Below are 72089 nucleotides of genomic sequence, written 5' to 3' on the forward strand. Positions count from 1 at the left end.
CATGACATTATCAAATATATCTAACAATCTCCCCCAACTTGTAAATTAGCATAATATACAAGTTTAACAGATATTTGATGATGTCAAAAACATTAAGTACAAATGTATGAGAATTAGACTAGATAACTACAACTTACAGTCCTTAAAGCTTTACCAAATATTCAACTTCTGATAACAACTTCAGTCTGTACAAATATCAGAATTTAAGCAGTTGTAGATCTTCGACTTGGCTTCATCATCTGATCTCTCTGATGTCAGGAGTTGTTCTGAGATAGTTCTTCAACAAACATTTCTCAGCATATCTGAGTTCATCAATCATTCTCCTTTTGGCATCTTTAAGCTCTGCAGTATCTTCACCAGTTTGAAAGATTGCAGCTCTGAGATCATTGATCTTTGCTTTTCTAAACTCCTGATCTAGTCTTATGATATAAGCTTTGTCAGACTCCAGATTGAATTCAAGTCCCTTAATACCAAGATATGTTCTGATATGTGCAGTATTAGGCTTCATATCAACAATATCACCATTGTGATCTCTGTACTTTGGAACATATGTGCTGTCAGACTTAACAGAATAAAGCCTTTTCTATCTCTGAATCTGTTCTTTTAAGTAGTTTGCAGCAGTCCCTGTTATTCTTTGATCCACTTGAAGTAAGAAAAGTACATGCTCCAATTCTTCAAAATACTTCAATGGAATGGCATTTTATCTTATATGATAAACCCTACCATCTGTCATGAAATACAACATGATGTATTCTTTCAAGTAGGTATGGTAAACCATCTGTACAGATTCCAGTTGATTCAATCTCTCAGGAGTTGCTCCAATACCTGGTTCACTCAAGGAAATTGGATCATTGGTAGTGTTGTGTACTCTTCTTTCATCAGCACTTCCCAATCCAGTTTTATCTCTTGCTTCCTTTCCAGTAACTACTCTTGCTTCAAAACCACTTGCAGTAGTCTTCAAAGGTTGAGTCTGTTTTGCTTTAGTGAATCCTGGTAAGAGTATCTTTGATCTATCTTCTGATATCAAGTTAACTTGAGCTATATCAGAGGTTACTTGCTTCTTCTGAATATCAGAACTTACAATTTCTTGACTCTGAACAACTTGAGCCATGTCAGAGGTTGTTTTAAGAACTTTTCTTGAAGTCAGAGCAAGATCATCCTTTTCATCAGTAATTTCTTCATCCTCAGGAGGTACATAAACCTTGATAGGTTCACCAACCTTTTCTTTACCCTTGAATCTTGGATCTATCTGTGGTTGTTGTAATAACTGGGAAAATTATGTGAATATTATATGTTAAATAAATAAATATTATGTGTTTAAAGTAAATAACGCCATGATATGAGATGTTATAACGGTTATGTGTGTTTCTGTGTGGGCCAGAGAACTCTTCGATTGATTAAAATATGCTTAAACTACAATTATATGAATCCATTTGCAATCGGGACGCGTATTTATCAGCGTCTTTATTAAGATATCTGTTTTATTTGATTTTATGGGCGTTTGAATGCATTTTACTTGTTTTCGGGATTTTCTGGTAATTTTTGGACCGGTGTATGATTTTATAATGCTTTATGGATTTATTAATTATTTTCCCAGTAATTACAAAATAAACTATGTGTATGGGTTCTGTTAGCTGGATATTAGTTTTGTTAATATCTTTATTAATTAGGTGAGATTATTGGTGTTCGAATATCATTTGTGTAATTAGTTGTGTTATTTTGTTTTTATAATTAAAAGTGATTTTGTTAAAGAATTACTTTCATAAATATTTGATTATCTCTAAAATCATTTTTATTACTTCATAATTTTATTTATTATTTTTAGAAGTTTGTAAAATTAGAAATCAATATTTCCTCAATTATTTAGCCCTGTATGTTTTCTGAGTGTCTTTAATGATAAAATCCATATTTAATTATGGAAATCTTCAAAAATTATGAAACTCATATTTATTTAAGTTTGAAATATTCCGAGAATTTTAAAATTATTTTGGGAACTTTCAGGATTAATTTCACCCGCGCCTTGTTTCATTAATTGTTAAAAAGCGGGTATAAATTGCGTTTCAAAAATTGTTTTAAAATTACAAAATTTACGTTTTTAATTACTTCGGGATATTTGTAACATTTTAAGACTATTTTTGTAATTTTTTGAAATTGTTTTAGGTACAGCTCGGTTCGTTAATTTTGAAATGCGGGTACGAGTTGTATTACAAAAAAATGCTTTAAAAATTATGAAAAATTTTATTTTATTAACTTCGGAATTTTTAGAAATTTTTAAAACTATTTTAGTAATTTTTTGTGTTATTTTTCACCCACGCAATTATTCGTTAAAACGTAATTTGTGGGTCAGAAATAGGTTGTAGGCGTTTCATATTATCCTTTTTGGGACACGTGTCCATATTTTGTGTACCCATGGATTCGTGGCAGGCTGTAAATTGCTGCCAGATGATAAGGGTTATATTCTTAATAATAAAAAATAAAAAAAAGAGGAGCACTCTGTCTCTCTCTTTATTCCCTTCACCCCCTCGGTTTTTCTCTCTGTTCGCCGGTTACGCCCCTGTTCTGGTAAGGTACTGCCGGAAAGAATCTCTCTAGTGGGTTCTGATTGTCTGGTTTTGTTTTGCTTGACTGCTTATATACATATATACATACATATTTGTGTATACTGCAGTTGAGTGACGATATTGTGTGGTGCTGCCTTGAAATCCCGATTCTGTGTTCCTTGTTGCCATGACTTGCTGCTATTATGTTATTCTCCGGCCGCCGCCGGATTCTTTTCCGGCGAGGTGGCCTGTGGCCGTATTACGGCTGCGGTTACTGTTATTTGGTTTTGCTGTTGTCCGAATACCTATTCGGTGATTTTTGATTCCATTTGATAATATAATTATGAAGTTTGCTTCTGTGATTTCTCGAATGGTAATTTCTAAATTTTCCGGATAATTTTTGAAAATGTTAATCGGCGAAGTTCGCGATGGAAACCCGAATTTAATTGGGTACCCGTGAATTTTGCCGCCGTCGGCGATGAGCCTCGGCGAGCCGACGGTGGACGGTGATGACGATGTTCTGAGTCCTAAATTCTATAAATAAATATAAAATATGAATAAAAATATAAAATGTAATTAATTATATTTAATTGGTGTTGGAGAATATGTGAATTGGATTGTAGTTGGTTTGGATTTGATTGTGATTGATTCGACGTCGGGATGTTCGACGGATAGGCCGATAAACAAAGGAGACGCTGCCCGATTTTCGGGAAATTTAATTCCGAAAATACGGGAACGTAACCTATAATTATCGGAGACATCGAATGAGGATATGTAATTTTACAAAACCTAATTACGTGTTGTTGGGACAAGATATTTTATAAACAAACCGTTCGTCCGTTTAACATAAAACGAACGTGTACAGACTCAGAAAAATGTTGCGCTTCCAATAAAGATACTTTTGAGACCTAATTTCTTTTGTATTGCAATATCAGTTAATTTGTGTATCAGTTTGAGACGGTATTTGATCGATAAATGTTAATATTGAACTAATTTTCATTCTGAACGCACTGAGGCGTGTCTTTTAATGATCTGTCGTATGTGTTACATGAAATATGGGATTACGTGTTATACGAATGCCCTGATTATGTGTTATGTGGTATGCATGCTATCTGGTTACAGTTTAAAATGCCATGCTTAGTTAAAAATGATCGGGTAGAGGTCAAGACGTATAGTTACGTCAATTGAGTTTAGTTTTGTCAATTAAAATAGTCCTTTTGTTTATAGAATCGAGTAGCAAGGAGTGCAGTCAAGTGTTAGACGGAGATAGTAGCCAGCAGTTATAAGCAGAGTTATAGTAAGAAATCGTCAAGCATACCAGGCAAGTACCCCTAACTTCACTTATCGTTCAAGTGACGTTCATTTCTAATCATATTATGCAAGTACCTATATCTTTATTTATCATTCAATTGATATTGACTCTGGACTTTATTCTTTCAATATCCATACTATTCTAAGTTCAGAATAGTTAAACGTTTTATGTTTCGCTATGAATTACTCTATACAGTGAAGTTTTGAATTGAGATTAGCGAATAACTAATTGTTCTGGTTATTTCGCCATTGGTTGTTCATAAAACTCCGGATCATGAGAAATGGGGAGTTATGTGGTTAAGGATGTCATTTGATTCGACTCCTTTGACGGAAAATTATTTTATGGGTTGGATGGTTGCGTAAGAGGCCATGGCGGCGGTCCAGTGTGAGCTATGTGTTATACAGGATATAACACCTTGCTAGGCCAATATGTGCCTTGGGTACCTTTTGTTTAGTTGGATATGCTTCGGCATACCGGTGTTGCTCCGTGGCTGTTCACCGGCGGCAACACACCGTCATTCGAGGATTCCAATCCCAAAACATAATATATTGCAAATGTTGTTTATTAACAAATTTATATCAGTTTTGATACTGTTCAGTTATTGTAGTTTGGTTTTGTTCATCAGATATACTTTTGTTATTCCAAATCATAAGCTATTTACTGCTTGCTGAGCATTTCTTTCACTCATACTTGTTTCTTATTTTGATTCTTCCAGCTAGGCCAGGGCAAGCTTGAGTTCCAGGTCGGACTAGAAGTTGTGTGCTTGTAGATAGTTGGTGTGTTTCCAGGTAGACAGTTTGGGGCGCTTAATTAGTCTAGAGGTTTGTAATAAAATTTGAATAAGTTGTAAAACTAATTAGACTTATGGTTTGTAATAACATTTGATTTGTATTAGTGCCTGTTCCATACTATAACCTGTGATCGATCCAGTGTAGGAAAAAAGGGTCGTATTTATTATATTATTCTGCTGTGATTATTTTATTTTGGTTTATTGGCGAGTAACCCCCAGATCTAGACCCCGGGTTTGGAGGGTGTCACAGTTGTGATCTAGCCAATGTTACTTCAGTATGTGTCCTTTCTTTGATCACAATGCCTTTGAGTTTTGGAAGTGACTTTTTACCAGAAGCTTCAGATTTAGATGCGACTTTCTCTGATTTAAGTCTGGCTTCTTCTTCCTTTAAACTTTCCAAGTCCATTCCTGGATTTTCCTGAAGAAATAACTATCTTGACATTTCCTCATCAAGATCTAAAAATTCATCAGAACTTATCCTTTTACCAGTAGCAGAACTTATTCTGTTCCCAGTATCAGAACTTGTCCTGTGACTAGCTTGTCTTGATGTGAATCCTCTACCTTGACTATGACCTCTACCCTTTCCAGAGCTTCCTTGATCATCTTTTTCATTATCCTTTCCTGTCAGTGTCTTGTCAGTCTTGCATTTGGACTTATCACTTTCTCCCCCTTTTTGGCATCGGCAGGTAGTAGAAGAGAGATAAGCAATTCCACTGAGGATTGGATTTTAGTTAGTTGTGATTGCTGAGAAGCTTGATTTTTCAGAATTTCATCAATCTGAGCTTGTTGATGATCTTGAGTCTTCTCAATATAAGCAATCCTGTCAATGGTAGGTTGGAAGAACTTTTTCTTATCAATTTTCCAAACTTGTTCCTGTTTGATAAAGTTCTCCTGAATCTTGTGTAGCTCTGCATGAGTAGTTGAATGAAGACCTTGTAAATGTTTAGTACTCAATGCAGTGACTCTAAGCTGGGTTTTAAAATCATCAGAATTTAACATTTCATCAGCTTTAGTCAAGTGCTCAGCAAGATGCTTGTCAGTTGGAACACATGAAACTGAGTTCCATTCCTTAGTCCACTCCTGACCTGCACGAGTTTCACTCCAAGGTACTGGTGCTTCCCCGGTAACAAACTTCTTAACCAGTTCAGACTTAGGAAGAGTCTGTTGAGGAGTATGTCCTGAAGGACCTGCTTTATCAGCATCTACAGTTGGAGCAGCATCACCAGTATCTCCAGCATTTGCAGCATCAGAACTTAAAGAATCAGTATCTTCTGATAAGACAATAGTGTGAGTAGAAATGGAGGCTTCAGCATCCTCTAATTGCTGATCTTGTTCTAAGTTCTGATCAACAGCCATATCCTGATGCTCACCTAAATTCTGATCATCAGCATCTTGATGCAGAGAAGGTGTTGTTGAGAACTCTGAAATTTGAACAGCATCAGTAACAGGTGTTGTAGAAGGATTATTTGCTGTTGGAGCTTCTAAGAGAAGTACTGCAGGCACAACCAAGTTTTGAACATCAATATCAGCACTTGTTCCTGGATCAACAGAAGACACAGAAGGTGTGTTAGCCTTTTCAGAAACAGCTTCCTGAGATGGAGTTGATGGAGAAGAAGTGACTGGATCAAATTCCTTGTCTTGTGAGATCAGAGATTCCTGATCCTCTTCCTTAGCTGCTTCCTCTTCATCATCTGAAACTGGCCTTTTTGCCCTCTGTTTCTTGTATCTCGTTGTTGATTTGGATTCCTTGGGAGTTTCAGGAACTGTCATTCTTCTAAGCCGTTTGAGAAGCCTAGATCCCCCAATTCCAGAATCCTTCTGAGAAGTCACTTTCTCAGCTTCACTTACAACAGGTTCTGAAGAAGGAACCTGTTCCTCAGTATCAGATTCATCTCTCAGTACAGTCCTCCTCCTCTTTTGAGGTGTTTGAGAAATAGTTTTTGTCCTCTTTGGCTTGGAGGATGAGGGTTGAACAGTCTGTGAAGTAGAGAGATAGGATTTGAGATAAGTCCTGAGGGTAGGTTGAGTAGTATGAGCGGTAGGTGCTGAGGATGATGATTTTTGGGTGTTTGTGGTTGGTTGGACATCAGAGTAAACAGATCTATAAGTATCAGGATCAACATTTACTAGGATCTGTTTTACAGACTGAGGAATCTGTACTGGTCTAACCACTTTTTTCTTAGTATCAGCATTTACCAGATCATTAAAATATCGTTTTGCAACTCTAAAAGGTGGGGTTGAGGAACTGACTAATTGAGGTTCATCAGTACAAAAAGTATATAGAAGTTGACAGAATCTATCAAAATAGACAATATTTCTATCCTCTGTCATCCTATCCCCAATAAAACCAATTATTCCAGTTGCAAAATCAAAATGAGTTTGATGGATAATAGCATACCCTATGTGCTGACTCAGAATTGGGATATCATCAAAATTCGAACATTTGTTCCCAAAAGCTTTGGTGATGCAGTCAAAGAAGAAACTCCATTCTCTTCTGATATTAGCCCTTTTTAACTGCCCAAGCTTTGCCAAACTCTTTTTCATATCCCAAATCAGCCATTAACTACAAAATGCAATTCAGATGGAGCTTCAGCATGATGAAGAATTGCAGCATAGTTGTTTGGAACAAACTTAGCTCCATCAATGATTAAATCCTTAGGATCCATGTGAAAAATTGAGATTCAAAAGTGCCTGTTAGGTGTTTGATAAGATGGCTGTATAAAAAACCAACGTGAGAAGAAAGAAAGTAAAAGTAAGTAAAGAGAGAAAAAAATATGAAGGAAATAAAAGATTAAAGAAATCCTCTCTCTGTTGTACTTATACTCTGAACAAAAATGTTACCGTTGGACACCTGTCAGACATGCAGTAATAACGGATAGTTACTGGGCTCGAGAAAACAGGAATCATTACTTACCCAGTTGCCTATTTTCAAGGAAAAACCGTTCCACTTACCCAGATATTCCATTAATCAAGGTGAAACCGTTTTAATTCAAAATTGAAACCGTTCCCACTGAGTTAATTATTTTTCACTGCATCATTAATATTCTGAAATTAAATCACGTAAAAATGACCAAGATAAATTAGATGAGTAAGTGCTGATAAAAAAAATCAGAAGTTAATTTAAAACAGAATTTATATGGTCATCAGAATATCAATCAGGATTTATCAATGCATTACAAAATATCTTAGAGACAAAATCTTGAAGTAAAAACAAATTTCATTAATATATCAAGAGAATACATTTATGAAATGGAAATTACATCAGTACTTATACAAGATTTCCCTAAGCTACTAAACTTAACATCAACAGCCTTAGTCCTAGCTAAGAAGCCTGACAAAGCTGATGATGAAGAAAAACAGGAAGAAGACAAGATTAAATCATTTCTTCTTCTTCCTACTCTCGACAAACAGAATGGCGAGTCTGATGATTCGCTCTTGCTGGCGGAGAGCTGCCAGTCTTTCCTCCTCCAATCGCTCCAAATGGCGATGGTAATCCATATAGAAGAACATGAGGTGGGTCAGTACCTCCTTTGGGACAGAGTCCCATATCTCCTCAGGAATGGCTGTGACATGCCAGTCCTACTGCCAGTCGGCACAACTTAGCTCCATATTGAAGTTTTGGTAGTTCAAAAACATGTTGTATCTGACCATTGTGTTTTTGAAAGAAAAAGTATGAAGGTAACTGTGTGAGAAAGAATTTGATGGGAAGGATGATGTGAAGTGGCTGCTTATATAGGCAAGAGAATGCCAGGAGACGTAAAAGTTTTTAATGCTGACAGGTAGAATTAATTCTACCTCGTCTCCCTAGACTTTGAAAAGGAATAATATTCATTGGAAAGAGGAAACATTGTTTAAAGCGCACAAGAAACAAGTAACAGTGGACTGTTCAAGTACAAATACCATTAACCCTAACCATAGTGACTATTAATCTTCCACTTCAACATACTCAAATATTAACTGAGACTGTTATCAAATTTTATTCACAGATAAGTCAAGTAAAGCATTAGTCTGTAATATCAGAACTTAGACTTATATCAGAACTTAACAGTCATCAGAACATAATTTCTTAACTTGAAAAAGGAATGCCTATCTTAGTAAGTCCTCATACAAGTTCTGAGTTATACTCTTCAGAACTTAATCATCAGAATATGCAACCAGATCTTGTCCTCAGAATTTGTGCAATAATGACACAATGACTGTTTATCTAAAATATCATAGACCTCCACAGAAATTTTCATCATTCAGATGGAGTGATTAGTGTGTGCATTTAGCTAAATAACAGACAAAGAGTAAAGTCTGATTCACTTCAGTACATCTTAGAAATAAGGCATAACTAAAATTTTGCTAAAGAGCTGTCATTGTCCTGAAACCTACTGATGAATGAGTTCATGCTTGAGTCCACCTCAACTATTTTGTGCTAATTTTATGCATCTTTTGAAATTCTATTTTACAGTGGCTTCTCAGTGTAAGTGAGTCACGACTGCTTATCAGAATTTATGCTATTATCAGAGTATTTCTCCAGTAATCATAGAGTGTGAAAAGTCACCAAGAAAATATTTTGCTTTTCTAATGCATATTTACTTAATACCAGCAATGCACTTGGGTCGTCCCTTCCACATTTTTACTCTAGATCTCAAAGGAGTACTTGATTTTATTCTTTTATCTTTTTGCTTTTTCTTTTGATAAGTGAGGTTTATCAGCACTTAGTATATTCAGCAGTTTTACTAGTATCAGAACTTAACAGATGAGTAGCATTATTCTAATTTGTGACTTAGTAATAAGATAAACAAAGTAAACTCAACTAAGCTCAATTATCAGAATTTGCTAGTGTCATAAGATTTCCACTGAAATAATTACTTCTTACATGGAATCATTTGTTTATTGAAGACTACTAGGTCAGTATCTAGCACAGTTATCCTCATAGGATTGAATAGTTACTTGAACAGACATATCACTTATCAGAGTTTAGAAACATATATCAGACAACAATCAGTACTTAAACGCGTATTTCAATTAATCACAGAATAAACAAAGAGATTACATTATGTAAATACTGATCATAAAGTCTGATGTATCAGAACAAAACTAGACAGATTTAGAAAAAGAACCTGAAACCATTCCAAGTTCATTTACCAATCTTGTAAAAGTGGCTTCACATAGTGGTTTTGTGAAGATATCTGCTAGTTGTTGATCTGTTGGAACAAAGTGCAATTCCACTGTACCTTCATCCACATGTTCCCTTATGAAGTGGTACCTGATGCTGATGTGCTTTGTCATAGAGTGTTGAACTGGATTACCTGTCATAGCAATAGCACTTTGATTATCACAGTAAATAGGGATTTTGAAATATGTTAACCCATAATCCAGTAACTGATTCTTCATCCAAAGAATCTGTGCACAACAGCTTCCTGCAGCAATATACTCTGCTTCTGCAGTTGATGTGGAAATTGACTTTTGTTTCTTGCTGTACCAAGAAACCAATCTACCTCCAAGAAATTGGCAGCTTCCACTTGTGCTTTTCCTGTCAAGTTTGCAACCTGCAAAATCTGCATCTGAGTAACCTATTAGTTTAAAATCTGATTCTCTAGGATACCATAATCCCAGAGCAGCTGTTCCTTTAAGATACTTAAAGATTCTTTTTACAGCTGTTAAGTGAGGTTCTCTTGGATCTGCTTGAAATCTTGCACAAAGACAGGTAGCATACATGATATCAGGTCTACTAGCAGTTAGATAGAGTAGAGAGCCAATCATACCTCTGTAGTCAGTAATATCTACTGATTTACCGGTATCCTTATCCAGTTTTGTTGCAGTGGCCATTGGAGTGGATGCACTTGAACAATCTTGCATTCCAAATTTCTTCAGCAAGTTTCTGGTGTACTTGGTTTGACAAATAAAAGTGCCTTCTTCATTCTGCTTGACTTGAAGGCCCAGAAAATAGCTAAGTTCCCCCATCATACTCATCTGATATCTTGACTGTATTAGTTTGGCAAACTTCTTGCAAAGTTTGTCATTTGTAGACCCAAAAATGATATCATCAACATAAATCTGGACCAGAAGTAAGTCCTTTCCATGGTTGAGGTAGAACAGTGTTTTATCTATTGTTCCTCTGTTGAATCCACTTTCCAGAAGAAACTGAGCTAAAGTCTCATACCATGCTCTAGGAACTTGCTTAAGTCCATAAAGTGCTTTATCAAGCCTGTAGACATAATCTTGATGTTTGGTATCTACAAATCCTGGAGGTTGTTCAACATATACCTCCTCCTCCAATTCTCCATTGAGAAAAGCAATTTTTACATCCATTTGAAAGACAGTAAACTTTTTGTGAGCAGTATAAGCCAAAAATATCCTTATGGCTTCTAACCTAGCAACTGGTGCAAATGTTTCATCATAATCAATTCCTTCCTGTTGAGAATATCCTTTTGCAACCAGCCTTGCCTTATTCCTTGTAATTATGCCATCACTGTCAGTTTTGTTTCTGAATACCCATTTTGTACCAACAACAGATCTATTATTTGGTCTTGGCACTAGGGTCCAGACTTTGTTTCTTTCAAATTCATTTAACTCTTCCTGCATTGCTTGCACCCAATCAGCATCTTGAAGAGCTTCTTCAACTTTCTTTGGCTCAGTCTGAGAGAGAAAAGAATTGTAGAGACATTCATTTGAAGTACCTGTTCTAGTTCTGACACCTGCATCAGGATTTCCAATTATCAAATCAGGTGTATGTGATTTTGTCCACTTCCTTGCAGATGGAAGGTTTTCTCTAGAACTGGATGCTCCCCCATGATCCATGCTATCTTTATTTTCTGATGCTCCCCCTGAAATTGTGCTCTCTGAGTTGGATTCTTCAGTATTTAGATTTTCAGCACTATCAGAACTTGGCTTATCAGAACTTGACGAATCAGAACTTGAAGAGCCAGATGTATGTTCTGATATTTCTTGAGCTGTGGTAGGATCTTGAGTATGCTTCCCCTGTATAGGTGCATCTTCCCTTGGCGTAGCCACCACAGTTTCAATAACATCAGAGTTTATTCCATCAGAGTTTACAGTATCAGGACTTAGACTGTCAGGAGTTTCAGTATCAGAATTTGAGTCTTCATTTTCAAATCTCAGCTGATCATGGTCAATGAAATCTTCAAGACCAGTAATCTTCTTGTAATCAAAAGAGACATTGATAGATTCCATGACCACTTTTGTTCTCAAATTATAGACTCTGAAGGCTTTTGTGGAAAGTGGATATCCAACAAAGATTCCTTCATCAGCTTTTAGATCAAACTTTGATAGCTGTTCTGGATGAGTCTTGAGAACAAAACACTTGCATCCAAATACATGAAAGTATTTCAGATTTGGCTTCTTTTTCTTCACCATCTCATATGGTGTTTTTCCATGCTTGTTAATGAGTGTTGCATTTTGAGTAAAACAAGCAGTCTGCACCGCTTCAGCCAGAAATAGGTTGGAAGCTTTGCTTCTTCAAACATTGTACGTGCAGCTTCAATGAGAGTTCTATTCTTCCTTTCCACAACTCCATTTTGCTGTGGAGTTCCAGGAGCAGAAAATTCCTGCTTTATTCCATGGTTTTTGTAGAACTCTTCCATTATCAAATTCTTGAACTCAGTGCCATTATCACTCCTTAAAACTCCACAAAGTCTGATAGCAGGGCCTTACTTCCAGTCATATGTCCTAAACATCCACTGTCCAGAACTAGAATATTTTTCCTGTTGCCCTGCAATCACAAAGACCACTAATTATCAGTTTTAAGGACCCAGACTTGCTTGGATCCTTTGGCCTTATTAAGTTTGTTAACATTTGCAGCGGATTTAGCATCAGAGTTTATGTTAACATTTTTCTTATCAGAACTTACACTATCAGACCTTGAATCAGAATTTACACTAGAAGGAACAATAGAAACTTTCTTCAAAGAAGGTTTTATTTGATAATAATCATAGTACAAACTATGATATTCCTTACAAGTATAAATGGAATGCCATAAACTACCACAATGAAAATAAGGATTTTGTGGTTTGTATCTAACAGACTGACTCTTAACTCCTGATTTTGAAGGTAAGGAGTTAATATTCTTATTCTTCCTGCAAAAAGAAGCCAGATGGTTAGAACTTCCACAGTTATGACATGTTTTCCTAGGAGCATCAGGAACAGATTTATAATTATTGCTTTTATTCACACCTTCCTTTCCATTCCTATTTTTCCTAGGTGATTTTACCTTGTTTGCATTCTTAACATCTTTCAGCTTATGTTTAGGCTGCTTCTTTGTCATTAAGCCTATGTTCACTTCAGCTGTCTTTTCCTGTTTTAGTTTGTCAGAAGTTAATTCCTTTGTAACTTCTGATTTCTCATTTTCAGACTTTACAGTTACAAACTTAACAGGTTTTAGCTTTGGCTTTTGCTTATCAACAGGCTTAATTTCTTCAGTTCCTTTATCATTCTTATCTTCTCCATAACCTAAGCCCTCTTTCCAGTTTCCACTACTTAGCAAATTTTGAGTTGTTTTGCCAGAGTTAGTCCAAGTCCTGATAATCTCTCTTTCCTTTTCTAACTCAGTTTTTAGAGATTCATTCATTTTTAGCACTTCATCCCTAACATAAAAAGCATCATCTCTATCCTTCTGAGTTTGATGGAACATGACTAACTCTTTTTCTAAGAAATCATTTCTTTTCTTAAATGCAAGATTTTCAGAAGTTAATCTTTCACATGTTAAAGTCTGATCTCTATAACTAACAAACATGGTTTTAAGATATCTTCTCAACTCATTAATATCATCAGTATGAAAAGCATAAGTAGTCTGAGGTACCTTTGTTTCAGCAGCTTCAGAACTGCTCTCAGCACTTTCTTTATCAGCATTTGCCATCAATGTATAGTTTTCCTCACTTTCAGAGTCTGAGGTGTCTGTCCAGCTTTTCTGCTTTGTGACAAGAGCCTTGCCTTTGTCACCCTTTACCTTCTTGCAATCAGGAGATATGTGGCCTTTCTCACCACAGTTATAGCATTTAACATTGGTGTAATCTCCTCTGTCAGACTTTCCTCCTCTACCTTCAGATCTTCTGAAATTCTTCTTATCAGAACTTATGCCTTTCCTGGAAAACTTCTTTCCCTTCCTGAACTTTCTGTATGCAATCTTTGTGATTCCTTTCACCATAAGAGCACACAGCTTTATCATCTCCTCATCAGCATCAGTCTCAGACAAGCTTTCAGAATCTGAGTCATTATCACTTTCAGAACTTGATGACTCAGTTTCAGACTTTATGACAAGAGCTTTACCCTTGTCTTTCCTTGAGGAAGCTGCTTTGGGGAATTCTTCTTCAGCCTTAAGAGCAACTGTCCTTGACTTTCCTCCTTTCCTCTTGCTTCTTTGTTCCATCTCAAGCTCATGAGTCTTGAGCATTCCATAGATTTTGTCAAGAGTTGTTTCATCAAGATTGTAGTTGTCTCTTATTGTCGTTGCCTTCAAATCCCAGCATTCAGGAAGAGCTAACAAGAACTTAAGGTTTGAATCTTCAAGATCATACTCTTTATTAATCAATGATAAATCATTCAAAAGTTTGACAAATCTATCATATAAATCATTCAATGACTCATTAGTCTTTGAGTCAAAGTGTTCATACTCTTGAGTGAGTATTGTCTTCCTGTTCTTCTTAATTGTGTCAGTTCCCTGACACCTTGTTTCCAGAGCATCCCATATCTCCTTAGCAGTCTTGCAGTTGATTACCCTGTTTGACATTACATTATCAATGGCACTATGCAGTAAGTGTCGTACCTTGGCATCCTTAGCAATTCATGCTATATCTTCAGCAGTATAATCACTCTTCTCCTTTGGTACGGTCTTTGCTGCTTCACCTGCAACTGCAACAGCGAGCTTGGTTGGTTTGTGAGGCCCTTCCTTGATTCTATCAAGGTATTCTGGATCTGTTGCTTCCAGGAACATGGTCATCCTTACCTTCCATATGGGATATTCAGATGGTCTCAGTATGGGAACCCTGATAGTCTCATACCGACTTTGAATTTGTGGCTTTGGAGGTTCTTCAGTTTTGGTAGGCTTAGTTGAAGTTTCTGTGTCAGACATGATTGTGTTTGGATCTTTAGCTGTATGTGTGTTAACAGATAAGCTCTGATACCACTTGTTAGGTCACACACACTGTAGAGGGGGTGAATACAGTGTATAATACAATCAAATCGAACTTTAATATATTAAGTAACAGAAAACAAACTTTATTGAAACAATAAACTCTGTTACAGTATGGAACTGTTACCTCTCAGTGATGAACAAATATCACGAGAGCTGCTAGGGTTACAATGAATAAACTTCTCGAATATATGATAACACTTATAGTGTAAACCCTATGTCTGTGTTTATATACTACACAGTTACAAGATAATCGCTAATTGATATGAAATTTAATTCTGCTTCCTAAAATATATCAATCAGATATCTTTTCTTCTAAGTATTCCATTCTTCACAGAATTCCTTCTTCATGCATATCTCTTCTTATGTTTATCTCGATCTTCTTTCCTTTAATCAGCTACTGTCCTTCTCTAATCATCCTTCAGCACTTAAGTTCTGATATCTAACTTCTGATGATTATCTCCTGATAATATAAGTACTGATATCCTTAAGTCCTGACTTCCAGTATAAGTACTGATCAACAGTTAAGTACTGATTTATCCTGTTAAGTAAGATCTGAAATTTAAACATAAATTATATTAGCCATGACATTATCAAATATATCTAACAATATATATATATTTAAGCATGTGAAATGTGATGCGATAATACTTGATGTTGATATATATACACATATATTTTGTTCTCCTATGATAAACCTCTATAGTTCAGAGGTAGATTCCAAGCCAGATATTTTGTGGCAGTATATTTTATATATATACAATTCTCTTCAATTCATTCTTTTCTCTCCTTTTCATTTCATATAAGCTGAGAAGAACAACCCTTCCAGAAGGGGAGGTATTGCCGAATGACTATCTATCTGTGTGATAGAAGCCTAGTAGGATACCACATGTTGTTTAATTGCTTGTCAAGTACTAAAGGCTGGCCACCTTCTATACTAACTATGCAATAGAACAAGTGTTCATGACCATAGTGATCTCTCAACAAATTCCTTTACTTCTATATGATGGATCAAGCTTTCGAAGATGGAAGCAGCTAGAAAGGAAGTAATATTAGTACAGTGGTATTCTGATTCTAACACGTTCGTGATACTAAGGTTGACGTGGTTATTAAAAGGTTATAGAACACTAACGAGCAAAAGTGTAACCAGTATAGTATTATGTACGGAAGATAGTAACGACTACGAACTGGAAAAGAATGGGTATTGAGAAGCAAAAGCTATAATGCTAGAAGCTATGATGAGAGTCGGTTCAATAGACTTGAAAGAATTTGGAATGATCACTTAACGCGGATTAAGTTTTCTCACGATAATTGATCGTATGTCAGTATCGAGGTATCGCCTTATGAGATCCTTGAGGGAAGACAATGTCGATCTCCCTTATGTTAGGATGAAGATTGTAGAGCGCAAGATGCTCGGACCAGCAGTGGTCCAAAGGACCAAGGATACAATAGATCTAATCAGAGGACAACTGGTAGTAGCCCGAGATGGATATAAGAAGTATGTTGATTCGACACAAAAGGACAAAGGATAGGAAGTAGGGGACCTAGTGTTGTTATAGGTATTCCCTGGGAAAGGATGGATGAGATTTTAAAAGAAAGGAAAGCTAAGCCCACGAATTGTTGGACCCTTGGATATATTAAGACGTATTGGGAAGTTAGCATATGAGCTATCCCTACCCCCGAACCTGTAGCAAATTCATAACGTGTTCCACGTATCAATGTTAAGGAAGTATAATTCGGATGCCAGACAAATAGGGGCATATGAGCGCATAGACATGCAACCAGACGTAACCTATATGGAGCAACCGGGAAAGGTTATAGATTGAAAAGGAATAAGTGCTTGGGAGAAGGGCTATCAAACTAGTCAGAGCTTGATGGTAGAACCACAATGTGGGAAGATTGACTTGAGAGTTAGAAAGTGCAATGCTAAGAAAGTATCCCTATTCATTTTTCCTGATTCCGGGACGGAATCCTTTTAAGGAGGGGAGACTGTAATAACCCCAAAATATTTGAACTTTTAGTAACCCTTATGAATAGTATTTTACTGATTATGCTGAATAAGAAAACTTTCCATGCCACACTATGTAGGGGTTCTTCTATTGTTATTATGAGATCTTATTAGTACTCTATATATTATATAAGTGTATGTAAAGATCGTCAGAATCCAAATCCAAACACTTTGATTTTTCCCGAAAATCCACCAGATACCGAAAGAATTGAGTATAAGGTAACATGATTAAAAGGATTTAAATTCAAGGATTATAAGAGAGGATCATAAAAGGAATATAAATTATTAAGAAGGGTTTAGGGGAACCCAAGTAATAAGATCCCGGGTATGATCTCTCAAACGATAAACGAGAACGAAAGTTAAGCGAACCGTAAAACAAATAAGCGACCAAGAGACAAGCTTGTACAAGAAGCCAAGGATTGTGACATCATCAAACCACAAGGAAGAGACATGTGGTTCATGTTACGAGCTTCGTTTTGATATGTGGTTCGCTTGAATCCGATGTACGGTTTAGGAGAAACGACCGTTTTAAGTAACAGCGTTTCGCGAACGAACCATTACCCCTCGCCTTAGTTTAAAACCTTGGTTAAGGCCCTTAAATGACTAATTGGAGTATGAAACAATTATGTAAAGTGGGTTAGGCAGTTGGTAGAGTGGGCGATTGTTGAGTGTTGGCAGGTCGAGTTTTGAAAATGATGTTTGCATCAAATGAAGTATCTCGTAACTTTATTTTATTTTAATGATATTTTAAAGATTGATTCTATACAAGTTTTGTCTTGTAGCTTAATCTATGGGATGAACTATTTATACATTGAACGGTGGTAGTTCAAGTAGTATTCGGAAAAGATATAAGTATATTGGAGTATCGTGTAACTTCATCTTTTAAACTTATATCTAGTAAATGATTATCTTGTGCATGTCAAAGATTTTCAGAAAAATGTTGAGACAAGGTTAGATATATGAGATCACCTTGCAATGATATTTTTATACAGTTATAAACTGGAACTCTGTGTATATTATACATGTCAGAGGATTTCAAAGATTGTGAAAAGTATATATGTATATATATATACTGAATATTTTGCGACTTGGTCGCGTTAAGATATCAGCTTGGTTCATTTCTTCTTGACCAAGACTTTCATGAGTACGATGAGAATGCTCATATATTGTTAGTTATTATATATATTATTTCGGTGGGCTTGTTGCTCACCTTTGCTTTCTTCTTTCATCACACAACAACAGATAGAAAAGATGAACAGGACCAAGCTTCCAATTCGCAAGCGGTTATGAAACGTTCCGCAGCTTTCTGGAAGCGTTGATGCCGCTGTAGCTGAGGTAGAAATTACCAATAGGCTAGGTTTTCAACTATTGATGTACCAGACTTATGTATATTATGAATTGTAATAATGGCAAAGAATATGTAAATGTATTCAGAAACCCTTTTGAGGTGTAATGACTTATAATTGTGGAATAAAATGACTCGTGTTATTTTTTGGATATTCATCTCTGAGACTATAACTTGTGGTGTGTGTGTTTATTGTGGGGTCACAGTATGGAGTAGTTGATTGTTTATTAAGATTGGGTGTTATTAAGGGAAATGGAACTCGTGACAACCCGGATCCCCGACCCCGGATTTGGGGGTGTTACAATCATCTGGGAATGACAAAACAGGTGCTGTGATTTGCCTCTTCTTCAATTCTTGAAAACTTTCTTCGCACTTTTCATTCCATATAAACTTTTCATTTTTCCTGGTAAGCTTCGTCAAAGGTGTCGCAATCTTCGAGAAATCTTGAACAAATCGTCGATAATATCCTGCCAGTCCTAAGAAACTTCTCACCTCTGTTGGTGTTTTTGGCCTTTCCTAATTCGTAATAACTTCAATCTTCGTTGGGTCCACTTTGATCCCTTCACTACTGACTATGTGTCCTAAAAATTGAACTTCTTGCAACCAAAACTCACACTTTGAAAACTTTGCATATAACTTCTTCCTTCTCAAAATTTACAAAGTTGTCCTTAGATGCTCCGCGTGATCTTCCGTTGACTTTGAGTAAATCAAGATATCATCAATAAACATAATGACAAACTTGTCCAGATATTCCTTGAAAATTCTATTCATCAAGTCCATAAGTGCAGCTGGGGCATTGGTCAATCCAAAAGATATCACTAAGAATTCATAATGATCGTACCTTGTTCTGAAAGCTATTTCGGTATATCTTCAGGTTTGATCTTCCATTGGTGATATCCGGATCTCAAATCAATTTTAGAGAAGTACCTAGCTCCTTTTAGCTGATCAAACAAATCATCGATTCGAGGTAATGGATACTTTTTTTTATCGTAAGTTTGTTGAGTTCCCGATAATCGATGCATAACCTCATGCTTCCATCTTTCTTCTTAACAAATAGTACTGGTGCACCCCATGAGGATAGACTGGGTCTAATCACTCCTTTGTCCAACAATTCTTGCAATTCTTTCGCCAATTCCTTCATTTCCACTGGCGCCATTCTGTATGGGGCCTTAGATACTGGTTTCGTTCCAGGTGCCAAGTCGATTGTAAATTCAATTTCTCTATCTTGAGGAAGTCCTGGTAATTCGTCTGGAAATACGTCTGGAAATTCATTTACCACTGGAATGTCTTCCAGCCTTGCTGGCTTCTGACTTCTATTTATCACATATGCAATGAAATGCTCGCATCCTTGTCGTAGCAACTTCCTGGCTTGGATCATCATCAAGAACTTCTTCACTTATCTCTGGCCTCTAAACGTCACCATTTTCTCGTCTGGCGTCTTCAATATTACTTTCTTATTACGACAGTCTATCTGAGCATCATGCTTAGAGAGCCAATCCATTCCTAAAATAACGTCAAACTCTCCTAACTTAAATGGTATCAAGTCAACATCAAACTTATGGCCAGTAATCTCAATCTCACAGCTCTTACACACTTGGTTAATAGATACACACTCCTGGTTTTCTAATTCTACCGTCATAATCTCACTTAACAATTCAACTTATCAACAAAACCTTGAGAAATAAATGATCGAGTTGCTCCCGAATATACTAGCACTTTAGCACATAAGGAGTTTACAGTAAGCGTACCTGCCACACCATCAGTATCCATAATAGCATCCTTCACGGACATGTCATAAACTCTAGCTCTGGGAGGTTCATTCACTGTTTGAGTAGCTCCCATGATATGCAATGTGTTGTTGACTAGAATTGGTGCCTTGCAATCCCTTGAGATATGTCCTGGATTCCCGCACTTAAAACAAGTAAATCCAATTGCTAGAACCTTGCCTGCCTGATTCTTGGTAGGCTGGTCCTTGTTGACTAGCTCTCTGGCTGGATGATTATGACACTCCCTTGGATAGTGCCCCCTTGTGGTTGCATCTGTAGCAGACCACATTCAACTTGTTGCAAACTCTACCATGTTTCTTTCCATAGACTTGACAGTCTGGTATAGTTGGTCTCTGCTGGGTTGGCTGGTTCCCATGGGCTGAGTGGTAACCTTGGCCTCCGTTGCCTGTAATCTGTCTGTTAAAATTTCTTCTGGGCTGGAACTTGCCCTTCCTCTGATTAAAATTTGGAAACTTCCTTGCTTGGGACTATCCTTCATTTCCTTCAAACTTCCTCTTCTTCCCTTCCTTATCCTTCTGAGACATTTCATTCTCCGTCTCCACAATCATAGCCTTCTGCATAACTCCCGCATACGTATCCAACTCAAATATGGCCACTTCCCTCGGATCCATGGCTTGAGTCCTTGCTGAAACCTTTTAGCTTTCTTCCTATCAGTGTCCACATATGATGGCACAAACCTGGACAACTCCTCAAACCTACTCTTATAATCTGCCACTGACATTTTCCCCTGCTTTAGCTCTAGAAATTTCAACTCCATTTGATCCTGAACAAACTGAGGGAAATACTTCTATAAAAACAGCTCCTTGAATCTATCCCACATAACATCATATGTACCTTCCAACATCTTAACAGTTTCCCACCAGTAGGTGGCTTCATTCTTCAGGTAGCAACTTGCAAACTCAGTCTCTAGCTTATCCCTTACTTCAACTAAGGCAAATTCCTTCTCAATTTCTTTCAACCAGTTTCTTGCCTTAATTGGATCTACAGAACCCTTAAACTCTGGTGGATTCACCTCCTGAAAGGTCTTAAAGGTACCCTGAGGGTTGGTCTGCCTCTGATGTTGTTGATTTAGGTGAACTTTTTGTTTAGCCAAGATCTGAAGAATATGGGCTACGGTTGGGTCTATGGGACCTGGGTTGGCATTCTGGTTATTGTTGTCTTGGGTGTTGTTGTTGTTGTTGTTGTTTTCTTTATTCTGATTGGTGGAACGGGTATTTCGTCCGGTAGACATTTTCTGTAAAGAATAAAACAATTTATTTAGCCTTTAAAACATAATCCTTTTTGTGAAAAGATTTTGTAAAACAGAAATATCTCTTTTTGAAAACATTTTCAATAGTTGAACTAATTAAATTGCATGTTTCTTTAAAGAATGTAAATAGTTAAGGGGAATAGGATACATGTTATCACAAGAGTTTCATAACTGGTGCAGTAAGCTAAAATAGGTATGGTAAAGTAAATGACAATGCTAGAAAGGAAAGGTACTGGTATATATCAAAGTTTGGTGGTACAAGCGCAAAACATTTTATTGAAGGCAAAGGTACAACAGGCTTATTCCTTATTCAGCAGGTCTAGTTTATTCGCACTCCTACCCAAAGTCCGATAATATACACTATACACTATTATACATATATCACTTATCACATCATTCTTGTCATTCAGCATTATGGAAACTCTGGTCCACCAAGTCTTTCAAAATCCTCGAATGCTTCTCTAGCCCACCCCATAAGAGCATCTGGGGCTGTATACTCACAAGTAGCTCCATGAAGTCTAGCCTCAAGTATTTTACGAGTCAGCTGAATCTCATTCCGAACCTCCTTTACTTTCCTGTCAACATCTATAGTTCTTATGATATGTTGTAATTCCTGAATCTGTGCCCACAAGGCCTCTCATTCTAATAGAAGAGCTTCATACTTATAGTAGGGAACAGGGTATGGAGTAAACTGAAAATATACACCCACCACCGAAAGTCTGGTAGAGTTAGAATCAGCAAGTGGGGGTCCTCGAATAGGTGGTCTCATGCCAGGAAGTGGAATAGCTTGTAACGGTGCAACCGTCACAACTGGTACTATAGCTGACACCGGTTGAAGAGTAGGGCGTAGATCAGCTGACGGTCTTCCAACTGACGGCTCCAAGTGATTAGATAATATCGAAATAAAGGAATCTATCATCGCCGCTATCTAAAAATAACTCTTCTAGATAAGAATCTCGAATATCACCACGAATCATACTAAAAGCTACTATTTAGCCGCACTCAACCTCTCAACATTCTAATTCTTTATTTCCTAATACTAATATTAAGCCTCTACCCATTCCCGACAATCTAGGCTTGTGACATTGACTTTAAACCTTAGCTCTGATGCCAAACATGTGACGCCCTCCAAACCCGGGTCAGAAGTTTGGGGTTCACAATACACACACACACACACACACCATATTTAAACCTGTTTATGAATATAATAATATATGCAATGACCCTACTTACAATAATCAAGGATCGCAATAGTTTAAAGTATGTCCACAAGCCACAATTTTATTTATTACAAATGTACCACATCCCAAATTTATGTATCTTACATTTGAAGTCAAACTTTATTACAAACTTTTTAGCACACACCAAGTCACACAACTTCCGCTAGCTTATCATATTTCAACTTGAAAACCTAGTTGGCACACTCGACTGGGGATCCTCGCCATTACCAGTTTCCTTCATAACTGGAAAAGAACATAAACAGATTCGCAAGAGTGAGCTAACTAGCTCAGCAAGTCATAATGACGACATTGAGATTAAATAATGATCAATTGAAATGATATAGGGAATCAAGTTTCCTGATAAGCAATGATTAGAATTGGATATTCACTTTTTATTTTAAAACCAAGCTTAGGCTGTTGATCAGTCACACACTAACCCCGAGCAAGGCTCCCAGCTTTGCTCTATATACTGGATCCAAGGCACACATTAGCATATTCTGACCACGAATATGGTCCATATTTAAAAACAATCCAATTCCATAATAATAACATAATAAACAATGTAATTTAATAAACTGAATCATAAATAACATTTATCTTGAAGCATAAGGTGATTCACAATACCATGAAGGTATAAAAAGGTAAATAAGAAGATTGACTTTCAATTCAGGGGAAGAATCAGAGTGTAGAAGACCAAGGGTGCAAAGGTTACAAGAAGTGGTCTTCTGTTATACAAGGCATAAAGGTTTGTATGATACAAAATCTCATATCAAGGATCAGTATGGGGTAGATATGTATTTATGGAGTAGTATCGGATATGTGTAGTTCGTATCCCAGGATTCAATAATCAATGGTGTACAAGAAATCAGGCTTGCGTCTCAAGATCAATAAGAATCAGGGTTTAGGGTTAAGTACTTCAAAGTACTTGTAATATAGAATATGAATTACTGGGAATAATTACAACATAATGAAAAGAGTTTAAAAGTATTCGCAAGTATACTACAAGAAAGTTCAGGGACACTTGCGTTATCAATTCGCTTTCACTTCACTAACATTTGTCAATTGGTTCCCACTCACTGACCACTTACTTTCCTTTTTTACGTCTTTCTTCCTCTATTAGACATCACATATACTCATTAACACTACTTCTCATCTCATTCTATTCGATACAAGCTTCTATCTACCCTTCGTTTCACCCAAATCCGACGTACGGATAGAAAGTTACAGCAAAACAGTCAAGCAATGCACAAACAATCATTTTATACAGCAATCAGATCACGTATAACACATAGCACGTAAGATATTCAATCCAAATAATTTTTCAAAGAAGATTCGTGGTCAAAATGATTTTCCAGGTATTTAATACAAATTTTTGAACATTTTTCGGAATTAAAATTGGACTCCGAAACATTTTATAATTAAATAATAAGGTTCGAACACCCGAATAAGTTAAAATAATATTTTAAAGCTCGAAACTATTTTTCAGGAATTTTTTAAAATCAAAAATAAATAATTAAATCCAATTAAATAATCAAATTAAAATTAATTAATAACTAATTAAATTAACTAATCAATTAATATTTAAATTAATTGATTAAATTAATAATTAATTATCAACTAAAATTAATTAGTTAAATAATTATGATTTATTTTTAAATTAAGAATAATTTTCAGAAATTAAATAATGAATTTTCGGGATTTTTAAATAATTAAAATAATTTTCTGAAAATAAAATATAAACAGAAATATAGTTTTTATAAATTTTTAAAACAACAATCTAATTTTTAGAACATTTTAAAACTGAAATCTGAAATCCGTAAGCTTTAGAAACTACAGGGACTGATTTAACAAAACTGAAAATTGGGTGATTAAACATCACCACCTTCAAAAGTCAGGGGGCCAAACTCCAATTTTGCAACCGCCGCCCTGCTTCTCCGGAAAAAGCCGCCGGCCACATCCAACACGCCCTGAATTCAACCAAAATTTGCAGAACTCGAGAACAACATGTCATGAACACAGTTAAGCAATCGTTTTAACCCAAATCGCCGCGAAAAGCTGCCGGAACCGAACGAACTCGAGTTTTCCGACGAGGCTTTTCCGGGATCCTTTGGCCTTGAAACTAGTATCATTTAACTCCACTTTTCACGATCTGTTTAATTATGTAAGTCATACATTCCCAGGTTTAACAGGTCAAAAATCCGGCCAAAAAGATGAATTCTCCGGTGAAATTATTCAAGAACAAGAAGAACATTCAAACTCAAAGATCAAATCAACTTTTCTACATGTTATTGAACTCAGTTTTTGACATATAATATACCAAAAATGACCAGGAAGAAAAGATCTACATGATTATGTCATCAAATCATATCAAAAACATCAAGAACAAAAATTCATAATTAATTCATAATTAATTCGAATTAAAATAATTAAATCAGAAAAATACCTTAATTTCTGGGCAAGAAAAGATGATTGATTCAGGAAGAGGTTTTCGAGAGCTTCGTTTTGATATATTGCACGCCCGAATCGGAGTTCGATAACGCCTTCGTTTGTGCGATTGATTTTCAAGAATACGGTGTTTTTATAAAATTTTCTCGGTTTCCAGGGTTTGTACTGTCTGATTATGATTTTACGCGTGAAAATGAAATAAGAAAGAGTTATTTATATTTACGGAATATTAGTATGTTATATATCGTGTTGGATCGATAAATATGTTTCTTAGCCGCTATAACTATAAATACGACAGTTTTGGATAAACATTATCCTGTTTTGGATAAGCACTATCCTGTTTTGGATAATAATCAAAATCGGGCTTTTATAAAACGATTTGTACGAAGATAATGTTATCGAAAAGGGTTAGTGTATCGAAAATATTGCGCCGGGCCGCGCACGGGTCAAACCGTAATCCGGATCGAAAAAGTCAAAATATTGAAAATGTCTGAAATCACCAGATTAGGTTAGGAAGGAGTTTTCGGAAGAGTTTCGGGTTATAAAAACGTAAAAATGGTTGAGGTTGGACGATTCCCGGCTTTATAGAATTATTTTGTAATTATTCAAAAAATAATTAATAAATTCATAAATCAATATAAAATCATATAATACTCCAAAAATTACCATAAAAATACCTTAATTATCTATATTTTATTCTGAACATAATAAAATTAACATACCTAGACTTTACCACATGTAAACATCCACATAACCACACCAATCATCAAATAATTCACCAAAAATCACATAAAATCACATAAAAATTTATTTATTGATAAAAATAATTACACGTCATGTCCCGGATATTACAAAATACCTCAGTCAGCAAGCAAGTATCTATTCCAAAATCACCTATTCAGAATGTTCCTGACTTGATCTTGACTATTCAATCAACCCTAACTCTGAAGGATAACCCAACTGTGGGAGAGAAAAGGGTAGAACAAAAAAAGTAGCTGATGTAGAGTTAATTCAAGATGCAATTCAAGCAGTATGCTCAGAATATGATGAGTTTGGTGACGGGATTGAAGAAGCGAGGGGTGAAGAAAGAATATATGAATGGGTGATTATTAAAGCCAGAGCAAGTGAAAAGAGTTCTATAACTCAAAAGGAACAATCATTGTCAAAGCAAGATCTTCTGAGTCAATTTCCAAAAGCACAAATGAATCTTCTATCAGATGTATATGCACTGAGGCCACTATTCACAGAGCTAGAGAATGAAGAATTGGAAGAAGGGGAGATTGATATAAGTGATGTTCCTCAATGGGTTTGAGTCGGTGTTTGTAGAAGTTGAGATATAAAGAAAGGACAAAGATCTCTGAAAATGAAGATTATGAGGATGAAGATGCCTTCACATATGATTGCATGTTCTATGGAGCTACCGAAGAATATAAATTATCATTTGAAGCAATTCAAGATAAAATATCCAGATTAAGAGCAAGAATCCAAAAAGCTATTCAAAGAAAAGAAGCCAAAGAAGCAGGAAAGTCATACCTTCAAAGAACCAGAAGAGGAAGCAAGTGGGATGAGATAAAAAGAAAAATGGACAAACCAAAAACCTATCTGAAGACAGAAACTGACAAAAGGAAGCTCTTAAATATTATGGAAAAATTCGGGGAACGCTATGTAAATATTTATTTCTTCTTTCAGGAGTTCAGTTAGATAATCACTAGTGTCACGGTAAATACTTTGAAGAACAGATGGAGAATTTATGTTAATCACATAGACGGGATCTAAATAAAAATATATCCACTAGTGTGTTAAGAAAAATTAAACATAGTTAAAATGTTTGTCCGAAACAAAAAAATCCCATGGTTAACTTCACTGGAGAATGAATACTTCAGAGACAAGCTTCACAAGATGATGATAGATGTGTCTCCTCAAGCATTCCTTGAACCATTTGTGATCAAGAGGTTTGCAGATGGAAGAATGCAGAACATAACCTTATCTAATAAACAGTTGAGACTCATTTAATATCTTCAAATCACTTTCTTGAAAGTCAACTTAGAAGCAAAAGAGCAAAGCAGGAACCTCCTGGAAGGAAAAGATCACAAGCAGACCTCAAAGATGTTGAAGTACTATGCTTACAGGTTGGATGATTAGATGATCATAGATTTAAAAATAACATGAGGAAACTAACAAGAGCATATCATGAGATGATGTTCATAAATGGGGTGGCAGAAATTGATATCCTGAAAGATAGTGAACCAATCATCATCAAAGATGATGAAGGGGATCTAGTATTTGAGATCAATAAAAAAGAAGATTAAAATCAAAGTTTTTAGAATGAGTGAATTAGATTCAATCAAGCAAGCCTTGTTGAATGTCAAAACTTCAACATGCAAAGATGACAAGCTTGCCTTAATTCCAATTATTGAAATACTTGAGGAAGTGTTGGAAAAAGAGTCAGTCAACAACAAGAAAAAAGTATAATACTTTCCTAAAAGGTTAGCTGTCTTTGTAATGGAAAGAAAATCAACATTATTGTTCAGTCTTTTTCACATAGTTGTCAATATCAGGTATCTTCCACTAATGCTCAAAGAGATGACCAATCCACCACCCAAGAATGCACTTGAAATTGAAGCTCATGATTTTGTTCAAGTTAAATTAAATGAACTTCTGAATAGATAGAAAGAAAAGGAGAAAGAAGCATCTCATCCAGATTCTACACAAGCAACAAATCCCAAGAAGAAAGCTACCAAAAGAAAGTGTGTTCAGACTGAATCTACTGAGGAAGGAGAAGGTAGTCAAGGCAAGAAGATGAAGAAAATAAAGAAAAAGAAGACTTAGTTTATTTGTTCAGACTAGATGAACACAGTTTATCTTTCTTACTTGTAATTTAAGAAATTTGGAATTGTACATGTGATCCAAAATACATTTAATATTATTCTCTATTTTCAGTACGTACTTTTTCTTATTGTCAGTTGAGTTATCCTTTAGGGATTTGCTTGTCGAACTCTAACAAAAAAATAGGGGGAGATTGTAAAGCATAATGTAACGTAATACGTAACCGAGGAAATATAACTCAACATGAAACATAAATAGATAAATAATATTAAATGTGAAGCACAAGAACCCTGAAGATGAAGACTGGATAAATACAAAGAATCAAAATATGGAATTAATGATCTAAGTCTGTAACCAGGTCATGGAAAGAAGTTCAATAAATGTTCAAGCCTCCATAAAGAATAAAATGATAAAGGACTTCTAGTGGAAATGAAATATATTGATTTGAAGTATTGAAGATTAAGGGTTTCAGTGATTGAAGAAAAGAATGACCAGAAGGTTGTATCAGCTCAGAATTATAAAGTGGATTGAGTAAATTTAATTCAGTGCTAGTCATTTGTAAACCAGAATAGTGCACTAAGCGTCAACATATCATAAAAGGATTGACTTAATTCATACAGAAGAAATCAAGATGATACAGTTTATAGTGAATTAAATCAGGGAAAGAATTAAGCCTTAATTAAAAAAGATCAAACATACTCTAAGCATGAAATGCTTTCACTCTAGGCGCTACTGAAATGAAAAATACTCCAAGTATAAAGTACTTTCCTTCATGGCGCAACTAGAAGAAATGGTAAGGCATAAAAGTAGCTCTCCTTGTTCATGGCACAAGTGAGAAATTATTTTAAGGCATAAAAGCCTTTCCTCTTGTCGCAACTGGGTACAAAACTTTCCTAAGGCACATATAACTTCTCCCTTGGCGCAAGTACTAAAAAATTGCTAAGGAAAGAAGTTGATCCACCCTTTTCGCAAGTGGAAAAGCAAATATCAAATCAAACTGATTTTTCCTTCTTGGCGCAAGTGAATTCATTTCACTCTTGGAACAACTAGCTACTTGGTTGTTAAGTGTATTACAGAAGTAATTTCAATTTAACCATTTGGCTGAGAATTAGCCACGTGTAAAAAAGAATTGAAGTCTACACAAAAGGAAGTAGAATGAATTCAATTCATCAAGTTATCTTCTACATCTCCCAACTGTATTTTACGAAGCTCCATTGAAGGCCAAATTAATTAAGTTTGCAAAATACTGTTATGTTGTTGAATTTATTGTAGCTAATCATTTGATTGATTAGAGTGTGGCAACCTCAAGGTTTATATTAATAAAACAATATATTCCTGGAATTGTTTTGTGTCTATTTTGATTCAATACATTTAGCGAATAACTTGAAATGAATCAAAAAATATTGGAGGTATCTTATTCAACCCCCTTCTACGATACTTTGAGAATAAAAATAGGAACAAGGGAAATAAGCTGTTTATAAAAAGGGAAGATCGAAGGATTGATAACTGAAGGTTCGAGCACAAGGTCAACCAAGGTAATTAGACTAGATTCCGAACCTCTCAAAGAGAAAATTTGCTTCAGGGAAGACCTTATTTTCCCGATTGTAAGACATGACGACCAAAACATGGGGACAATATTGTCAAGAGGGTGTTACTTGCTCGTGTGTGGTGTTGTAAAAGACATACATGTACTTTAACAAGACTAAGACATTTTGTCAACCCTAAGTAAGTTGTATTGTTATCCAAAATTGTTGTACTTGTAACATTTAAAGTCTGTAAAAAAGTCAAAGGAGCAGACTGGAGCCTTTTTCTATAAACAGTGTCAAGCCTAATAGTCCTATCTGGAAGAAGATCAAGAAGATCATGCCTCAGAAGAATTGTGAAGAAGCTTGGAGTTGAATAAATCTATTTTAGGAAAAATACTCCAAGTCAAGATCTCTACAAGTCACAAATTTAATGTTATAGAGAAGTCTTTCGGAAACTCCAGAATGGCTTATCAAGAAGTCAGGAAAGATACTAGAGAACTCAGTGAGATATCGACAAGTCAAGAATACATGAAGGTTGGGGATATCGACAAGTCATTTCTTCACTAGAAAACTCAGAGTTATCGACAACTCTACATTTATTAGAGAACTCTGAGTTATCGATAAGTCTAAATCTACTAGAGAACTCAGAGATATCGATAAGTCAAAATTCACTAGAGAACTCAGAGACATCGACAAGTTAAATTTTGACTAGAGGACTCTGAGATATCGACAAGTTAAATTTGACTAGAGAACTCTGAGATATCGAAAAATCAAGAAGCTACTAGAGAACTAAGAGTTATCGATAAGTCAAAGTGAAGATGTGAAGACCAGAGATCTCGACAAGCCTAAAATCTCTTATAGAGAACTAAAGACCTTTACAAGCCAAACTAAATACAGAGTACTAGAGATCTCTATAAGCCAATATACTTATCGAGATTTCAAGTTACAGATCAGTTCAATATCCAAGATAAACAATCAACAAACAATCTAACAGCTGGATTGACAAGTCTACAAAAAGAAGCTTGAAGAATGTGCAAGATTAACTGACAGAGAAAGATTAAAGTGAACACGGGATGCTAAAGATATGCTAAGCCAGAAATGGAAGATCTACTTTTCTATAAATAGAAATGACAAGTGAAAGTTTAGAAAAGCTAATAGCATGTCTTATTACACACTGTGTAAACCAGCGGTTAACTGAGTTATAAAGTTAACACTGGTCCTTAGTCAGCCGTAACAATTTAGATAGAAATCTTGTAACACTCTCAAGGAGAAGCTAAGCTCTTTAACATTAAAGAGCCTACAAATTTTGTAGCAAAATATTCTTAATTTTAATACAAAATTAAGTGAGTTTTCAAAAGATATGTGTTCCTTATTCTTGCATGTTTAAATTCCTACAGTAACACATTTCTACAAGATTAAATTTACTTTGTTCAACCAAGCCAAAAAAATATTCAAGAAAAGCCTAAAAACAGTAAAACACATTCACCCCCTGTGTGTTATTCATTTCCTAACAAGTGGTATCAGAGCATAATCTGAAAGTAAAAAGATTCAAGATCTTGGAAGAATGAATACACAGAAAATCAGTAGCATCGAAATTCCTACCTTTGACAAAGCTAACTACACTCTTTGGAAAAAGAAAATGATGTTGTTTATCAGGATGGCCAATCCACTCTACATTCAGATCCTCAAGAATGGACCCTTCATTTCTATGGTTAGAGTTGAGGAATCTACAGATAGAGACATGGTCATCCCAGCTCATTTTGCTCCAAAAGATCCTTTTGAGATTTTGACCCTGAAAAGAAGAAAGTCTCCCTGGATAATAGCTTGCAATTAATATTGATTTAGTCACTTGACAATGTGATGTATAACAATATTGTCAACTATGACACTGCCAAGAAAATTTGGGAAAAGATTGAGATAATCTGTGAAGGAACTGAAGAAGATGGGTCAAACCAAAGAAGAATACTGATTTCACAGTATGAGGGTTTTATGGAAAAGCCAAAGGAAAGTATTACTGATGTGTTTGAAAGGTTTAACAAGCTAATAAATGATTTGCAGCTTCATGACAAATATTATGAAGCTGAAGAAGTCAACCTGAAGTTCTTGCTTACTCTCCCTGATCATTTGGAACAGAAAATCTCAGCAATCAGGGAATGAAGAAACTTAAGTAGGATAACACTGGACGTTTTATACGGAATTCTCAAAACATATGAACTTGAAATGATTCAGAGAAAATCATTGAGATCTGACCAAGGACATGTTGTAGATGGTTCAAGTGCTTTAATTGTCAATAAAAGCCAAACATCGACTGATGAGTCAAGATCTCAAATACCAGTTGCATCAACAAGTGAGCAAAGAACATATGATTCATAGGAACAAGTCATTCTGGAATTAGAAAAAGATGAGTTCTACACTCTTGAAGAATTGGATGAGTTAGATCAGTCAATGGCCTATTTGGCTAGAAAATTCTCTAATATTAGAGTAAAAAAGCCAAGATACTTCAGGAGTAAAGGACAGACTTTCAATAAAGACAGCAGCTGGAAAGAAAGAGGGAAGTACAATTCTAATAGTAAGTATGGCTACAAAACTGGATCTGTTGACAGATCTAATATAAGGTGCTTCAATTGTGATGAACTATGCCACTTTGCTACAGAATGCAGGAAACCCAAGAAGGCAAAGAAAGACAAAGCTTATCTTAAACTGGAAGCAAATTATGAATCTCTTCTGAAAAAGCAGCAAAGCAAAGCTTACATTGCAGAGGGAAATAGTTGGGATGATTCAGATAATGATGAAGATGAGGAAGTTGGAAACTATGCTCTAATGGCTTTGGAGCAAGGTGAATCATCCTCATCAAAAGCACAGACACCAAATCTTACCAATATTGATTTAAATATGAATCAATATAAGGAAACTGTTGAAAAGATGAGCACATAAATGTTTCATATTCACACAAGCATGGTTGCTACTAATGAAGAAGTTAGCAGATTAACAAAGATAAATGAGAAGCTTGAAAGTGAGAAAAAAAAAACTAAATTATTGTTGGTGGAGCTTGAAGCTTTAAAACAAGAAAATGCTTATTTAAAGAACAAGCTCAAGTGTGCAAATGAAATTGAAGCAGTGCTAAGGGAGAAGCTAGAAAAGAATGAAGTGAAGATGAAATCTTTAAGAAATGCATCTGAACTGGTCGGACAATATCATGAGAAGAATAAGCCATGTGCAAACATTGTTATTGGCCTTGAATATGATTCCATGAAAGACAAAAAGAAGACTGTAGGTGACAAAGGGAAAGCAAAGAGAACTGAGAATGCTCCAACCTTTTTAAAAGAGGTTAATGCACCTATATTCAAAGCATGTGAAGTCAACTTCAGTGAAGAAGAATTGATTATCAAGCAAGAAATTGTTGATGAAGATAAAGAGAAGAAAACTGAAGAATCAGTTGAGTCTTCCAATAATGAAGAGAATCTTATGAACAAATAAAGTCCCCAGACTCCTGTTCAAGAAACCAAAACTGAAGATTCAAGAAAGAAAAAGAAAAATAGAAATGGGAAAATAGGGATAAATAAAAGCAATAATTTCACTTATGTTGTAAATGCTCTGTAATATCCGGGATATATCGTGTAATTATTTTTGCTAATTAAATAATTACTATGTGTGTTCAGTATCTATTCTGTGAATTAATTGCTAAGTGTTATTTATATTTGGATATTCAAAAAAAATATTAATTGAGTATTTTAATTTTTATATGTTCAAAATAAAATATAGATAATTGTCATATCTTCCTAATTATCTTTATGTTGATTTATGAATTTATAAGAATCATATGAAATTTATAAAATCTTTTTCCGGGTATTTAAAATCTATTTTATAAAAACGGGAACCAACCGACGTCACCCGTTGTTACGTTTTTGGAACCCGAAACTCTTCCGAGAACTCCTTCCTAACCTAATTGTAATATTCCGAGCATTTTCCATGTTTCCACTTTTTCGATCCGGCGTACGGTTTGTCCTGCGCGGGTCCCGGTGCAACATTTTTGATACAATATTCGTTTCGATAAATCAATAAAACTTGTATTTTCGATAAACAGGAGCTTTTTATTGAACTATCACAATTATCACTTCGTAATACGTGTAACCAGGCGCTGAGAACAAGACCACAGTACAAATTTTACTGATTTGGATAATTATCCCGAAAACCGATACTGTTTGGGTCAGTTTTTACAAATAAACGTACCGTTTTATATCCGGAATGATCCAACAGGATACTAATCTTCCGTAAATATAAATATCCTTTTACCGTATTTTATTTCGTATCAAAATCATTTGCAGACAGATAAATATATAATTTTACAGAGAAAAATCATATATTCATAAACTGTTCCAAGAATTAAACCAACTTTTGAAGGTGTTATTGATCTTTGTTGGAAAAGCTCGAGTATCCGATTTGAAGGTCTTGAAGAGCTCTATCAGATTCCATAACCTGTTTTACTGCAGAATCAAAGGTCAATTTTATATATTTTTATTAAATTTCGAATTATTTTGATTAAAAATATGAATTTCTGTTCGGATGATTGTTTGTATGATTTGATGATTGCATGTTGTAGAGCTTGTTTTCCTGATGATTTTGGTATATTATACGTCTGATTTGGAGTTCAATAACATGTTCAAATTTAAGTTTAATTTTCGAATTTTAAAATTAGGGTTTATAACCCGTATGAATGTTTTCAATTGAAATTTGGGGGTTTTTGATTTAGGGGTTATTAGCTGTTGATTTATAGTGGGTTGTGTTCCTTATGAAATTTGCAATCGATTGATATATAGCTCGTTAACAGAGGATTAGTGAATCGAAGGGAGTTGTGTTTTGAAGATTTACGATGTTCGCCGGAAACCGGCGATGTTCTTGGCCAATTTCCGGCCAGAACAGGAATGATTAGAATGATTTGTTTGCATGAATATGTTCCTGGTGAAGTGTAGTTGTGATCTAGACAGTTTGGTGGCCTGAGGTGGCCGGAGAACATTCCTGGTGAAGTGTAGTTGTGATCTAGACAGTTTGGTGGCCTGAGGTGGCCGGAATCGTGTTCTCCGGCCACACTCCGGTGAAGTCGACGGCGGGGCTGGCAAAATTGCAAGCAGGCCCCTGTAGTTTTAAAAACGATACAGTTAGGTCCCTGAAGTTTCCAGACTTGGCAAATTTAGGATTCCTGTTTTAAAAATGTTTAAAAATCATATTAGTTAGTTAATTAATTTCAGTTAATTTTTAATTGATTAATTGGTCAATTAATTTGAAAATTAATTGATTAATTAATTTGATTAATTAATAATTGATTTTAATTAATTATTTAATTAGATTTAATTATTTAAAAATGATTTAAAAATTCCAAAAAATAGTTTCGAGCTTTAAAATATTATTCTAAATTATTTCCAAGGCTCGATAATTATTATAAAATTGTTTCGAAGCCAGAATTGCTAACCGAACCCTGTTTATTTACTCGAAATTGATCCAACGACCCGTTTTAATTCCGAAAAATGTTTTAAAAATCATTTTAAATACCGGAAAGCCTATTTATGACCCGAGACTTCTTTATAAATGATATGTCATTGATTACGTGATGTATTATGTGTTATACGTGACTTGTGGATTGACTATCGGTCTATATATTCGGTGTTTACTTGATTATCGCGTAACTTTCAATCCGTTAATCGGATTTGGGTGAAACGAAGGGTAGATAGAAGTATGTGTTGTATAGAATCGTATGAGTTGGTTATTGATAAATGCATATGATATGTGAGCAGAAGAGGCAAGACGTAGGAAGGGGAAACAGGTTGTTGATGAGTAAGACGATTGTGATCGGAAGCGAGTGCAGTGTAGTAAGCTAATACCAGGCAAGTGTTCTGAACTTTCTCGAGATATTGTAGTACTTGATAGTCCTGTTGATATTGCAAGTGCTTTGAAGCACTGAAACCTAAACCCTGATTCCAGTTATTGTTCTTGAGCCGTAAACCTTATTCTTTCTAAGCCATTGACTATTGTATACCCAAACACCAACCACAAATCTACGATACTACTCCACAAATACATACAAACAAAATCCCAACCACTGAACTGAATTACTTACATACTCAACCCATTGTATCTTATGCTTTGAAAGGACCAAATCCTTGAAACCCTGAAATGTTGATTCCTCTATTATCCAATTCTTTCATTACCCAGCATCCAAGCTTTGAAATTTACCTTATTGATCCTTACAAGGATTAAAACCCTTTTATTGTTAAACACTCACTGTTTTTAATGATTCTGGTTATTATTTATTATTGTTTATTCTGTTATTATGTTAGAATTGGATTGTTTTTATAAAGTTGTGGATCAGATTCGTGGTCAGACCATATAATGGTCAAGTTAGGCCAATATGTGCCTTGGATCCAGTAGTTAGAACAATGCTGTGTGCTTTGCTCGGGGTTAGTGCGTCACTGATCAGCAGCCTAACCTTGGTTTTTTTTAAATAAAAATATAGTATATAATTCTAAATCATAATCCATTGTTCACTTGATATCATAACCATATTCACTTGATGATCATTATTCTCAGTTTTGTCATTGTGACTTGCTGAGCTAGTTAGCTCATTTGTGCGATGTTGTTTATATTCTTTCCAGTTAAAAAGGAACCAGTTGGTAGCAAGGATCCCCAGTCCAGCGCGAGAGCTAGGGATTAAGGTTGAGGAAGCTGAGCTAGTAGGCTTCTTTTGGAATAAAATTAAGTTTGTAAAAGTTTGTAATAATGTTTAATACTCAGTTTGAGTTTGAATGATTGGGATTTGAACGATATATAATATAAGTAGATGTGTTTGGCTTGTGTGCATACTTTAACCTATTGCGATCCGTGGTAGTTGATAAGTAGGGTCACTGCATATTATTATTATCTTGATTATTTATATAAGCAGGTTATAAATAAGGTGTGTGTAGACCCCAAACTTTTGACCCGGGTTTGGGGGGCGCCACAGGTTTGGTATCAGAGCTACAGGTTATAAGTCACTGACACAAGCCTAGGTTGACGGGAATGGGTAGAGGGTTAGGATTAGAAGTAAGGAATAGAATGATAGAATGTCGAGAGGTTGAGTGTTATGGTATAACTAGTAGTAGTATAATTTGCGTCATGGTTCGAGATTCTTATACTGTGATATGATTTCAGATAGCAGCGATGGCCGACTCATTTATTCCCGTATCAGCTGATCACTCAGAGCCTTCAGTTGGAGCACCAACATCAGATCCACGTCCTGTTATTCCACCAGCATTGGCTATTTTACCTTCACCGGTGTTGCAGCCCGTACCACTGCAGGCTATTCCACCCCCAGGCATGAGGCCACCTGTTAGAGGACCCCCACCTGCTGATTCAGGCTTTACTGGTCATTCAGTCACAGGAGTACCTTTCCAGTTCTCTTCCTATCCTGTCCCATATCATCAGTTTGAGGCCTGCCTTATGGAGCAGTGGTTCCTTTAGGGTCAGATTCAGGAGTTACTACATATTATGCGTACTAGAGAAGTTGGGAGTGGTGAGAGGCGACTCAGAGAGAGGCTACAGGCGTTTCATAGGACAGCTGCAGTGAGGATTGTTGAGGCTACACATGAGGACATCACCCCTGATTTCTTAGTGGAGTGGGCTAAGTGGGTTCTAGAAGAGCTTGAGGAGATTGGAGGTCCAGACCTGCCATGAGTCAGAGATCCAGAGATAGAGATGCTGAGCAGTGTTATTATGGTTATATAGTATGTACAGTAGTGTGTAGTGTGTATCAGTAGGCTTTTGAGTTGTATTTATAGACTAGCTATGTTGACTAGTGAGTAAGTTGTTGTACCCTTTTGCTTTTACTTTCGAAGCGTCTTTACACTTGTACTATCTAAAACTTTTGATCTATATACATCAGTACCTTTTCTTTTCCAGCATTGTCATTTACTTTATTGTACCTGTTTTACTTTACCTTATTTATTACACCAGTTATACCCTGTAATACCATGTACCCTGTTTTCCATAACTGTTTATATTCTGTAAAGAAGCATGTAATTTACTTAGTTACAACTGTTTTAAAAAAAGAGATATTTCTGTTTTACAAAACTTTTCTTTTATGCAAAAGATTTGATTTAAAAGCTAAATAAGTTGCTTGATTCTTTACAGAAAATGCCTCCCAGAAGAAATACCCGCACCAACACCCAGAATGAAGAAACCAACAACAACAACAACCAAGATGATACAAACCCGAATGTGAACCCAGGACCCATAGACCCAGCAATAGCCCAGATTCTTCAAATCTTGGCCCAACAAACAGTTCACCTGGCACAACAACAGCAAAGGCAGACCAATCCCCAGGTAACTTTTAAAACTTTTCAGGCAATAAACCCACCAGAATTCATGGGTTCCTTAGAGCCCATTGAAGCAAATGTGTGGTTAAAGGAAATAGAGAAGGCATTTGCCTTAGTGAAGGTGAAGGAGGAACAGAAAGTTGAGTTTGCAAGTTACTGTCTGAAGAATGAGGCCACCTACTGGTGGGAGATGGTGAAGACAGTGGAAGGTACAGATGTTATAACTTGGGAGAGGTTAAGGAATTGTTTCTAGAAAAGTATTTTCCCCAGTTTGTTCAGGATCAGATGGAGCTGAAGTTTTTAGAATTAAAGCAAGGGAACATGTCGGTGGCAGATTATGAAAGTAAGTTTGAGGAATTGTCAAGGTATGTACCGTCGTATGTAGATACTGACCGGAAGAAAGCCAAGAGATTCCAGCAAGGCTTGAAGCCATGGATCAGAGGGAAGGTAGCTATTTTTGAATTGGAGACCTATGCAGGAGTCGTATAGAAGGCTATGATTGCGGAGACAGAGAGTGAGATGTCCCAGAAGGAGAAAGAAAGCAAGAAAAGGAAAGTTGAGGGAAGTGAGGGTCAGCCACAACCAGGGAAGTTTCCAAATTTTAAGAAGGGCAAGTTTCAGCCAGGGAGAAATTTTAATTTCAGGAGACAGAATGCAGGAGATGGAGGCCAGAGCAACCGTCCAGCTAATACAAATCAGCCAAATCAGTTGAGATTAACTTTTCCAGATTGTCAAGTATGTGGAAAGAAGCATGGAGGAGTTTGTAACAAGTTGAATGTGGTATGTTTTAAATGCAACCAGAAAGGGCACTATTCGAGGGAGTGCCGAAATCAGCCAGTTAGAGAGCCAGCAAATAAGGATCAGCCTATCCGGAATCCAGTAGTGAAGGTTCCAGCCATTGGATTTACGTGCTTCAAATGTGGAAAGGGAAGACGTATGGCCAGGGATTGCAAGACACCAGCTCCAGTCAGTAATGCATTGAGGATTATGGGATCTACCCCAATAGTGAATGAGACTCCAAGGGCTAGAGTATTTGACATGTCTGTGAAGGATGCGATCCAGGATACGGATGTCCTGGCAGGTACGCTTAACGTGAATTCTTTATGTGCCAAAGTGTTAATAGATTCGGGAGCAACTTGTTGGATTTTAATCGCAGCGGAAGCATGTAAAAGCACTTTTACACATATAAAATCCAAATAAAAGCATAAAAATCGTGCTAAAAACATAGGGATCGATTACTAACCTTTAATAGCGATCCAAAAGCAACGATCGGAGATCCCTAGCAGCTGCTCCTCAAACGTGAAGCACTCCACCGGTATCCACCAAGAAAATGACGTTAAAGAGGAGGAGGAGGTGGAGAGAATTAGGTTTTATAAAATTTTGGGGTTAGAATCAAAATAGGGTTTATAATAGTATATTTATAGCCAAAATTTTCAGCTGAAATTTTCCCATAAATATTATTATTATTATCCCATTTATTATTCTCATTAATAATTAAAACACCTTTTAATTATTAATCCTTTTTCTAAACACTTTAGAAATAATTCTCTCTCTTGATTTAATTTCCAAAAAATTAAATCCTTAATTAATAATATTAAGAACTTTTCTTAATTAAGTTTTAATCAATTAAATCTCATTTAATCAATTATTAAATTTGCCAATTAATTATTTATTTCACAAATAAATAAATATTAGCCATTATTAATTAATTCCTCCACCATTAAATCATTCTCTTTTTATGGTGTGACCCTATAGGTTCAATATTAAGCCGGTAGTAGAAATAAATAATAATAAAACTATTTTATCATTATTTATATAAATTCTCTAATTTATTAAATATGATTAATTAATTAATCATATTTATTCTACATCGTGAGGGATACTTCTCAGCATATCGCGACTATCCGGATAATATGAATTCACTGCTTAGAATACCAAGAACCTATTCAGTGAATAGTTACCGTATAATAAACTCCTTCTACCCAACAATGTCCCGATTAAATACAAGGCATGGATCTCGTGTCAAGCCTATCTAATTTAATCACTTGCTTACCATTTACTATGCTCAGTTCTATGTAAATCAGAAACTCCTTTCTAATTTCATTTATTCTAGCCAGAGATTCCTGAACTAGCATAAGTGGATCAGCCTTGAACATTCACTTCCTTCACTGGAAGGGGTAGATCCTTCATTGATCATACACAATCTTCGTGTACAAATTCCTATACCTAGTAGAGCCCTAATAATTGTCCCTGAAGACTAAGAACTAAACCAAAGCATAGTTCGGTGTACACAAGATGACTATGATGACCTCAAGTCTAAGGATACTTGTACAACTATCACTATGTGAACAACTGCTGACACGTGAGTGAACTCCATCAGTTGTTCACCTGGCCGAGTCATGTTCAGTGAACTTATTCTATAATAAGCACCTACATACTAGCTATAGTGTTTCCACACAAATGTCTATGAGAACAGACATCCTTCATAATGAAGCAAGCATAGTATGTACCGATCTTTGCGAATTATTAATTACCAGTTAGTAATCCTATGACCAGGAACTATTTAAGTTTAGAGTTATCATCTTTTAGGTCTTACTATTATGATCTCATCATAATCCATAAAAAGCTTTACTCTAAACTATGGTATATCTTATTTAAACACTTAAATAGATAAAGCCCATAATAAAAACAAAACAAGTCTTTTATTAATATCAATGAAATCAAAATAGATTACACAGGAAGTTATTCCTAAATCCTAATACATGATTGGACTTAGGACATATTCCTTTCAATCTCCCACTTGTACTAAAGCCAATCACTCTGGTATCTAATACCCATCAAGTCTTTATGATGATCAAAGTGACTTTCTAAAAGTAGCTTTGTGAGTGGGTCTGCTATGTTGTTATGTGTGTCAACTCTATTTCAATACAATACAAGAAATGTTACCGGCTCCCACTAACCCTTTTGTAGACGCATGGTTCATCTACGTTTTTATAAAATCAAACTCTTTGATTGTCTCATCAAAACGGATGTTCCATCTACGAGAAGCTTGCTTTAAACCACATATGGTTCACAACAGCTAACACACTAGGTTTTCATTTCTCTTGGAAAGAACACCATCTGGCTATTTTCCAGATCTCATAGTCGTAGTAAGCAGCATTCGCAAGCAAAATCCAAACTGATTTTAACAGGGCTACAGGTAAAAGGTTTCATCAAAGTCAATCCATTGCCTTTGTTTGAATCCTTTTCCCAAAAGCCTGGCCTTAAAGGTCTCCACCTGGCCATCTGCTCTAATCATTCTTTTGTATCCCGTATACATAGATTTCATTCCGGATTTCATGGCACTATGCCATTTCTCTGAGTCAACACTACTCATAGCCTCATTATAGGTCACAGGGTCGTCATCATCAATGATCGACAACTCATTGTCATTCTCAATGACAAGGCCATATTACCTCTCAGGTTGGCGAGACACTCTCCCTGACCTACGAATGAGCTGTTCCACAGAAGGTTGTTCAGTCAGAACAGGTGTTTCCACTTGATCCGTAGTAGTTTGTGCTTCTTGAACTTCATCAAGTTCAAATTTTGCTCCCACTATTTCCTTCAAGGATAAACTCCTTTTCCAAGAAGGTAGCATGTCTGGAGACAAACACCCGATGATCGGTGTAAAAGTAATACCCTAAAGCCTCTTTAGGATATCCCACAGAACTATATTTTAAGGATCGATATTCCAGCTTATCTGGGTCAACTTATTTGACATAAGCTGGACATCCCCAAACCTTAACGTGTTTAAGACTCGGTTTCCTTTCTTTCCATATCTCATACGGAGTTTGAGGAACATATTTGGAAAACACCTTATTCAGTAAATATGCTGAGGTTTCCAATGCGTAACCCCATAGGAATACTGGAAGATTTGCATAGCTCATCATGGACCAAACTATGTCTAACAAAGTTCGATTTCTCCTTTCAGATACCAATCTGGAGGCGTCAACTGGGAGACTATACCATTTACTTTGAGATAATCCAGAAACTCTCCATTCAAGTATTCACCACCTCGATCTAATTGAAGAATTATAATACTATGTTTGGTTTGTTTCTCCACTTCATATTTATACTCTTTGAACTTTTCAAAGGCTTCAGACTTGTGTTTCATCAAACACATATCCGAATCTAGATCTATCATCTATGAAAGTAATGAAGTATGAAAATCCACCCATGGCTTGCGTAGACATTGGTCCACATACATCTGTGTGTACCATTCCTAGCAAATTTGCAGTCCTCTTTCCATATCTACTAAATGGAGACTGCATTGCCACTATAAAGTGAGATTTTCATCATCCCTTTTCTTTTATTAGTTTGTTCAATCTGAAATAAATTATGTCACATACATACAGACCATTATTTAAAGCACCACGTCCATAAAGAATATTATCTCTAAGAATAGAACATTCATTATTCTCAATAATAAACAAAAATCCAGCCAAGTCTAACATGGGAATAATATTCCTCACAATCGAGGGAACAAAATAACAATTATTTCAAACAATAGTCTTTCCTGTAGGCCTATGTAAATGAAATGATTCTACATCTACAGCAGCAACTCTTGTTCCATTTCCATCAGTAGAATCACCTCCTCTTCCTCAAGAGTCCTACTTCTTCTTGGTCCCTGCAATAAATTGCAGATATGAGAACCACAGGCGGTATCCAATACACAAGTAGAAATTTGATTTAATGATATATTCACTTCTATCATGAACATACCTGAATCAGAAGCGGTAGTCTCACTACCCTTCTTCTTCTTCAATTCTGCAAGGTAAACCTTGTAGTTCCTCTTCCAGTTCCCCACCTTGTTACAGTGAAAGCAAACAACTTTGCTCTTGGGGTCTTCAGCTTTTGGTGGAACCCGCATTTTCTCACCTACTTTCTTCTTTTTGGAAGGGTTCCTCTTCCTTTTCTTAGGATTGGAACCTTCACCAATTAGAAGAACAGAACTCTTCTTAGGGGGAAAATTCGATTCCGCAGTCTTCAACATGTTGTGGAGTTCAGGCAGGCTGACATCCAACTTATTCATGTGAAAGTTCACAACAAACTGCGAGAACGAACTCGGAAGCGATTGCAAGACCAAGTCTTAGCTCAGCTCCCCATCCATGGAAAAACCAAGTTGTCCAAGACGTTCAATCAAATTGATCATCTTAAGTACATGGTCATTCACAGATAATCCCTCAGACATCCTACAACCGAACAGCTCCTTCGATATCTCATATCGAGCTGTCCTCCCTGCCACATCATACAACTCTTGTAGATGCATGAGGATAGTATGAGCATCCATTTTCTCATGTTGCTTCTGTAGCTCAATGTTCATGGAAGCTACCATGATGTATTGAGCAACATTTGTATCATCTATCCACCTACGATACATAACATGTTCATCATTATGTGCATCACTAGCAGGTTCAGTAGGCTTAGGTGAGTCAATCACGTATTCCAGCTTCTCAATCCTGAGAACAATTCTCAAGTTTCGAAGCCAGTCAGCATAATTAGGACCAGTCAATTTGTGAGCATCCAGTATGCTCCTGAGTGATAGTGCAGTAGACATAATGTACAAAGTAAATCTGGAAATGATAAACACATAACAACACTTAGCAAATATTCGATTTAATTTTTAAAACACTATATGAATCGGGTCTTTATTCATAAGTGGCTCCCACTAGTTTATCTAATTTATTAAACCCCCTACGTGAAAAATTAAGCATTCATAATGCTAGTGGGAATAGGGATCCTACATTCCATCACACAACCTCGGTTGTGGCACGAAACACCATGTAATGTTCAATAGGCAGACAACTCTTGTCAATTACATCTTATGTTATTCCCTAATCAAACTTTAGCCTCTTGAATACTTGAGTCACGGCTGTGGCACAACAAACTCAATATTCTAAGTCAAGTCTAACCCAACATTCCGTATAATTGAATCAGTCTCCAACGGCCCACGGCTGTGGCACGTAACGACCTTTAGATTCTAATTCAATGTACATATCTCTATGTAATAGACAAGTATTTCTTATTTCAAAATCAAATCCCTCGGCTGTAGCACGAAATGACAATGATTCAAAAATAAGAACTACTTTTCTATCATGTTGGAAGGCTATGACCGACACAAGCCCGTTGTGTCATTGGCCAATTACTACTTGATATTATTTAATTTTAGAGGGATTATATTACATTACAATCATAATCATATTATAAAGAGATTATTCCTTTTAAATTAAATATTTCAAATCAATAATCAATAATCAGATGATTCCCAGATCGGGTGGAGCATTGTCAAGAGGCGTCACTTAATAACCCTTTCTTACAGATAGAAATCTGTTGTTGACAGAATCATCCTTTCTCTCAATATTGAAAATTCATATTCAATTACGTGGTTCATAAACACAAGAATCTCATGATTGTATTCATAATATTGTTATTAAGGTTATGAAACAATTTCACTATACTAGGTTGTCTAACAAACGCCTTATGTTCATTTAAGTTCACCTAAATCTATCATCGCATGATAAACTAAGCATATATCACATATATAAACATGAATAAACATCAAGGTAGGCATGTTACATCATCTAGCATATAGGTCTAAGCATTATACATCTCTATGTATCACATGAAGCATTTAAAAGCAATTAAAACAGTCAAACATAGCTTTAAAACACTTCCGGAAATATAAACAGTTCAAAACTTTTATATAAACTAAAATTTGATCATACCATTAGATCCGTCTCGGAAAAATGAATCCAACGGTATATTGCACGCCTAAAACGGAGTTACGAAACTCCCAGAAATCAAATTTAAAAATAACAGACGGGCTGTAACGCATTACAGGAACGCGTTACAAGCCCTGTAACGCATTCCGGTGATGCGTTACAACCCTTTTAAGCCATTAAAAGGTGTAACACATTCCGCGAATGCGCCACAGGGTGTAACGCATTCCCGGAATGCGCGACACCCCTTTCCGCCGCCTGACAGTTCTCGCACGGAAATCCGTGCCGCCTGACATCTCTGTTCTCTGTCTACTTGTCTGTGCTTGTCTGCTTGTCTTCTTCCTTTTCCGTGGAGCACAGAAACAACAGCAGAGCAGATATATACATATATACTTACAATTTATATATATATATATGATTATTTAATTACGAATTTAATTGCAAGATCTTCAAAAATTCATAACAAACAATCTATACATCATAAAATTATGAAAAAAATACCCAGACGATCTACAACACTTGTAGAACCCAGATCAACATTCAAAATTATTCTGAGAAACGATTTCTCATCAGACTAAATTAATCCATGATATAACTTGTAAAAATTATAATTAATTCATACAAGCACATAAAATTCTGAAATTTTTACCACAGATCTATATGCATACAACCTAAGCTCTGATACCATTGTTGGATTTTAATCGCAGCAGAAGCATGTAAAAGCACTTTTACACATATAAAATCCAAATAAAAGCATAAAAATCGTGGTAAAAACATAGGGATCGATTACTAACCTTTAATAGAAATCCAAAAGCAACGATCGGAGATCCTTAGCAGCTGCTCCTCAAACGTGAAGCACTCCACCGGTATCCACCAAGAAAACGACGTTAAGGAGGAGGAGGAGGTGGAGAGAATTAGGTTTTATAAAATTTTGGGGTTAAAATCAAAATAAGGTTTATAATAGTATATTTATAGGCAAAATTTTCAGCTGAAATTTTCCCATAAATATTATTATTATTATCCCATTTATTATTCTCATTAATAATTAAAACAACTTTTAATTATTAATCCTTTTTCTAAACACTTTAGAAATAATTCTCTCTCTTGATTTAATTTCCAAAAAATTAAATCCTTAATTAATAATATTAAGAACTTTTCTTAATTAATTTTTAATCAATTAAATCTCATTTAATCAATTACTAAATTTTCCAATTAATTATTTATTTCACAAATAAATAATTATTAGCCATTATTAATTAATTCCTCCACCATTCAATCATTCTCTTTTTATGGTGTGACCCTGTAGGTTCAATATTAAGCCGGTAGTAGAAATAAATAATAATAAAACTATTTTATCATTATTTATATAAATTCTCTAATTTATTAAATATGATTAATTAATTAATCACATTTATTCTACATCGTGAGGGATACTTCTCAGCATATCGCGACTATCCGGATAATATGAATTCACTGCTTAGAATACCAAGAACCTATTCAGTGAATAGTTACCGTACAATAAACTCCTTCTACCCAACAATGTCCCGATTAAATACAAGGCATGGATCTCGTGTCAAGCCTATCTAATTTAATCACTTGCTTACCATTTACTATGCTTAGTTCTATGCAAATCAGAAACTCCTTTCTAATTTCATTTACTCTGACCAGAGAATCCTGAACTAGCATAAGTGGATCAGCCTTGAACATTCGCTTCCTTCATTGGAAGGGGTAGATCCTTTATTGATCATACACTATCTTCGTGTACAAATTCCTATACCCAGTAGAGCCCTAATAATTGTCCCTGGAGACTAAGAACAAAACCAAAGCATAATTCAGTGTACACAAGATGACTATGATGACCTCAAGTCTAAGGATACTTGTACAACTATCACTATGTGAACAACTGCTGACACGTGAGTGAACTCCATCAGTTGTTCAGCTGGGCGAGTCATGTTCAGTGAACTTATTCTATAATAAGCACCTTCATACTAGCTATAGTGTCATCACACAAATGTCTATGAGAACAAACATCCTTCATAATGAAGCAAGCATATTATGTATCGATCTTTGCGAATTATTAATTACCAGTTAGTAATCCTACGACCAGGAACTATTTAAGTTTAGAGTAATCATCTTTTAGGTCTCACTATTATGATCTCATCATAATCCATAAAAAGCTTTACTCTAAACTATGGTATATCTTATTTAAACACTTAAATAGATAAAGCCAGTAATAAAAACAAAACAAGTCTTTTATTAATATCAATGAAATCAAAACAGATTACACAGGAAGTTATTCCTAAATCATAATACATGATTGGACTTGGGACATATTCCTTTCACAACTCGATCGTTTATTTCACAAGATTTTGTTAGTAAGTTAAATTGTCCAGTTGAGTATTTAAATGAAATAATGACTGTGAAATTAGCAAATCAAGAACGTGTAACTGTGAATCAAGTTTGTGGGAATTGTGAGGTTGAGATTTCAGGTAGTAAGTTTTGTGTAGATTTGATACCATTTAAGTTAGGAGAATTTGACGTTATATTAGGGATGGATTGGTTATCTAAGCACGATGCCCAGATAGATTGTCGAAATAAGAAGGTAATGTTGAAGACGCCTGACGAAAGGATAGTAACGTTCAAGGGCCAGAAGCTTCTTAACAATGATTCAAGCTAAGAAGTAATTACGGCAAGGATGCGAGCATTTTGTTGCATATGTGATTGACAGAAGTCAGGAGCCAGCAAAACTTGAATATATTCCAGTAGTAAATGAATTTCCAGACGTGTTTCCCGACGAATTGCCAGGACTTCCTCCAGATAGAGAAATTGAATTTGCGATCGACTTAGCACCTGGAACAGAACCGGTATCCAAGGCCCCGTATAGAATGGCACCCGTTGAGATGAAAGAGTTAGCGAAGCAATTGCAAGAGCTGTTAGAGAAAGGAGTAATCAGACCCAGTATGTCCCCGTGGGGGTGCACCGGTATTATTTGTCAAGAAGAAAGACGGAAGCATGAGACTGTGTATCGACTACAGGGAGCTCAACAAGCTTACGATCAAGAACAAGTATCCGTTACCTAGAATTGACGATTTGTTTGACCAATTGAAGGGAGCCAAGTATTTCTCCAAAATTGATTTAAGATCAGGATATCATTAACTAAAGATCAAGCCAGAAGATATACCAAAGACAGCTTTCCGAACAAGGTATGGACATTATGAATTTTTAGTAATGTCTTTTGGATTGACTAATGCCCCGGCAGCATTTATGGACCTGATGAACAGAATTTTCAAGGAGTATTTGGACAAGTTCGTTATTGTGTTTATAGACGATATTTTAATTTATTCAAAGACGGAAGAGGATCATGTGAAACATTTGAGAATAACTTTGGAGATTTTAAGGAAAAAGAAGTTATATGCTAAATTCTCAAAGTGTGAGTTTTGGCTACAGGAAGTTCAGTTCTTAGGACACATAGTTAGTGATGAAGGGATCAAAGTGGACCCAGCAAAGATCGAGGCAATTACGAATTGGGAGAGACCCAGAACACCCACCGAAGTAAGAAGTTTCTTAGGATTGGCAGGATATTATCGAAGATTCGTCCAGAATTTCTCAAGAATTGCAACACCGTTGATAAAGCTTACACGGAAGAATGAAAAGTTTATATGGAACGACAAGTGCGAAGAAAGTTTTCAGGAGTTGAAATGAAGATTAATCACGGCACCTGTTTTGTCACTTCCAGACGGTCAAGGGAATTTCGTAATTTATAGCGATGCTTTTCACAAAGGATTAGGATGTGTTCTAATGCAGCACGACAAAGTGATTGCGTATGCGTCAAGGCAATTGAAACCACACGAACAGAAGTATCCTACTCATGATTTGGAACTAGCAGCCATAGTGTTTACTTTGAAGATCTGGAGACATTACCTGTATGGAGAGAAGTGTGAGATTTATACGGATCACAAAAGTTTGAAGTATATATTCACTCAGAAGGAACTTAATATGAGGCAAAAGAGATGGTTAGAGTTGATCAAAGACTATGATTGCTCAATTAATTATCATCCCGGTAAAGCGAACGTTGTAGCAGACGCATTGAGTCAGAAGGAAAGGTTGAATGTGTTATCAGTACCTGAAGATATATATAAGGAATTTCAGAAATTAGAATTAGAAATTAGAGTTTGCAAACCTAAGAAAGAGAAAGTATACAGTATGACTTTCCAACCGGAGTTATTGGAGAAAATAAAGAAATGTCAGGAAGATGTAATGGATCAAGATATAAATCGTTTAGTAGGTGAAGAATTATGCACGCAAAAGGATGACCAAGGTATTCTGAGGTTTTCATCTAGAATTTGGATTCCACCGGTGACGGAGTTGAAGAATGAAATTCTACATGAGGCACATAATTCGAGGTATTCCATCCACCCAGGGATTACCAAGATGTATAGAGATTTAAAGAAGAATTATTGGTGGCCAGACATGAAGAGGGAAATTGCAGAATGGATTAGCAAATGTTATACATGTCAGAGAGTTAAAGCAGAGCATCAGAGACCAAGCAGATTGCTACAGCCATTGGAGATTCCAGAGTGGAAGTGGGAACACATTGCCATGGATTTTATAGTTGGATTACCAAGGACAAGGGCTAATCATGATGCCATTTGGGTTATAGTGGATAGACTTACCAAGTCGGCTCATTTTCTGCCCATAAATGAAAGATTTTCGCTCGACAAGTTGGTCCATATGTACCTAAAGGAAATCGTAGTTCGTCATGGAGTTCCAGTGTCTATCGTATCTGATCGAGATCCCAGATTTAATTCAAGATTTTGGAAAAGTTTTCAAGAATGTTTGGGAACGAGATTGAATATGAGTATGGCCTATCACCCCCAGACGGATGATCAAAGTGAAAGAACGATCCAGACAATCGAGGACATGTTACGTGTTTATGCTATTGATTTCAAAGGAAGTTGGGACGAGCATTTACCCCTGGTAGAGTTTGCTTATAACAATAGTTATCACGCCAGTATTGGTATGCCACCCTATGAAGCCCTTTATGGATGCAAATATAGATCTCTAGTATATTGGGATGAAGTAGGAGAACGCAAAATACTTGGACCTGAATTGGTGCAGCAGACAAAGGAAGTGGTAGAAATTATTCAGAAAAGATTGATAGCCGCACAAGATCGTCAAAGGAAATATGCAGACCAGTCAAGGAAGGACATGGAATTTGAAGAAGGAAACTTGGTATTACTGAAAGTATCACCATGGAAAGGACTAACAAGGTTTGGGAAGAAAGGAAAGCTAAGCCCAAGATATGTCGGACCTTTTGAGATCCTAAAGCACGTTGGCAAGGTAGCTTATGAATTGGCGTTACCACCGCACATGGAGCACATTCACAATATTTTTCACGTATCAATGCTTAAGAAGTACAATCCAGACTCTAGGCATGTAATAGAATATGAGCCAATAGAGCTTCACGCAGATTTGTCATATGTAGAGAGTCCGATAGAAATTCTAGAGGAGAGAGAGAAGGTATTAAGAAATAAAGTGGTAAAGTTAGTAAGAGTGTTGTGGAGAAACCCAAAGGTTGAAGAGTCAACCTGGGAGTTAGAAAGTGATATGAGAGAAAAGTATCCTCAATTGTTTTCTTAGGAGATTCTGAGGACAGAATCCTTTTAAGGGGGGAAGGATGTAATATCCGGGATATATCGTGTAATTATTTTTACTAATTAAATAATTATTATGTGTGTTCAGTATCTATTTTGTGAATTAATTGCTAAGTATTATTTGTATTTGGATATTCAAAAATAATATTAATTGAGTATTTTAATTTTTATATGTTCAAAATAAAATATAGATAATTGTCATATCTTCCTAATTATCTTTATGTTGATTTATGAATTTATAAGAATCATATGAAATTTATAAAATCCTTTCCCGGGTATTTAAAATCTATTTTATAAAAACGGGAACCAACCGACGTCACCCGTTGTTACGTTTTTGGAACCCGAAACTCTTCCGAGAACTCCTTCCTAACCTAATTGTAATATTCCGAGCATTTTCCATGTTTCGACTTTTTCGATCCGGCGTACGGTTTGTCCTGCGCGGGTCCCGGCGCAACATTTTTGATACAATATTCGTTTCGATAAATCAATAAAACTTGTATTTTCGATTAACGGGAGCTTTTTATTAAACTATCACAATTATCACTTCGTAATACGTGTAACCAGGCGCTGAGACCAAGACCGCAGTACAAATTGTACTGATTTGGATAATTATCCCGAAAACCGATACCGTTTGGGTCAGTTTTTACAAATAAACGTACCGTTTTATATCCGGAATGATCCAACGGGATACTAATCTTCCGTAAATATAAATATCCTTTTACCGTATTTTATTTCGTATCAAAATCATTTGCAGACAGATAAATATATAATTTTACATAGAAAAATCATATATTCATAAACTGTTTCAAGAATTAAACCAACTTTTGAAGGTGTTATTGATCTTTGTTGGAAAAGCTCGAGTATCCGATTTGAAGGTCTTGAAGAGCTCTATAAGATTCCATAACCCGTTTTACTGCAGAATCAAAGATTACTTTTATATATTTTTATTAAATTTTGAATTATTTTGATTAAAAATATGAATTTATGTTCGGATGATTGTTTGTATGATTTGATGATTGCATGTTGTAGAGCTTGTTTTCCTGATATTTTGGTATATTATACGTCTGATTTGGAGTTCAATAACATGTTCAAATTTGAGTTTAATTTTCGAATTTTAAAATTAGGGTTTATAACCCGTATGAATGTTTTCAATTGAAATTTAGGGGTTTTTGATTTAGGGGTTATTAGCTGTTGATTTACAGTGGGTTCTGTTCCTTATGAAATTTGCAATCGATTGATATATAGCTCGTTAACAGAGGACTAGTGAATCGAAGGGAGTTGTGTTTTGAAGATTTACGATGTTCGCCGGAAACCGGCGATGTTCTTGGCCAATTTCCGGCCAGAACAGGAATGATTAGAATGATTTATTTGCATGAATATGTTCCTGGTTAAGTGTAGTTGTGATCTGGACAGTTTGGTGGCCTGAGGTAGCCGGAATCGTGTTCTCCGACCACACTCCGGCGAAGTCGACGGCGGGGCTGGCAAAATTACAAGCAGGCCACTGTAGTTTTAAAAACGATACAGTTAGGTCCCTGAAGTTTCCAGACTTGGCAAATTTAGGATTTCTGTTTTAAAAATGTTTAAAAATCATATTTCCTATTTATTTTTATTATAAAAATTCATTTTTAATTTCTAAAAATTCTAAAAATTATTATTTTAATTCCAAAAATTATTTTTAATTCAAAAATAAATCTGAATTAGTTAGTTAATTAATTTCAGTTAATTTTTAATTAATTAATTGGTCAATTAATTTGAAAATTAATTGATTAATTGATTTGATTAATTAATAATTGATTTTAATTAATTATTTAATTAGATTTAATTATTTAAAAATAATTTAAAAATTCCAAAAAATAGTTTCGAGCTTTAAAATATTATTCTAAATTATTTCCAAGGCTCGATAATTATTATAAAATTGTTTCGAAGCCAGAATTGGCAAACCGAACCCTATTTATTTACTCGAAATTGATCCAACGACCCGTTTTAATTCCGAAAAATATTTTAAAAATCATTTTAAATACCGGAAAGCCTATTTATGACCCGAGACTTCTTTATAAATGATATGTCATTGATTACGTGATGTATTATGTGTTATACGTGACTTGTGGATTGACTATCGGTCTATATATTCGGTGTTTACTTGATTATCGCGTAACTTTCAATCCGTTAATCGGATTTGGGTGAAAAGAAGGGTAGATAGAAGTATGTGTTGTATAGAATCGTATGAGTTGGTTATTGATAAATGCATATGATGTGAGCAAAAGAGGCAAGACGTGGGAAGGGGAAGCAGGTTGTTGAGGAGTAAAACGATTGTGATTGGAAGCGAGTGCATTGTAGTAAGCTAATACCAGGCAAGTGTTCTGAACTTTCTCGAGATATTGTAGTACTTGATAGTCCTGTTGATATTGCAAGTGCTTTGAAGCACTGAAACCTAAACCCTGATTCTAGTTATTGTTCTTGAGTCGTAAACCTTATTCTTTCTAAGCCATTGACTATTGTATACCCAAACACGAACCACAAATCTATGATACTACTCCACAAATACATACAAATAAAATCCCAACCACTGAACTAAATTACTTATATACTCAACCCATTATATCTTATGCTTTGAAAGGACCAAATCCTTGAAACCCTGAAATGTTGATTCCTTTGTTATCCAATTCTTTCATTATCCAGCATCCAAGCTTTGAAATTTACCTTATTGATCCTTACAAGGATTAAAACCCTTTTATTGTTAAACATTCACTGTTGTTAATGATTCTGGTTATTGTTTATTATTGTTTATTCTGTTATTATGTTAGAATTGGATTGTTTTTATAAAGTTGTGGACCAGATTCGTGGTCAGACCATATAATGGTCAAGTTAGGCCAATGTGTGCCTTGGATCCAGTAGTTAGAGCAATGTTGTGTGTTTTGCTCGGGGTTAGTGTGTGACTGATCAGCAGCCTAACCTTGGTTTTTTTTAAATAAAAATATAGTATCCAAGTCTAAATGTAATCCATTGTTCACTTGATATCATAACCATATTCACTTGATGATCATTATTCTCAGTTTTGTCATTGTGACTTGCTGAGCTAGTTAGCTCATTTGTGCGATGTTGTTTATATTCTTTCCAGTTAAAAAGGAACCAATTGGTAGCAAGGATCCCCAGTCCAGCGCGAGAGCTAGGGATTAAGGTTGAGGAAGCTGAGCTAGTAGGCTTCTTTTGGAATAAAATTAAGTTTGTAAAAGTTTGTAATAATGTTTAATACTCAGTTTGAGTTTGAATGATTTGGATTTGAACGATATGTAATATAAGTAGACGTGTTTGGCTTGTGTGCATACTTTAACCTGTTGCGATCCGTGGTAGTTGATAAGTAGGGTCACTGCATATTATTATTATCTTGATTATTGATATAAGCAGGTTATAAATAAGGTGTGTGTGGACCCCAAACTTCTGACCCGGGTTTGGGGGGCGCCACATGCTCCTAGAAAGAAGTGTGAAAAATATGGCTCTACAAATCATCTAACTCACCTTGGTAAAAAGGTTGTTAGCAAGCCAGCTGAAGGAACTTGCAAATACAATGAAGCAGATTCAAATGATCCTTATTCATTCTGTGACAAGTTTGACTGCATTCCTTGTAACTTGAAAGTAATGAAGAGTTGCCATAAACTGAGAGTAGACCTTAAAGAAATAAGAAATGAGTCCACATCAGAAGGAAAACATGCACAACAGTCACTAAATTCTATTTTTTCTAAAATAACTCATTCTACTTCTTTTAAACAAGTTACCAAGAAGAAACTACCCAACACTGCTTGGGTTTCCAAACACACTTAAGACTCATTGTGAGCAGGGCATAGTGTAGAGAGTCATCTGGATCATAGACAATGGATGTTCGAGGCATATGACAGGTGGTAAAGTCCTGCTATCATAATTTAAGGGAGATGCTGGCCTTTTATTGACCTTTGGAGACAACAACAAAAGATTCACAATGGGATATGGCAAGATTATTTCTGAAAATGTTATCTTTGATGATGTAGCACTGGTAGCTGGTTTTGAAGCGAATCTTCTCAAAGTTAGCAAATTTGCAGACAAAGGCCTTAAGTCTTATTCAACAAAGAAGAATGCACTATTATCAGCAAGAAAACTGGTAAAGTTGCTCTGAAAGGAGCAATGGAAGGAAGCTTGTTTGTTGCAGATTTTGACTCAACAAATGAGGATGGTGTTTGTTGCTTCTACACAAGGGCTTCAGAAGAAGTAAAAAAGCCCTGGCATAAAAATCTGTCTCACTTGAATTTCAAGGAAATTAACACCTTGTCAAAAGGGAGTTGGTAAGAGACATGCTTAAGCTGGAGTTTGCTCAAGTTGAAGTTTGTGAAGTCCGTCAGAATAGAAAAATGAAGAAACTACTCAACAAGAAAATCATGAAAATGGAAGCTCATCTCATACCCCTGAATTTAATTGCACAAACTCAGGGGGAGAAAGAGGATTTTTAGATACTTGAAGGAAACTCCAAACTTGGGATTATGGTATCCTAAAGGAACTAGTTTTGAAGCTGTTAGTTACACAGATGCAGATTTTGCTGGATGTAGGGTTGACAGAAAGAGTACTAGTGGAAGCTTTCAATTTCTTGGACAAAGAATTGTATCCTTGAATAGCAAGAAACAACAATATGTATCAACTTCTAAAGCTGAAGCTGAACACACAGCTGCAGGAAGTTGTTGTGCTAAAGTGAGGTATCATTTCATCAGAGAACATGCTACTAAGGGTACCATTGAGCTCATTTTTGTTCCAACAGAAAAACAATTAGCTGACATTTTTACTAAACCTTTGGATGAAGCAACTTTCACTAGACTCGTAGGTGAAATTAGAATGCTTAACTCTTCATCCTAAGGGAAGAACTCAGCTAATATTTTGCAGCAAATTAATCTCCAGTAAATCAAAATTGATTTGATTAAATTGGAAATTAACTGAAATATGAATTATAAATATTTCAGAAATCTCTGCATATTTATTTTTCAAATTCAAATTCAACTTGGAATTTTTTTAAATTCTAAGTAAACTGCTCAGTTGTTAATTTACATTCTTAATATGTAAAATTAACACATGGCAGAATTACAAAAACCAAAAGTATATAGAGAACTGAGTTCTCGATAAGTAAAAATTTACTTTTAGACAAGTCATTTTAGGACTTCTTGAGTGAGTCCTTGATAAGTCAATTACTGACTTCTCAAGTGACTTCTCGATAGGCTTACTATGACTTATCGATAAGTCTTTATAGAGTTCTCTAGTAGTGTTAATTCACAGAGTTCTCTACAAGTGTAATTTTTGACTTATCAATAACTCAGAACTGAAATAATTTAATTTAATAAATTATTTTGGTAAAATACTTTTAGAAAATTTATTCTAATTTTATTTTGAACTTATTCAAATAAAAGTTGGAATTAATTCAGTCCACCTTTTGGACAAACTGGGTATTTATGTGACATCTCGATAAGTCAATTTTTGAGTTCTCTAGAAGAGTAATTTAAAATGACTTCTCGATATGTATTTCATTTCTTAAAATGACTTCTCGATAGACAAACTCAAAACATCTATTTTTGAGTTCTCGACAAGTCATTTACTTTTACTATAAATACCCAGACTTCTCGATACATACACATACTTACAACTTTCGAGATCTAAATTGACCTAGCTCTTTAAGCAAAAACCCATTTCTCTCTCGTTTCTACTCCTTTCTCAAAAATTCTTCTTACCCATTCTCTCTTACTATACTACAATGGCACAAAACACTATTAGAGCAACTATCCCAGAGAAGGGAACAAACTACTTGGATTTTACTAATTCTAACCAAGCCCCTAATAGTTTTAAGGGGTTTGTAAAATTTCTGTCTGAATCTTACATTGCAGGAGCCTTGACTGTTAATCCAGTGATGTACCTGAATGTGTTACATGTTTTTTGGACTACAGCTGTGGTGAGGACTGTGACGCATGATGATGATGTATCCTTGGTTGTGACTTGCTCAGTTGGAGGTCAACAAATTGAGTGTAATGAGCAGGATTTGAACCTAGCTTTGGGACTGCCTACTGTAAATCTGGTGGAGGTGCCAACTCCTGATGAGCTGATTGAGTTTCTGGACTTCATCAACTATGGTGGAAGAATCAACTTATCAAGCCTAAACAGAACTAATCTAAGGAAGGAGTGGTCATTCATTTTTGATTCAGTGGTGAGAGCCATTACATGCAGGAAGACAGGATATGACAACATTTCAAGTGTGGTGCAAAAACTTGTGTATTCAATTGCCCACAACAGACACTTGAATGTTGGTCTGCTGATCTTGGAAGAACTTGCAACCAGGCTAACTATGCCCCTGTCAGCTAGAGGTAAGGAAATTTTCTTCCCTAGATTTATTATGTCCACTTTAAATAATAAAGTAGCTGATATATACCTACTGAATGGTATAGATAGTACTAAAATAGGCAATTTTAAGCAAGTGTCCAAAATAATATTTGGCTCAACTACAAAGAATAAGGTCAATGTAAGTCTGAAAATCACTCCATTTATGTTGGAGAGGTTTAGGACTTACCCTTATCCTATGCCTGACATGAGATCTAATACACAATCTAGCACAGCTATGATCCCTGAACATGTGGAAGTACAAACACAGGAACACCAACAGGGATCTTCCCAAGCTGCAACCATTCTTTCACAACCTTTAGAAGCTAGGAAACCCCTTACCTCATCTTCTCAAAAGGATGAGGTCAGTAAAAAGAAGAGAAATGGGGCAACCTTAATTGTGGTAACTGAGAGTGGTGAGGAGATAGTTGAAAAAGAGACACCTCTGGTCAAAAGATCCAAAAGGAGTAAACAAACTGAGCGGACCACTCTAGACACCTCTGTATCCTCCCAACATGATGCAGTTGTAAAAACAACTAGAAATAAGTCTACACAGCCTGCACAAGAAGCAATTCAAGTATATGGTAGGAGAAATAAGGAAGGCACACACTGTGAGGACACATCCCTTGAAGCTCCCTCATCTACTCAGGGGGAGCTGCCAACACTCACAACTGAGCAACAATCTCTTTTATCTAAAATTTCTTCTCTTCCAATTTCACTTGAATCCACTTCTCAAGTGCACCAAAAATCAAGTGACTTAGCTCAAGAAGCTTTGCTCACCACTCAGACACTTCATTTAGATGGTGAGAGGCTACATGTTGGGGTAGACCTTGATGACACCATCACAAATATGGGGAATTTATCAGTATTTATTGAAGACCCCATGGATACTTCTAATGCACCTTTATATGCAAAACAGTCTTCACAGACTGAAAGGTTTGAGGGTAGTACTCCTGAGGGGGAGCTATCTAAATCCTCTCCAATTCAATTGGAGGTTCCTCATGTAGGGACAACTCCCCTCACAACCCTAGCAGAAATTGCCTTTGCAGTTCAAGAGTTCAAGCTAGGAGTACAATTTCCCATGATCCTGTCATAGGGGAGGCAAGCATTACACATTCAAGTGCTAGGGTGTTGCAAGACACACAAGGAATTGAGGCTGGTGTACATGACAGTAACCCAGTCAAATCCCCTCCAATTCAATTGGAGGTTCCCACTACAAGTAGAGGACAGCACACTGTCAAAACCATAGAGCAATCTATGAGTCAAAATATGACCCCGTTCACAGGTGTTTCTGATGAACCATCCACCTCACAACCTCAACAACCTCACATACTCTCTCAGTGGCTACAAGAATCTGCTTCTCAACCAACTTCTGTAGATGATCTACTAGTAGAGCAGATATCTGGACTGGCCAACATCTCACAACATCTCCTGACTTCAGATATGAGCAACCAGGAGTATCAAACTATCATGCTTGCTTACAATGAAGAGGTTGAAGAGCAAAAGGAGAAAATTGTCAATGATGCTGAGCCAGATGGAAATGTGGATGCATGGTTGTCTGATGATTTTTCCTTGGAGATGAATCAAGTTCTGGCCAGATTCAGAGAAGAGTATGTTACTATTCTGGGCAGCAATGCAAAAGACTTGATTCCAGAAGTTGTCTATGATGCCATTAAAGATGTATACAAAGCTCAGCTCAAAGCATTTCATCTGTTTCGTAAAGCTCTTGAAATCAAACTTACTGGTCATGAAGACAGAATAAGAAAATTGGTGAATGAGAAGATGGACAATATCATACCATCTTAAGAGCAGATCTCTAAGAAATTCGAGCATTTTACTGAGCAAATGGCTAGGATGGATCTTGCCTCTATTGAGAAGGAAGTCAAAAACCTCAAACTATATTTCACCAATCTTCATATAGTGATCCAGCAACAAATTACTCACTCAAATGAGACCAAGGTCCAGCTGGATCAACTTCACCAGAGCAGATATAAGCCTTCAGCTTTTCTAATGGAAGGGATCAAACAGGTTGTAGAAGAACACTTTGGCATATCTAACAGGTCTTATCAGCCTGGATCCACTTCCACAAATCTGCAAATTCAGTCTCTACAAGGTCAAATCACAGCATTGCAAGACTCCAACTCTTCTCTCACTGCACAAGTTCAGGCCTTGACATCTCTTGTCAAGAGCCAACAAACAGATATCCAAACCCTGGTGGACTCCCATAAGCATCTTCAAATGCAGAATTCTATAGTTTTGGGAACCATCATGGGTAAACTCAACATACAACTACCTTCTCTGCCTGAACAAGTAAGTCCTGAAATTCCTACTCCCCTTCTAATGCCTATCAACAAGACTAAGGGGGAGATAAAGGCTAGGTTAACACGATCAAGGTCATCTCAACAGCAAGTCCAAGGTGCTGAAAAGAAATCTAAAGAAGTTGATCTTGACATGGAGAGACTTATTAGGTTTGCTGAATGACCTAGTCTGAGCAGAGAGTTTGAAGAACTACTCAAAGCCTTAAAAGCTTCTCTCAACAACAATCACTTCACATATAAAAAGGCCCTGGACAAGACAATCAATTTTATAAGAGTGATCAAGGTCAATAAGGACAAATTTCTGGAAGAGAAGATAGTGGTTATTGCAAATGACTCAGGGACGGACAGATGTATGCAGGTGTCCCTCAATTGCCTTCTCTCAAGGAGGGCATCTGAGTTAGATATCTTTATCAGCAAAGTTAGAGTTATAACTCTTGAAGATACCATGCTATTAACTGCATTGAGAGATGCTCAAGTAGATGCCTTCCCCGAAGCATATCTACAGCCAATCAAGAGTATAGCATACATCTATCCAACCATCAGGCAATTCAGACATTTTAATATCCCCAAACACTGTGTCATGAGCAACATGAAGCTTATCATGATCCTAGGAACTAGATTAAAAGCTAAGAAAAACAAGAACAATGATGATATAGAAATGATAAAGCTACTGAGGAGATATCTGGACAATGCAGAAGCCAACTTGCCCAAAACACAATTCAACAAGGATGACTTGGATGATGATGAGCAGAAGAAGAATGATCAAAATCCTTCTGGCTCAAATCCTAGTCAGTCCAGTAAGCCATCTGGGAGCAAGAGTGGAAAAAAGAAGAAGGAGGATGACAACAAAGATGAAAAAAAGAAGAGAATAGGTGAGAGGAAGAGCAAAAAGCCTCATGATGATTCAGAAACTTAGAAAACCCTAAAAATCCAAACACAACCAATTCAATCCTCAGCTCAAGCTACAACATCAACTATCTCAAACATTAAACTTTCCCAACCATCTAAGCCAAAATTTCTATAAAAACAAACATCAAATTATTTCCTAAAAATTCCAATCACCTCAAGCCAAACTAATCTCAAGAAAATGACAACCCTACCTTTAGCCAAACCTTCACTAAAATTCAAGCACAAATCTGTTGGGAGAAAGCCTAAAAAAGTCAAGCCTGCAAAGAAAGTGGAAGTCACTTAAAGGGCCATCGGGAAGTGCTTTAAAGAATCTGACTTTCTACCTCTAAATTGGTGCATCTCAGATGAAGACCATTTCCAACATCTAGCTAAGGAAATTGTTAGAGTCTGGATTGTATCCCTGAGAGAAGTTAGAATTTATTTTAATGATGGTACATTTAAAGCGTTTTTAGCACATAAACGCAGCGAAAACGTAAATTTAAATCTTAAAAAAAACCGAAACCCTCCGCAGGATCCATGCAAAAAATAATATTTAATTCGTAGTTCAGTATGTTTACCTTAAGAAGCTTTACGTTAATGGAAAGATGGAGGTCTTTAATGACGATCCAAAATCGATGAACGGAGATCCTTAGCAGCTACTCCTCAAGTGTGAAGCACTCCACCGGTATCCACCAAGAAAACGATGTAATTAAGGAGGAGGAGATGGAGAGAATTAGGGTTTTGTAAATTTTTTTGGTTGAGGCAAAAATAGGGTTTATAATAGTATATTTATAGGCAAAATTTTCAGCTAAAAATTTTCCCATAAAATATTATTATTATTAACCCATTATTATTCTCACTAATAATTAAAACACCTTTTAATTATTAATCCTTTTTCTAAACTCTTTAGAAATAATTCTCTCACTTGATTTAATTTCCAAAAATTAAATTCGTAATTAATAATATTAAGAACCTTTTCTTAATTAATTTATAATCAATTAAATCTCATTTAATCAATTATTAAATTTGCCAATTAATTATCTATTTCATAAATAAATAGTTATCAACCATTATTAATTAATTCCTCCACCATTAAATCATTCTCTTTTATGGTCTGACCCTGTAGGTTCAATATTAAGCCGGTAGTAGAAATAAATAATAATAAAACTATTTTATCATTATTTATATAAATTCTCTAATTCATTAAATATGATTAATTAATTAATCATATTTATTCTACATCCTGAGGGATACTTCTCAGCATATCGCGACTATCCGGATAATACGAATTCACTGCTTAGAATACCAAGAACCTATTCAGTGAGTAGTTACCGTATAATTAATTCCTTCTACCATGCGATGTCACGATTAAATACAAGGCATGGAACTTGTGTCAAGCCTATCATATTTAATCACTTGCTTTCCCATTCACTATGCTTAGTTCTATTTAATATTAATTAGAAACTCCATTCTAATTTCATTCACTCTGGCCAGAGATTCCTGAACTAACATAAGTGGATCAGCATTGAACATTCTCTTCCTACACTGGAAGGGGTAGATCCTTTATTGATCATACACTATCTTCGTGTACAAATTCCTATACCCAGTAGAGCCCTTATAATTGTCCCTTGAGACTAAGAACTAAACCAAAGCATAGTTCAGTGTACACAAGATGACTATGATGACCTCAAGTCTAAGGATACTTGTACAACTATCACTATGTGAACAACTGCTGACACGTGAGTCAACTCCATCAGTTGTTCAGCTGTGTGAGTCATGTTCAATGAACTTATTCTATAATAAGCACCTACATACTAGCTATAGTGTCACCACACAAATGTCTATGAGAACAGACATCCTTCATAATGAAGCAAGCATAGTATGTATCGATCTTTGCGGATTATTAATTACCATTTAGTAATCCTACGACCAGGAACTATTTAAGTTTAGAGTTATCATCTTTTAGGTCTCATTATTATAATCTCATCACAATCCATAAAAAGCTTTACTCTAAACTGTGGTATATCTTATTTAAACATTTAAATAGATAGAGCCCACAATAAAAACAAAACAAGCCTTTTATTAATATCAATGAAATCAAAACAGATTACATAAAAGTTATTCCTAAATCCTCATACATGATTGGACTTAGGACATATCTCTTTCAACATTCACTCTTCTAAATAAAAAGTTAATGGATTCTTTGGCTCCCACAGAAATTAAGAGAGTGATAAGTTTGTTAAAGGACAAGGATACTGCTACAAGGGCATGGAGATCATCTATAGCTGAATGGTTGATTGAAAGGGAGGAAACAAAGAAAAGAGATGAGGCTGAAGTTGAAGAAAGAAGAAGGAGGCATGATGAAGAAATAGACATGTTCATAAAAAGATCAGAAGAGTTGAAAGCAAAAGGAATGAGCAGAATTTCTAAAGATGGGAGATTTCTAAACATCAGAGCTGATGGATTCTCAAGATTCTGCCTAGAGGTTCTGGACAGTGGTCATCCTAAAACAGTAAGACAAAAACTTGTAGAAGCTCTAAGTGGAACACCTATCATAGAAGAACTTGATATTCTTGACCACTTGAAGGATAAACTTAGAGAAGAAGAAGATGTAAAAACTGTCTTTACCTGAGTCTTGTAATCATTGAACCTTGTGAATCTTATGTTGTACAAGTTATAATTTTACCAAGCTCTATGTATTAATTTTATTCTCCATCATTTCAAAATTGGGGTTAGTCTTGTTAACAGGCATGAATTTGTGTTAAGCAATCTTCTCACAAATTGGGGGATATTGTTGTAAAAGACATGCATGTACTTTAACAAGACTAAGACATTTTGTCAACCCTAAGTAAGTTGTATTGTTATCTAAATTTTTATTTTGTACTTTTAACATTTAAAGTCTGTAAAAATGTCAAAGGAGCAGACTAGAGCCTTTTTCTATAAACACTGTCAAGCCTAAGAGTTTTATTTGGAAGAAGATCAAGAAGATCATACCTCAGAAGAATTGTGATGAAGCTTGGAGTTGAATAAATCTGTTTTAGGAAAAATACTCTAAGTCAAGATCTTTACAAGTCACAGATTTAAAGTTATAGAGAAGTCTTTCGAAAACTCTAGAATGGCTTATCGAGAAGTCAGGAAAGCTACTAGAGAACTCAGTGAGATATCGACAAGTCAAGAAGACATGAAGGTTGGAGATATCGACAAGTCATTTCTTCACTAGAAAACTCAAAGTTATCGACAAGTCTACATTCATTACAGAACTCTGAGTTATCGATAAGTCTAAGTCTACTAGAGAACTCAGAGATATCGATAAATCAAAATTCACTAGAGAACTCAGAGACATCGACAAGTTAAATTTTGACTAGAGAACTCTGAGATATCGAAAAGTTAAATTTACTAAAGAACTCTGAGATATCGACAAATCAAGAAGCTACTAGAGAACTAAGAGTTATTGATAAGTCAAAGTGAAGATGTGAAGGCCAGAGATCTCGACAAGCCTAAATTCTTTTATAGAGAACTGAAGACCTCTACAAGCCAAACTAAATATAAAGTACTAGAGATCTCGATAAGCCAATATACTTATCGAGATGTCAAGTGTTCTATAGACCTAAAATGGAGATCTCGAGGAACGATCTCAAAGTATAAAGTTGCAGATCAGTTCAATATCCAAGATAAATAATCAACAAACAATCCAACAGCTGGATTGATAACCCTACAAAAAGCAGCTTGAAGAATGTGCAAGATCAATGGTAAAGATTAACTGACAGAGGAAGATTAAAGTGAGCACGGGATGCTAAAGATATGCCAAGCCAGAAATGGAAGATCTACTTTCTATAAATAGAAATGGCAAGTGACAGTTTAGAAAAGCTAATAGCATGTCTTATTACACACTGTGTAAACCAGCGGTTAACTGAGTTATAAAATTAACACTGGTCCTTAGTCAGCCGTTACAATTTAGATAGAAATCTTGTAACACTCTCAAGGAGAAGCTAAGCTCTTTAACATCAAAGAGCCTAGAAATTTTGTAGCAAAACATTCTTAATTTTAATACAAAATTAAGTGAGTTTTGAAAAGATCCGTGTTCCTTATTCTTGCATGTTTAAATTCCTGCAGTAACACATTTCTACAAGATTAAATTTACTTTGTTCAACCAAGCCAGAAAAACATTCGAGAAAAGCCTAAAAACAGTAAAACACATTCACCCCCCGTGTGTTATTCATTTCCTAACATATGGGAAGAAGGGACATTGTGCGAATGGCTGCAAAGAGAAGGCCATCACATGTCATAGATGCAGAAAGAAAGGTCATTGCACCTCCAGCCCGAATAACAACAACTCGGGGAATAAAAACAATACCAAAAATAAGCCTACCACACGCACTTTCAACATGACTCTCAAAGATTCTATGGTCGATAATGATATGGTTGCAGGTACGCTTTCAGTGAATTTTGTGAATGATTTTATGATAATTGATTCTGGCGCTACTAAATCTTTTATATCTGGGAATTTTTTGAATAAGTTAAGAATAAAATTATTATTTCTAGAAGAGGATATGGTGGTAGAGATTGCGAATCAGGCAGTGATATCTTTTAGTCAAGTATGTCCTAACTGTAGGATAGAAATTCAGAGGAAAAAGTTCATTGCAGACTTTATTTCTTTTAAGTTAGGAGAATTTGAAGTGATACTAGGGATGTATTAGTTGACTCGATATGATGCTCAGTTTAATTGTAGACTGAAAGGAGTTAGCCTAAAAGGGCCCGATAATAAAAGAGTAATTTTATATTGTCAAAAACAAACTCGTAAGTTCCTCACTATAATGTAATCTAAAAGAATATTGCAACAAGGATGTCAAGTGTATCTTGCACATGTTGTAGATACATAGAAGTCTTCCCCTAGGATGGAGGAAATCTCATTTGTTAATGATTTCAAGGATGTATTTCCTGAAGATCTACCCGAACTACCCCTGATAGAAAAATCGAGTTTACAATTGATCTTGCCCCAGGAACTACACCAGTATCTAAAGCCCCATGTAGAATGGCCCATGTAGAAATGAAAGAATTGGCTACTCAGCTTTAGGAATTATTGGATAAAGGAGTGATCCGACCCAGTGTATCCCTGTGGGGAGCAACGGTTTTATTTATTAAGAAGAAGGATGGATCTACGAAGCTATGTATTGATTATCGGGAAATGAACAAGTTAACCATAAAGAATAAGTATCCATTGCCAATGATTGATGATTTTTTTGGCCCACTATAAGGAGCCACTTACTTTTCAAATATTTTTTTAAGATCTGGATATCACCATTTAAAGACTAAACCTGAAGATGTGCCAAAGATAACATTTTAAACAAGGTATGAACATTACAAGTTTCTAGCGATGCCATTTGGATTTACGAACGCCCCTCCTGCTTTCATGGACTTGATGAATTGAGGATTCAAGAAGTATTTAGATAAGTATCTTATAGTATTTATCGATGATATCTTGATTTATTCTAAGTCTCATGAAGAACACGCGAACATTTGAGGTTGGAACTAGAGATTCTAAGAAAGGAAAAGTTGTATGCCAAGTTCTCCAAATACAAATTTTGGTTGGATAAAGTATAATTTTTAGGTCATATCATCAGTAGTGAGGGGATTTCAGTTGACCCTGCCAAGGTTGAACTTGTGGCAAATTGGGGATGACCTAAAATGCCAATAGAGGAAGAATGCGAAAGAATGCGAAATTCGATTGGACTCTAAAATATGAGGAAAGTTTTTAAGAACCGAAGAAAAGATTGATTACCGCTCCGGTGTTGACTTTACCTGACGGATCGGGCAATTTTATGATTTATAGAGACGCTTCTCTTAAAGGACTAGAATGTGTGCTGATACAACACGTGATTGTTCTCACTTACGCTTCGAGATAATTGAAGAAATATGAAATGAGGTACCCTACCCAATAATTAGAATTAGCGGTGATAATTTTTGTGCTCAAGATTTGAAGGCATTATTTATATGGGGAGAAGTGTGAAATCTACACGGATCACAAGAGCTTGAAAAGACATCTCTACTCGGGAGGAACTAAACATGAAGTAAAGAAGATGGTTAGAATTGATCAACAATTATGATTGTACCATAAATTACCATCCTGGAAAGGCAATTGTGGTTGCGGATGCTTTAAGTCGAAAAGAGAGATTGAAGATGTCAGTGACATCAGATGAATTGTTTCAAGAAATTGAAAAGATGGAAATGGAGATAAATATTATAGTTCAAGCGAATGAAAGGATTTTATGAGATTCAAGTACAACCATAAATAATAGAAAATATTTGACGTTGCCAAGAAATGATGATGGAGAATAATAGATATGAGTTGACAGGATATGAAGTTTAGAGTTCAAAGGATAACCAATGGATTAAGAAATTTTCTTCAAGAATTTGGATCCCCAATGTACTATAACTAAAAGACGAGATTATTAGTGAAGCCCACAATTCCAGATATTTGATCCACCTTGGGAGTACAAAGATGTATCAAGATATAAAGTCAAACTATTGGTGTCCTAACATTAAGAGGGAAATTATGGATTGGGTGAGTAAGTGTTTGACGTATCAGAAGATAATAGCCGAATATTAGAGACCAATAGTTTACTACAGCCTTTAGAGATTCCATAATGGAAATGGGAACATATCACTATGGATTTCATTATTGGACTACCAAGGTCTAAGACTAATTATGACGCTATTTGGGTTATAGTTGATCGATTGATTAAATATGCGCAATTTATTCTAATTAATGAAAGGTACACGGTTGAGAAGTTAGTTAATCTATAATTGAAAGAAGTTGTGGTTAGACATGGAGTTCTAGTTTCAATAGTGTCTGATAGAGATGCAAGATTCACTTCAAGATTTTGGAAAAAAATTCAGGAATGTTTAGGCACGAGGCTAAACATGAGTACAGCTTACCATCCCCAGACGGTCGGATAAAGCGAGAGAAATATACAGACGATTGAGGATATGTTAAGGGCTTGTTTTTTGGATTTCAAAGAAAATTAGGATGACCATTTGGTGGAATTTTCTTACAACAACAGTTATCACTCAGGTATAAGAATGGCTCCATTTGGAGCTCTATATGGTAGAAGATGAAGATCACATGTGTCTTGGGAAAAAGTAGGTGAACGAAAGATATATGGGCCCGAGCTGATTAAACAAATCATACAATCCATTGTGATAATCAAGAAAAGATTAAAAGCTGCCCAGGATTGACAAAGAAAATATGCTAATTTGGGAAGAAAACATAAGGGATTTGAGGTTGGAGATAAGGTTCTGCGTAAGGTATTACCTTGGAAAGGAGTTATGAGGTTTGGAAAGAAAGGAAAGCTAAGTCCTAGATTAATTGGTCCATTTGAAATTTTAAGGAAAGTTGAAGCTGTATCATATCAACTAGCATTACCCCTGGATCTCCATTACATCCATGATATTTTTTATATATCAGTTTTAAAGGCTTACCATCTGATAACTATCATGTACTTGCCTACGAATCAATAGAGGTTCAGCTGGATTTGATACATGAAGAACAATCTATCCAGATTGTAGACAGAAAGGTTCAGAAGTTGAGGAATAAGGAAATCAATTTGGTTAAGGTAATATGGAGAAATTTTTTTATTTAAGAGGCTACATGAGAACTGGAAGAAGATATGTGAAAGAACTACCCCTCACTTTTCTCTAACAGCGCTGATTCCGAGGACGGAATCCTTCAAGGGAAGACTGTAATGCCCGAGAAATTTTAAGTAAGTAAACCATGACCTTTGCGTAATTTAGAATTTAATTTAAATCATATATTAGAATGCCTCATATTTAAATAAGGCATTTTTAAAGTAATTTATATATTTAGTTTGATTAAATTTCTTCACTATTATGCATTATATTTTTTCGGTAGTATGCGGCTAATTTATTTATATAATTGTGATTTCTGTTTCAGAATTTTTTTATTATTTTGTTGTTATTAAATTTTAATATTTTGTACTGTGTAATATTTTATTGGATTCGATATTATTATCTGTTAGTCATTAATTAGTAAGATATTAAATAATCGATTTTATATTGACAAGAGTATAACGTTATTAATTTTTAAATTACTTGGTTCTAAACTTAAAATAACTTTAAGAGACTCCTTGTATTAATTTTTCCAAAAAGCTAATAATAAAGTGAGCGCTATTTTCTAATATTATTATTTTAGTGTTAATATTATCTAATTTCCTAGAAAGGATGTGTAAGGGAATCTTAGAATATTTATAATTTGTTAAAAATAGTAATATCCTAAATAATACTAGAAAGATGTAGATGTTTACTCAAAAAAAAAATTTGGGTTAAGTTAACCTTAATTAAGTACTCTATAAATAAGCTTTAAGCCACTAGCTTATCACTCCCTTTCCAAAATCTCTAAAATTTTCCCCAAAAATTACTTACTCTAAATAAATATCGAGTTAAGTGAGAGACTTAAATAATAAGGATAATATCAATAAATAAATGAGATCAGCAGAATAATGACTTTAGATCATTAAAAGAACTTAAATGATTTATTATTTTCTAGTATCAAATGTTATTTTGGTAAATGCAAATTAATTTGAATTTCGTGAATAATGAAATATGAGCTGCTAAAAATAGCGTTTGAGAGAATAAACGTTTAAATGAACGATAAATATTAAATTATTATATAAGGGTTATAAGAATGTTTATTCTTGAAATATTTATGTTCAAACATTTTGGTGTCACTTATCATTTTAGAAAATACTCGAGGCAGAATAATTTAATCCGGGAAGGTGAATTTTCTCTGTTAAGTGCGCTAATATCGCAAATAAGGCAAGTTTCTCTGCTACCTTTCCTATTTTTAACATTTAACAATGTTGTGTATATTATTAGTGAAAATTTAAGGATCTATTATTTGAACCCTTATTCGCCATCATTTTATTTCGAAACGTTTCCCCAGTCCGAGACTCCTTGTTAGATTTCTTATTTATAACAAAATTTTATTTTTCTTACGAGACTGCTCCTATTGTTCAGGACAATTAATTTATTTCTTGTCGAATGGATATAAATTTCTATGTTCGTCTAATTAATTCCAAGGTCTTAAATCGATTCATCCTTCGGATCGATTGTTTAATTTATATCGAGTGTTGAGGTAATGTTTTATCAATTCATGAAACCTTTCCAAGACTCATGATCGATAAACTGATTATTTATTTTACCTTTCTATTTCCACATAAATTCTTTCGAGCCTTTTATATTTTAAAACTATTCGAGATTTTCGATTGACATGATTATTCTCATTATTTGAGATAATCACCGTTTTTGAAATATATTGATGTATTGTCCATATCGATACCAAATTATTCTTATTATTATTAAATAGAGATGGTTCATTGTTTGATCCAGAATATGCGATATTTTTTTTATGAAAATACATGTGATGTGATTAAAAATGTGAAGTGAGAATTAAATCGGGATGTGTTCATTTATACTGGTCAACGTGGGGTTTGACACACTGTATTTATTGTGTCAGTCTAATATGTGGACATGTTATCTAGCTCAAGTTCAGCCGAGGGTTAAGACATTAATCCTTCTTTTATGCTAGCAAGTGTGTGTTAGGAATTCTTATGACGAGACGTGATCGGGTGAATGTAAGATTCGCAGGAGGACGGTACACTATGGTAGTTGATTGTACCACTGATTTACCGGGGTGGAAAACGACCAGTTTAATCTTGAATCAACTGGTAAAGTGACAGATAGAGCTCATATACAAAATTATGATGTCGTGTTGATTATTCATTGTTGAATTTAAATTTTCTATTGCTCTTGGCACCATTTTTCATTAATTTTTGAAATTTTAGTCATATATACTTTTTGAGCACTCGATTGGTCACTCTTACTATTCTTACATTCCCAAACAGTGAAGAACAAAACAGATGATCCGTATTATCAAGTAATATAGAGGAAATGGAAGAAGCATATTCGCAGTGGCAGCATGTAGCCATATATCTATATATTATTATTTGTAGTAATGTACTATGACTTTTCTCGGACATGTATCTTATTCTTCAGACTTGCAGTAGGATTTATATTATGTATGTAATAAGCATGTAAGTGTGGAGACTCGGTCCTGAGATCTGTGGAGTGACGTCCGTAATGAACGCTATATTATATTATGGTTTATAATGTTAACACAGGCGTGCGAAGCATGATAATGTGATGACCTGAATCGATGATATGGTGGGTTTGTGTGCATCACAGAAATTGTCTATTATCCATATAAATAAATTCTACCAGTGTGAGGTTGATGCAATTTATTACCATCACCCATGGAGATCTCTTCTGGCCTGTTGTAGTCCTGAGCATTTTGAAGACCATTGGAATTGGATGTTACGTGGTGAGATGTGCTAGAGTATAGGATCCATTGTGTGTCCCCAATGTATGATTGAGAGATAAAAAAAATTTTGGCTTCAAGATGATTATGTGACCGAAATCGATAAACTTGAGCTATGTGACCAAAATTTTCACAGAGTTGACACTGCATGGGTTTCTAATTGACATATGGTTTTGGATGGAATGATCGATGATAGTTGACATTATTACCTTGATTTGTTTTGGGTGAATAACGCCAAGATTGTGAAGAAAAAAATGTGTTAGCGCAATAGTAAACATTGTTCTTTTGTGCAACAGCTGCAGTTATACATCAAGAAGTTTATCAAAAAGATATTCATAAGTGCTTGGAGAATCCCTTGGCGAATGACTGCAGATATTTCACGAAACTCGGACCCCAGCCCACTTAAAATTTTGATAATTAATTTAACATTAGATACCGGCATTCCGTCTATAGCAAGTTCATAAAATATAGACCTGATCTCACGTATATAGTCAGCAACATATTTTGAACCTTTTGAAACCTTGTTTAGATGATCACGGAGGCTAAAGTTATGGGTTTGACTCTTATTAGCAAATGATGTGTGCAACATATCCCATGGTAGTTTGGAATTGGATGCACTAGCTATAGTTGGAGCTATAATTGCGTCAATAGCTGTTATTATAGCATTATGAATCAGTTATCTTGTTGAAACCAATATTTGTAATCTTGGTTGTGAACTTTTTTGTCGTCCTTTGTTAATTTCCTTGGAGGTTCTGGATTGCTGCCATCGGGATGACCAAACAGATCATGGTCATGCATTAACATCGCAATTTGTGCTTTCTAAGTGGGAAAATTCTAGCTACCAACAAGTTCGGTTGAAAGGTGAGATGCTGAATTAAATTGAATCAATTGCGAGAAAGTGTTGAATTAACATTGGTGATTAATGTGTCCATTTATGTTTTGATGAGTGTTATTAGAAATTGATGATTGAATTTGATGGGAGGTTTAAGCGTTTAAAGCTCTGATATCATAATAATGGAACAACTAATAGGAGAATAAATATGTCTTTCATTGACTCACGTAAATGTGTTATATACAAGAGTGTAAGTTTATCTCCATATTACAAGAAGACGAAGGAATAAATTAATATAATATACAATATATGATAAGGTAAACTAACTACAAGTCGGGAGATGTTTTAGGGTTGTTGCAGAGGCCGTTCAGTTTGTTATTATTGATAGTGATTTGTATTTTAAGTTGAAAAATAATAATTTGTTTATAATAGAAGATAATGTGTTTAATTAAAAAAGGCAATTGGAATTTTAATTAAAAACTATAATTGGTTAGTTATTAGTAATAATAGTATGATATTATTAATAAATGAATGAAGACTGTTAAACTAAATATTTTTAATGTTTCTTATATTATATAATAGTATATATAGACATATATGTAATTATTAATGAATTACGCCAATTAAAAAATTTTAAACCAAACTATTTGGTTTAAAAAATTTTAACCACTATTTTCTGAAGATGGTAATTTTTTTATAACTAAAAAAATTTGTATTTTACATTTAACTAGAGCTCTTCACGAACCGAGCCGAGCCGAGTTTTGATCGAACCGAGCAGAGCTTTAATTTTTTTTCTGACGAGCCGAGCCGAGCTTTCTTAACGAACAAAAACCTGTGTTCGAGCTCGAACTCGTAAACGAACGAGCCGAACACGAACTTTTATCGAACAAAATCGAGCCGAGTCGAACCGAGCCGAACACGAGCTTTCTCCATCAAAAGGAGCCGAGCCGAGCCGAGCTGAATTAAAAAATTCTGGTCAAAACACCAGTTGACTGTTAAAATAACAAACCAAATACTTTTATTTTTTTCTAAAAATTTTGTCATATCACTAAAATATATTGATCTTAACATCCGTACGGTTGGATCATTCATAAATATTTTTAAAAAAATCGAAACATTAATACGATACTAAACACTAATTACAAATACAAGTCAAAACATCGGTTGACTGTTAAAATAACAAATCAAATACATTTATTTTTTTCTAAATTTTTTTTCATATCACTAAAATATATAGATATTAACATCCTTATGGTTGGATCATCTATAAATATTTTTTAAAAAATCAAAACATAAATACGAGACTAAACACTAGTTACAAGTATTGTTCAAACAAGTGG

Source organism: Apium graveolens, chromosome 9 (genome assembly GCF_009905375.1).
Source record: "Apium graveolens cultivar Ventura chromosome 9, ASM990537v1, whole genome shotgun sequence".
Lineage (NCBI taxonomy): Eukaryota > Viridiplantae > Streptophyta > Magnoliopsida > Apiales > Apiaceae > Apium > Apium graveolens.